The sequence below is a fragment of the Silene latifolia genome, chromosome 7 (genome assembly GCF_048544455.1).
Source record: "Silene latifolia isolate original U9 population chromosome 7, ASM4854445v1, whole genome shotgun sequence".
Taxonomy (NCBI): Eukaryota; Viridiplantae; Streptophyta; class Magnoliopsida; order Caryophyllales; family Caryophyllaceae; genus Silene; species Silene latifolia.
Window position 1 is genome coordinate 12968765 of NC_133532.1, and position 72089 is coordinate 13040853.

General features: G+C 36.0%; 4 protein-coding genes across 9 annotated transcripts; 3 read left to right on the forward strand and 1 right to left on the reverse strand.

Annotated features, from left to right (window-relative positions):
• Nucleotides 1–11513: 11513 nt before the first annotated feature.
• LOC141591774 (uncharacterized) lies at nucleotides 11514–14896 on the reverse strand. The gene is made up of 3 exons (XM_074412223.1): nucleotides 14755–14896; nucleotides 14051–14163; nucleotides 11514–12960 (listed from the first exon to the last, which is right to left on the reverse strand). Exons 2-3 carry the CDS (start codon nucleotides 14136–14138, stop codon nucleotides 11834–11836), a joined length of 1215 nt encoding a protein of 404 aa, XP_074268324.1. The 5' UTR covers nucleotides 14139–14163; nucleotides 14755–14896; the 3' UTR covers nucleotides 11514–11833.
• An 8766-nt stretch (nucleotides 14897–23662) lies between these two features.
• Nucleotides 23663–29838, forward strand: LOC141591776 (putative diphthine methyl ester synthase). Of its 3 annotated transcripts, XM_074412226.1 has the most exons (8): nucleotides 23742–23814; nucleotides 25505–25537; nucleotides 26136–26312; nucleotides 27385–27509; nucleotides 27821–28050; nucleotides 29135–29174; nucleotides 29270–29361; nucleotides 29455–29838. In XM_074412226.1, exons 3-8 carry the CDS (start codon nucleotides 26163–26165, stop codon nucleotides 29640–29642), a joined length of 825 nt encoding a protein of 274 aa, XP_074268327.1. In that variant the 5' UTR covers nucleotides 23742–23814; nucleotides 25505–25537; nucleotides 26136–26162; the 3' UTR covers nucleotides 29643–29838. The 3 variants fall into 3 exon arrangements, with proteins under 3 accessions (XP_074268326.1, XP_074268327.1, XP_074268325.1); XM_074412225.1 differs by lacking the exon at nucleotides 25505–25537 and having other exon boundaries at nucleotides 23663–23814; XM_074412224.1 differs by lacking the exon at nucleotides 23742–23814 and having other exon boundaries at nucleotides 25392–25537.
• LOC141591777 (putative diphthine methyl ester synthase) lies at nucleotides 25484–53804 on the forward strand. Of its 2 annotated transcripts, none has more exons than XM_074412228.1 (7): nucleotides 25484–25537; nucleotides 49878–50052; nucleotides 51224–51348; nucleotides 51697–51926; nucleotides 53041–53080; nucleotides 53176–53267; nucleotides 53356–53804. In XM_074412228.1, exons 2-7 carry the CDS (start codon nucleotides 49903–49905, stop codon nucleotides 53541–53543), a joined length of 825 nt encoding a protein of 274 aa, XP_074268329.1. In that variant the 5' UTR covers nucleotides 25484–25537; nucleotides 49878–49902; the 3' UTR covers nucleotides 53544–53804. The 2 variants fall into 2 exon arrangements, with proteins under 2 accessions (XP_074268329.1, XP_074268330.1); XM_074412229.1 differs by lacking the exon at nucleotides 25484–25537 and adding an exon at nucleotides 49503–49585 and having other exon boundaries at nucleotides 49827–50052.
• Nucleotides 53805–54707: 903 nt separating this feature from the next.
• Nucleotides 54708–59107, forward strand: LOC141591780 (tubby-like F-box protein 3). 3 transcript variants are annotated; one of them, XM_074412234.1, is made up of 7 exons: nucleotides 54708–54954; nucleotides 55475–55864; nucleotides 56838–56925; nucleotides 57268–57397; nucleotides 57480–57659; nucleotides 57794–58271; nucleotides 58731–59107. In XM_074412234.1, exons 2-6 carry the CDS (start codon nucleotides 55517–55519, stop codon nucleotides 58257–58259), a joined length of 1212 nt encoding a protein of 403 aa, XP_074268335.1. In that variant the 5' UTR covers nucleotides 54708–54954; nucleotides 55475–55516; the 3' UTR covers nucleotides 58260–58271; nucleotides 58731–59107. The 3 variants fall into 3 exon arrangements, with proteins under 3 accessions (XP_074268335.1, XP_074268333.1, XP_074268334.1); XM_074412233.1 differs by having other exon boundaries at nucleotides 54716–54954; nucleotides 55478–55864; XM_074412232.1 differs by having other exon boundaries at nucleotides 54708–55864.
• The last annotated feature ends 12982 nt before the right edge of the window (nucleotides 59108–72089 follow it).

Consider the following 72089-nt stretch of genomic DNA (forward strand, 5'->3'; position numbering starts at 1 on the left):
GGATTAGTTGTTTTAGTACTTTTGGTTTTTGAGAACAGTTGTACTTTACTTTCATCAGTTTTGGAGTTTGTCATGTAACACCTAAACTTATTACTATTTAAGTATGTTTCCTTATTGTCATTTGATTCATCATTGCCTCGGGTAACCGAGATAGTGACGTTCTCATACCTTAAGTGGTCCTGGTAAGGCATTTGGAGTATGGGGGTGTCACAGCCCTAATCTTTCATATTGAAACAACGGACAAGATAATATTTAAAGGAAGCAATTGTATCTGTGTCATTACTAGCAATAACAAGGTCGTTAACGTAGACCAAAACATGAAGACATACCTCTCCTTTTGATAGGCTAAAGAGAGAATAGTGTGAGTAAGATTGAACGAAGCCATAAGTAAGCAAGGTTGCGCTCAATTTGGCAAACCAACACATTGGTGCTTGACGTAACCCTTATAATGACTTAAGTAATCGACACACCTTGCCTTCCTTGCCTTTGCTAAATCCCGAAGGTAATTTCATATACACTTCCTTATTTAGATCACCATGAAGAAACGTATTGTGTACATCCATCTGATGAAGCTCCCACTTCTTAATAGCGGCCACGGCAAGGAAAGCTTGGATGGTTACCATCTTGACGACGGGAGCAAATGTCTCACTATAATCGATCCCTTGTTTTTTATGATTACCAAAAACAACCAACCTGGCCTTGTAACGCCCCGTAGTACCATCGGAATTATATTTAATTTTGTAAACCCAACGGCATCCAAGAGATTTCTTATTCGTAGGAAGATCGGTAATATCCCATGTGCCATTATTCTCGAGGGCAAGGATTTCGTCTTGCATAGCCTTGCACCAAAGCGGGTCAGCAATAGCATGACGGAAAGTAGGAGGCTGAACACCTGCACTTATGGCTGCAAGGAACTGTCGATGTCGAGGCGAAAAACTATGGCAATTAATATAATTAGCTCAAGCATAAGGGGCGGTACCTGAGGAAGGAGACTGCGGCGAGCTGGGAGACGAGGGCGAGAGCGAGAGCGAACCAAATTCACCAGTGGTGTCGAAAACGTAGTCACGCAAACGAGAGGAAGGGATCTTAATTCTTTGACCCCGTCCACACTCAGCAGGTTGTGCATCATTGACAACCGTGTCCCTGTCCTCACTGTCCTGGGAACCAAACCCCGTAGGTTCACCAACAAACCCACCAGCACCAATACTCTCATCCACCACCTCATTAGAAATAGGAGTCAAAACAACACCCTAGAGCCCGAGAGATCTTCGTCAGAAAACACCGTTGTAGGTTCAAGAGGAGGAATAGGCGGTGCGTCAGCAAGAGGAAAAGTTTGCTCATAAAAATGAATATCCTGAGATACAAAAATCTCTCTGGTAGCAAGATCGTAAACTTGTCATCCCTTTTTATTGTGAGGATAGCTCATGAAAAGAAACTTACGACTCCGATGAGCAAACTTATCGCCCTTCGTGTGTTGGTTGTGAACAAAACATAGGCAACCGAAAAACCGAAGATTAGCATAAGATGGAACCGTCCCAAATAAAATCTCGTAGGGTGTTTTATTTTGAAGTAAATGGGTGGGTGTACGATTAATAAAATAGGCAGCAGACAATATGCATTCACCCTAAAAAGACCGCGGGAGATTAGCTTGAAACATAAGTGACCATGCTACGTTTAAGATATGACGGTGCTTTCGTTCAACACGATCATTTTGCTGAGGTGTACCGACACAAGAAGCTTGAAAGAGTACACCGATCTTGAAAAAAATATTCAGCCATGTGATTAAATTCCGTGCCATTATCACTACCGACAATTTTAAGACGTTTAGCAATAAATAAACCCAGACCGCCCTTGAGCAATCATCGACAATGGTCAAGAAATATTTAGCACCACAAGAAGACGGTGTTCGGTACGGCCACCATAAATCACAATGAATTTTCTCGAAAATATCTGAAACTTTATTCTCATTTAAAGAAAAACTATGTCTCGAATGTTTAGCATAATGAAAAATATCACAAATGTGTTCGGTATTAGGAAGAATTTTGCTAGCAAGAGGGATAAATTGAACTATTTTAATAGAAAGATGCCTGAGGCGCCGATGCCACAGCACGGAAGTATTATCCACGCTTACTTGATGCACCACTGGCTTCGCTACTCGCAAGAAATAAAGCTCTCTCAGTTCACCGACTCTAGTCCTCGTCTTCAATGAAGGGTCCTGAATATGACAGGAATTGTTAGTAAAACTTAATACACAATTTGTTTCAGCAATTAATTGAGAAACCGATAAAAGATTGCAGGTAAGTGTAGGCACGTAAAGAACATCACGAAGCACTAGGTGCTTATTAATTGAGACAACCCGAGCAAGATTAGCCAAGACACGATGCCTGTTAAGGAGAGTAATCGGGCACGTCGGAATGCTGTGTTGTTCACCCAAGCAAGATAAATCACCTGTGACGTGATGCGAAACCCTGATATCAATAATCCAGTCACAAAACTTACCGCTTAATCGATCGGAAGTAGAAGAGGAAGGCGCGGAAAACAGGGCATTGGCACGACCAGGGTCACGGTTCGGTCTTATGCTTCTGCGACTACGAACTTCTTCAAAAGTACAAGGACGATCCCCCCACCACTCGAAAAAATTCTGAGTTTTGATGTAGCAGGATTGAACTTCGTGCCCACGAGCAGTACAATGAGAGCACACGAGCTTGCGTTTTTCTTGTCGCTCAGTGTCCCCGCCAATCAATGGTGGTAGATGACGGAGACTCACAGCGACCAAAGAAGGCAATGGCATCCCCGACATCAGCAGGCTGATCAGTACCACCACGAAGCCTTTCCTTCTGCAAAACTAGCTGATAGGCGCGATTGATAGAGGGCAGGGGTGCGAGAGCAAGAATATGGGAACGAATATTGCGATATAATGAAGCATCTAACCCCATTAAAAATTTGTGTAAGAGTTTCGAGTCTTGACGAGAAATAGCAGATTTATTAATTTGACACAAACAACGCCCACACTCACAAGCAAAAGGCGGTTCCAAGGCGAAAATTGCATCCCATAACCCTTTCAATTGGCTGAAAATTTCTGTAACAGACATACCTTTCAATTGTTTAAAATCATTTCGTTGAGTTTTAAGATCATGAATACGAGAGCCGTCTATGACCGAGAATCGCTCAGCCAAATCAGCCCATAAAAGCCGAGCATCGTTGTTGTATTGAACCGAACTTTTGATGGACGGATCGATAGTGTGCATAATCCATTGAACTACCGTACAATTAACAATTTCCAATTGCTCTAGGAGGAATGTATCAGTCGGTTCAATCGGTTTGACAATAGTACCATCGCAAAATTCGAATTTACGCCTCGATTTGAGAGACATACGCATCGAACGACTCCATTTTTCATAATTGTCGTGTCGGAGTTTTACGTGGTGTATTGTTTGTCCCGGACCATCTTGATTGCCAAGATAATAAGGGGAGAGCCGAGAGGGAGTCGATCTTCTGTTCATGATTATAGGAAGCATCTCCACCAATCTCTTCTTTATTAGTCATGGATGTAATTCGTTCTGTTTGGGTTAGTTTTTTTTTTTTTTTTTAAAGAAGACAATATAACCTATACCATGTTAAGGGATAATTTGTTGACCATATGAAATCATAATCTTTGATTATACTCAAATATTGCCGTGAAGATTGCTCTAGTCAAAGTTGTTTTATTCCTTCCTTTATCCTCTCCACAATTCAAGGAATGTATATAATTTGTTACTATATTTTCTTATATGTTTACACCATGTATTACGCTATATATAGCTTGTAAATAATGCCATTGATATACAATTCATTAATAACATTTTTTTAAACCTTACATGGTATCACGAGTCTCATCGATCATCACCCTGATCGTCACCATCCTAGTTGTGCTTCACACCCTCACCATGTCGGCCACCAACACCCTCATCCCAAATGCTGATGAACCCACCAAACCACTCGTTTCCATCTCGTTTCCCAATTGCATCAAACTTACCCCATCAACCTACCGTTCATGGCAGTATCAACTAACCCGACTTCTTCGAGGCTATGGGCTATTCTCATACCTCGATGGATCTAACCCACCACCACCAACCATAATCACACCTCCTGCCACCGACACCAAACCTAACCCCGAACCCGTTCCCAACCCCGCTTACATAACGTGGTTCAAACAAGATAACCTTATCTTAGGAGCCCTTGCCGGAACCGTACACGACTCCGTCTCTACCCTTATCCTCGATGCCAATACCTCTCACGAGGCTTGGCAAATCCTAGCCTCCACCTATGCAAACCCTAGCCGTGGGCACATCCTTCAACTGAAGGACCGCCTCCGTCATCTCACACACTGTAATAGCACCATTATCGAGTATATGTTAGCCATCAAATCAATCACCACCCAACTCGCTCAACTCGGCAAACCAATGGATGCCGAGGATATTATCGCTCAAATCATCCATGGCCTACCCGCTGATCAATACAAAACCGTCCTTGATGTAGTTCGTGCCCGAGACACACCAATTTCCTTTGATGATTTCCATGAACGGCTCATACAACACGAGCTCGTTATCAACCGTGAAACCAACAACAATACCACCTTTCCTCCTTCTGCTCACGCTGCAAATCGTGGCTACAACCATCACACACCACGCTATCCAAACCATAACAACAACTACTCTTCCAACCACAATAACAACAACACCTACTCCTCTAACTAAAACCGTTCCCAACAATCCAACCCACCCCAAAATCGCCAACAACCGATTACCAACCCCAACTCAAGACCCTTTAAAGGTCGATGTCAATATTGTCGCCAAACTGGTCATGTTATCAGTGAGTGCCCTGCCTTCAAGAAAGACTACCCTAATGTCATTTTTCCACCACCACCGACCCACACTCAACCATATGCCCACACAGCCACGACTCCTACCACCTCGTCATCCACCTATCTCGTTGACAGTGGGGCATCTAACCACATCACCAACGACCTTGCAAACCTCTCCCTTCACAGTCCTTATGAAGGCCCCGACGACCTCATCATAGGAGACGGATCTGCTTTGCCCATCACCAATCATGGTTCATTCACTGTCCTCTCCACCTCTCGTTCTCTTCTTTTTAATAATGTGCTTGTAGTTCCTTCAATTGCTCGTAATCTCTTATCCGTCTCGCAATTTTGTTTAGATAACCATGTTGTGGCTCACTTCTCATCCTCTTCCTTTTGTTTTAAGGACCAAACCTCGGGTGAGATCTTGCTTCAAGGACCGTTCAAATATGGCGTTTATCAATAGCAACCACCACCCTCTCGTCCTCACGCCTACACCACCATAAATTCCTCTCCCAGTCGCTTCTGGCATGCTCGACTGGGACACCCCTCTCATACAACTCTCAAGTTTTTAAATTCTACTTATAATTTCCGTATTTCCAATTACTCGCATTGTAATTCATGTTTAATCAATAAAAGTCACAAATTACCCTTCCATAATAACACACTGACTTCCGCTGCTCCACTCGACCTAATATTCTCAGATGTTTGGACCTCACCCGTCATCTCACACGACTCTTATAAGTACTATATTATCTTCGTCGACCATTTTACGCACTACTTTTGGTTATACCCACTTAAAAACAAATCCGATACACTAACCACCTTTAATCGTTTCAAGTCAGTTATCGAAAATTATTTTCAAAATCAATTAAATGCTTTTATTCCGACAATGGAGGTGAATACAAAAAGCTTACACCGACACTCCTAGACAACGGAATTACTCACCTAACATCCCTACCACACACCCCCGAACACAATGGTTTTGCCGAAAGACGCCATCGACATGTCGTTGAAACGGGTCTCGCCCTTCTCACTCAAGCGCACATGTCGACTCATTTTTGGCCCTATGCATTTGCAACCGCTACATACCTTATTAATAGACTCCCAACCCCAATAATACAAAACAAAACCCCTTATCAATTGCTATTTGACAGTAATCCAAATTACAATAAATTAAGGCCATTTGGATGTCTTTGCTATCCATGGCTTCGACCATATACCAATCATAAACTCGACCCTAAATCCACCCCATGTGTCTCTGTCGGATACTCCAATACCCAGAGCGCGTATCTATGCTATGACCCTGTTACTCAAAAATTGTATACTTCCCGTCATGTTCGATTTATCGAACACGAAGGCCCTGTTCTTTTGGACTTAATTTCAGTTCTAATAAGTTGATTCGATTCGATTCAGTCCATTCGATTGATTGATTGATTGACTCAATTGATTCGATTGATTGATTCGATTGATTGAGATCGATTCGATTGATTGATTGATTGATTCATATTAGTTTATTTCAACACTACTATTATTATTCTTATTGATATCCTTATTATTTTTATATTAATGTATTTACTATTGTTATTGTTATTATTATTATATTATTTTTATATTTATTATATTATTATTATATTTATTAGTAATTAATTCGTATTATTTATATTATTATATTTATATTTAATACATTTATTATTATTATTATTATTATTATTATATTATATTTATTATTTTATTAATATATTTATTATTATTAATATTATTCATAACATATTTATTATTATTATTATTATATTTAATATTATTATATTAATAAGTTATTATTTATTATTTATTATTTTATTAATATACTTATTATTATATATATAATTAATCGTATATTTATTATTATTATTATTATTATTATTATTATTATTATTATTATTATATTTAATATTATTATGTTAATAAGTTATTATATTACACCTATTATTATTATTATTATTATTTATTTATTAGTTATTATTATTAATATATTATATTATTATTAATAATGTTATCATTTATATTACAAATATATTATTATTATTACTATATTTATTATTATATTAATATTTTATTTTATATATATCTTATTAGATTATTATTATTAGATTATATTAATATATTATTATTATTAATGAATAATATTATAATAATATTTATTATTATTATTGGTATTATTTTTATTATTATTATTATTATTATTATTATTATTATTATAATCTTTTTATTATTATTTTAGTTGATTCGATTCGAATCGATTCGATTCATTGATTCGATTCGATTAACTCCATTAAGTTAAGATTCGATTGATTCACTCCATTAAGTTGATTCGATTGATTCGATTAATTTCAGACAATTTCAGTCCAAAAGAACAGGGCCGAATTCCCTTTCCCTGCCCTCGCCAAAGCCACCACCTCTCCTATTACCTCGCCTGACCACTGGTGCGAGCTCACCATACCCCTGCTCGACCCTTCCATGCCCATTCCACCCCACCCAACCACTGCCACTACCACCATCGAACCCACCTCCCCTTCCCCATCCAACCCAACTAGCCCTCGTTCACCTCCTCCCATGACCCCAACCAACTCTCCTCTTAATCTCAACACCTCCCCTCCCTCATTAGACACCCTCATCTCCCCTGCCAACCCCTCCACCACCGCACAATCCCCTGGAAGCACTCCCCCACCTCCTCCACCGCCTCCTCCTCCCCCCGTGTCATAACCCGTCTATCCAACAACATCGTCAAGCCAAACCCCAAGTATGCCAAGACAACCACTACCCCATCTCCTCATGTCACCCCCACCACCACGAAAGAAGCTCTAATCGACCCAAGGTGGTGCGCAGCCATGCTTGATGAACACCAAGCTCTACTACGTAACCATACTTGGACCCTCGTTCCCCGTAATCAAGCCCAAAATATAGTTGGATGCAAGTGAGTGTATCGTGTAAAGTACAACCCGGATGGTACGTTGAAACAATACAAAGCCCGACTGGTCGCCAAGGGATTTCATCAACGTCCTGGCGTCGACTACTCGGAAACCTTTAGTCCTGTTATTAAACCCGCAACCATACGCCTTGTTCTCTCAATAGCCGTGGCCCGTCACTGGTCACTTCACCAAATTGACGTGAACAATGCATTTCTGCAAGGCCATCTAACCGATTCCGTCTTCATGACCCAACCACCAGGATTCATCGACACGGATAAACCTGATCATGTATGTCACCTTCACAGAGCCATTTATGGCCTCAAACAAGCCCCTCGAGCCTGGTACACCGAGCTCAAAAACTACCTGCTATCCCTCCAATTTAAAAACTCCATCTCGGACCCCTCCCTCTTTATACTCAACACAGCGAAAACAACCCTATTTGTTCTCGTTTACGTTGATGACATAGTTGTCACCGGTCCAAACCCCTCTCATATTCGAGCCTTTATTGATGAAATATCTAGCAAGTTCTCACTTAAAGATCTTGGACCACTATCCTTCTTCCTTGGCATCGAAGTGACCCCCACCAAACACGGTCTCCACCTTAACCAAACCAAATACCTTTCTGACCTTCTCCACAAGTTTAACATGCACGAAAGTACACCTGCCACCACACCCATGATAGCTCATCCACCACTTCTCAAAGAACACGACCAACCCATTGAAAATATTACGGACTATCGAGCAATCATTGGTAGCTTGCAATATTTATCGCTCACACGTCCGGACATACCCTTCCCCGTAAACAAGCTCGCCCAATTCCTTACTCACCCCACCTCCACCCACTGGCTGGCGCTAAAACGCCTCCTGAGGTACCTAAATGGTACCATCCATCTCGGCATTCATCTTCATCACTCAACCCCCCTTTCCCTTCACGCATATTGTGATGCAGACCATGCGAGTGACTCCTCTGATTATGTTTCCAGGACTGGATATTTAGTCTATCTCGGCCAAAATCCTATTTCATGGTCCTCGAAGAAGCAAAAAGCCCTATCACGTTCTACAACCGAGGTCGAATTTCGTGTTGTGGCTGACACTACATCTAAAGTCCTTTGGTTAGTTTCGGTTCTAAAAGAGCTCGGCTTTACTACTACCTCGTCGCCTGCTATTTACTGTGATAACTTATTAGCGACTCACTACTCAGCTAATCCCGTGTTTCACTCTAGAATGAAGCACCTAGCTCTCTCATTCCACTTTGTCAAAGAACAGGTGCGCACCGGATTAGTCCGAATTCAACACATTAATGGCTCCGACCAACTCGATGACACTCTCACGAAGCCCCTTCCAAAGTCTTGTTTTCTCGAGCTAACATCCAAGATTGGTCTCCGTCTTCGACCGTCCATCTTGCGCGGGAGTGTTGACCATATGAAATCATAATCTTTGATTATACTCAAATATTGCCGTGAAGATTGCTCTAGTCAAAGTTGTTTTATTCCTTCCTTTATCCTCTCCACAATTCAAGGAATGTATATAATTTGTTACTATATTTTCTTAAATGTTTATACCATGTATTACCCTATATATAGCTTGTAAATAATGCCATTGATATACAATTCATTAATAACATTTTCTTAAACCTTACATAATTTGTGAGATAATTCTGTGACCCTTCTCATTATTCTTGAGCAATATATAGTACAAGATGGAATGGATTACATTAGTGCAAATACAATGAACCAATAATAAACGGAATACCGTAAATTGACTAAAAATGGCCTATACGGCCCTAATATGTTTTGCAATATTCTTGTGTAGGTCGCCTTACACATAATTTTTTGTTAAATAAAAAAAGTGATGATAATCAATAATGGCGCTAGAGAAATCAGCTTAGAGAAGAATTAGCTTGATTACAAATAATTAACATAAGAATACGAATAATTCCGCCTTAAACTTGTTTCGGAGGAGGAGGAGGTACATAAAACAGGAAATGTGGAGGAAGTGGCGATTTGTAAACAGGTTTATGCTTATGAAAGCGAGGACGACGACGTCTATAACGTCGAGGCAGTCTAGGAATAACACGCGGTCTATATTTGTGTGGATTTTGAACATGTCTTGGAGACGGTGCAGTCGAAGGAGAGACGTAAATGGGGTGGTGTGATGGTGGTGAATACTTGGGAGAAGACGGTATGTAATATGGTGGCGGGGGTGGTGGTCGCGATGGTATGTAATTGTGAACGGGTGGAGGATATTCTGTTGGGTGGCGGTAGCCACGAGGGTAAAAATGTGGCGGAGACACTACGGTAGCTATGGAGGAGGAAGGGAGGCTAAGAAAGATTACTAGTACAAGTAGTAGGGTAACTTCCATGTAGATGACCTTGCGCAATTTGTTGCCTAAGATTTCCATGTTGGTTACTTGGTTATAGAAGTAGTTGTTAACAATTGACCGGGATGGAGGGATTAGTTTGTTGTTATGTTCTTTTGTTATGTTATGAGAGCAACAATTTTGGTGTTATTTATAAAAGCTTTGCTCGGATCTAAAATTGCAATTAACGAGTGAGATTATTATAGGCCATGTTATTGCATGATATACTCACATCAACAGATCATATATCAGCAGTCTATCACACCAGTATGTTTAATGGTTACATGTGATGACCGACTCTACTCAATTATCACTCAACTTTGTGTTCCTGTTACTAGCCGTTGACTTATACTCTCTCCGTCTCAATCATTTGTTCACCTTTAATTAAAATAGTCCTCAGATAAACTAAAAAGGATAAACAAATGGAAAAAATGGATGGATTGTATTTAAGAAACCAAAAAAGGAAATAAATACAGCCCATTTGATTGTATTTAAGAAACTAAAAAAGGAAATAAATTTTAAGTATGTATTAATTACATTGGTTAATGTGTAATTTAGTTCTTAATTCCTAAATTAATACCTAAATTAGAAGATATTTTAATGCCTAAATACAACCCACGGGTTGTATTTAGCATTACCCTTTTTCTAAACAGGAAAAAAATAAAAAATAAATTGCATCATAATAAGAGTTAAGATACTAGATTCGGTTCTTTTGAACTTAATTTCAGTGCAATTCACTTTATTTCGGTTAAATTTCAATTTAAGTTATCATTCAATTCACTTTATTTATTTTGAATCGGACCCAAAACTCTTGAAAGAATATCTTAACTATTTTTACTTAAACCATTATAACCAGTAAAATAAAAACATAAAAGATTGGTTTCCGCTATTGTACAACTTTGAAAAGTATCTATGAAATGGGCTTTTGAGATTTTACTGGTTCTCTAGCTACTAGTTGGTCTCAAGACTCAAGTAGACCTAGTAAATGGTCATTTGAATCGGGTGTGAATCGGATCACTTCAGATCTGGTCAATAATTATCGGGTTGGGTCAGGTTATTTGGGTCATTTTGGTTCAAAATTGTGGCTTAAAAAAGTCATTTCATGTCTATTTTATCATGTTCAGGATTTCACTGGGTGGAACTTAACTCGTTACTGCGATTAATCACCGTCTTTTCACGTGTTACTCAGACTCGTTTATGATGTGTGATTGTGAAGTAGTGGGAAAAAAGGAAAAATGAGTAACTGCAGTTTTATCTTGTTACAAATTTTCAGACAGCTGCAATGGGTGCAATCTGATAACCAGTGAAAAACAGTTAGTGCAATTTTTAAAAATCAAAGATGAGTTTAAATAGAAAAATTGAATAAGGGTAACACAATGTTAGATCAATATCCTTGCAGAAAAACAAATATTAACATCTACAGCCTTCATCATACTCCTTAGTGCCTACATATATAACAAATTCACAACATTTGTAGTTTACCAAAATAAATTTACAGCATAAATAATTAAATATGAATTCCTAGCCTGTGTTTCGATGCCTACTTGGCCCCAACAAAACTGTGTTCTAACCTTCTGCAATTTTACACACGCTATTCGCCTCTGTCTTTCACCATGTTATGATTAGTCGCTGTGCTCGATCACCCACTCTAAGCCGTAGAAGCAGTAATATGTCAAAGGTACCTCAGTATTTTCTCATCGTCTTCAGAGGTACTACACTAGCATAACAGCACCTGGGAGATGGACTGAACAATTTACTCAACTGAACACCCTTAAACATTTGAAACTGAGAAGGGCTCCTTTTCTTAGAGGCGTCTTTTGCAGTCGCCTTCTCAAGAAGCTTATTGTCCTCCCTCAGGATTTCCATAGCTAAACTCAACTGCCTGATCACTGCCCGTTTCTCCTCGTCTTTCTCAGCAAGTGCCTCAATTAAGTATCCGTCTTTCTTCTGAGTTTCTTCCCTAAGCTCTATCAATTCCTTTGTCATCTCCTCGAGTTTTCTCTTCGCCTCCACCTTTTCTTCCTCTTCATGGTTGAGTTGTTCCTCTTTCAGCTTCACTAACTCGATTTTTGCCTCCTCAAATAGCCTTGTCACAATTATTTTCTCTTCTTCTTCATGCTTAAGCTTATCCTTGAGATACCTATTTTCTTCCTCCAATTTCATCTTTGCTACCTCGATCCTCTCTTCGTCTTTCTGATTAACTAGTTCCCTTTGTTTCACGCTCTCTAACCTCAGACTCAACATCTCATCCTCCAGCTTACTCATCTCGGTTTTCTTCTCCTCCTTAATTGCCTCGAATTTTGCCCTCAACTCCTCTTTTTCCTTATTACTGATATTAATTTGACTCTTCTGAATCTCATTCTCTTCTCGAAGACGGTCTAATTCTTCCCTCAGCTTAGTCATCTCATCGTTACCCACCCACGCAGTAATTGGATTTTCCTTCGGGTCTTCAACTTGATCAACCTCAGAATCATCATCAAACTCGGGATCATCTACTTCTGACTCAGCAGACTCATCAGAACTGTAAGTGAAACTGTCATATGATTTGACCGAAATAGCAGAGTCAAACCCATTTTCATAATCATCCTTTGGGAGAGACAATAAGTGTCTTAAGGGGGATTTGACACGTATGGAGCGGTCACTCTTCAGTTGATCATATCGTTCAGCTAATGATCGGTGAGCTCGGTAGAAATCCTCCACCATGCTGATTAGTTCAGGCCTTTTCTTGTAATACATCTCTGCACGTTTAGCAAATGAATCTGCATCATCCTCGACTAGCATCAGCATCGTCTTTGTCTTCTCATTAAGCTCTGTCATAAGAATAAAAAAGAAAAGATGTCCATCAGCAAAAAAACTGACATTATTCAATGCTAAGATTGTGTACCTGCATATGACAGACAGCTCAGAAGTTGGATAGACTATATGTCAGTATTTAATTTAGTGCATATCAGTGAAATTGAACAAAATCCCGTCATTTGCTCAAATCTTCAGCACTCAGAAAGTCGAAACTCATATGATTTTCAATGCGCAAACTATCATACAGTTAACAGTTCACAGAAGAAAGTCCAAAGGAAACATCTTAGGCCAATCAGTGATTCACTACTAGTACACAAATCAACAAACCAGTGAACTATCTTTCAGTCAGAACACATACTATGCGCGAGTGAACTTATGTAGTTATGTTTATCATCCTTAAGTATCCCGCTGATAAAAAAATTTCAACATGAGGTCCAAGTCGAGTACTTCATTTTAACCAATGATTATAGTTCAGTCACTACTCCGTATTTGGATAGCACTCATAATCGTCAACATGAGTCCCAAGTCGAGACACTTCTTTTTAATCAAGAACACTCATAATCGTCAACATGAGTCCCAAAGAACACTCCAGTCAAGCAACTCTTGTCAAGTCTACATAAAATAACTTTTTGAATCAAAATATTATATACACAATCATTTACTAGTATATTTCGAGCAATTTAATATAGTCAAGCAAAACTTTTCTTGAGGCCTAGTCAAGCATTCATTAATATTTTTATTAGACAGTCACACTTATCAGCTATCAGCCTTTGAAGTTTGAATATCATTAGAGTAAGTGAGAAACCGCGATAAATTATAGAATTTCAACAAATAACATCCATAAAGAAATAGTCTTGCAGCATAATTTCTTGAATTTCATTTAAATATTCTGTCATCATCAAAGTTAGCCATAAACTTCAACCATTCACTTTGAACTAACTCGAAAATAGACTTATATTCAGTAGGACCGTATAACGGATTTGAGATGCCATGTTCCAGTAGCATCCATCATACATAGAACGGTTTTACAGGAGAATTGTTGTCCTAACTCCTAATAGACGACATTAAAGTTACGAAAACACTCGTAAAAATGAAGATATATACCTGCAAGAGTGGATTCAAGCCAAGGTGAACAATTTTTGGTGTTATGGCTATCAAACCACCACCAATGTGATTGATTCTTTGCATCCATCTTTTCTCCTCCTTTATTCTCTTACCTTCTTCCTCAACATTTATCAACATCATCATTATTAAAACAAAACCAGCATTAATAATCTCAATCAGATGAAATTACCCAATAATGCCAAAAAACCTACCAACATGCAAATTTACCTTGTGACTAATTAACCGTGTAAAGCGGCCTTACCCGAAAACAGTTCTTTCCATAGCTAATCCTACATTAATATGACCGTGTAAAGCCGCCTTACACAAGTATATTGTAAAAACAGTTCTTTTGATAGCTAATCCTACATTCATACTTAGGTCATGATTTTCTTGTGATTTGAATCCGATTTGCAGAATTGTTGTGTAAAAAATCAATTCATCAGAAAAAAAAAATCAGCAAACCCAACTCACATGTGCAATGATTTCCCATTTTCTAGCAAACTCGAAACAAAAACAAATTAAACGGTTAGTCTTGTGTGAGACCGTTGTCACAACAAGTCGTAACACATTTATTAAACAAGGTACCCGTACATTGGTCAGTCTTATTTGAGTTTTTATGTCGTATCTAATACAAGTGTAAAATCAAAATTAAACAAGAACCCACTAAAGAAAAAATAAAAGAGAGAAGAATAATTTAATCACACCTGAGAAAGGATGAAAAAAATTTGATGCAGGGGAAAGAATTTAGGTTTGGTTTAATGTGACTGTTTTTGGGGAGTGGAGGGAGTATTTAAACTACAGGAAGTAGTAGCACTCTCAAATTTGTGACTTTGTGAGTCTCAATGTTTCAAACTTTATTATTTTATTGTTTAAGAAATCATATTTTAAATTGACTGGCGAATGAATGTTTGCCACGTAGTGTGTGAATGCTAGTCAGCAAGTTGAAATTTATCCGGATTTTGTGAATTATATGTTCCCTAGTGAGGTAGATATAGGTAGAATAGTTGATATTCAAAATTTAAAATGGGTAGGTGATGATCTAATTTTTTTAGTGAAATTTTCGGAGTTAAATTGAATTAAATTTATGTATGTGAAGCAAAATGAATTGAAAAGTAAAATTTAATAAACTAAACTAAATTGAACCGAGGTTATAGAATTTGATATAAATTTGGTTCGTTTTTACTTGATGTGGTTCGTTTTAAAGAGCAATACTCAAATGAACTGAATTTAATTCAATGTATAAGAGCTAAATTAAACTAATTTGAAGTCTAAAATAAGAGAGCCTTATTCTTATATCCTTTTCAGGTTGATAGTATCATGAATATCGATATCTAAACTGATCGGATTTCTTTCTTACTGTTTTCGGTCGATAGTAAAGAAATTAAATATTTTGTGTAGTTCTGAGTATAGAATGGAATAAGGTAAGTAAATTTCTATAATTTACCAGCCGAAACTCAATATCAATTTATAGAAGGTTTGATTCGGATGATTTTATTTGGCAACTAATTAATTTTATACCAAAAAAAAATTGGAGCAATTTAGGTTGGAAATTGAAATTAGTTAATTATAGAGTACTTGTCATCATTTTAATTAAATGAAGAGTTGAATTGAAAATTACAATAAATTTGACAAAATTGAAGGAGCTATTTGATTTGGTCATATGAATGGATTATGTCACGCATGAAGGAGCGTGGTAGATTGGGTATTTGGACAGATTTAAAAAGAAACAAGGGTAACGGTCGAAAAATGGCGTAAAGCTGTCCATGATTCTCTCACAAGTCACCACTATTTCTTTTGTCACAAATTCTTGTTTCAGACCGCCATTATCCGTCTTAAGCTTAAGACGGATAGTGGCCTCTCACATAAATGCAAGTGGGTGGGAAATGGATATACCCACTTGCCTCCCACTTGCATTTGTGTGAGAGTTACTATCCGTCTTGTTTTTAAGACGGATAAATGATCTTGTTGAAAACAATTTGATCTTTCTTTTGTTAATGGTGGATTGGTGGGGTTTGCTATGCTTTTTAAGTTTTTAATGAATTTGACGATTTTACAAAATGCCAAGGTTTTCACAATATAATTTTATAGTTTTTTTTCCATTTTTTAAACCGTTAAATTGTCGCCCAATGATATACTAGGTAGTAGACACTCCTTCTAACTATCCGTCTCGCAGTTCGACACCGTGTCCGACACCCGGACACCCGAAACTCGTCGGACACACGCCTAAAAATGTTATAGTTTAGACGAGGAATAAATTGTCAAAAGAGATTGATTAGAAGATTGGTTTGGGTGAGAAATGAGAAATAGTTATAGTTAAGATCGAATTTTACCTTCAGTAACCTAATTTAGTATCAAATACATTTCAAAAATAAAATCATACGTTATTTATAACCATAAAATATGTTTTTTTATTAAATTTAAATAGCGTGTCCTGTGTCCTAAATTTAATGGGTTGCCGTATCACGTGTCCGTGTCGTGTCCGTGTCCGTTATGGAAAATGGAGAAAATCTTAAATGACTTGACTATACACGGTAAATTTAAAAAACTCCAGTTACAAAGGGAACAAAATTTCAAAGGTTTTTGTTTGAGTTTAGTAGTGTTGGGACACGAACACGATTATTAGGACTAAGCAATTAGCCCCAAAACCAATCTCGAAGCCCATGGGACCTCCCCAAAGGCCCAAATAGTCAAAGCATAACTCTCATGCTGCAAAGGGAGGCTCGCCCCCGAGAGTGGCCGAGCTGAAGTCTATTCCAAGGTGAGGATGGACACCAACCACAACTCATCTCTGGAATTGTTAGTTCATTTTAGATCCTTTCGGTCCATACAAAGTTGTCCCCTATAAATAAGAACACAATTCACCTTCAAAGGTGTTCAGTTCCCAACTCTTTAAGTACTTTCTCTCACTACAATTAGTTGATTAAAGGGATCTCCTCACGAGAGACTTAGCCAACCCCAAAGTGAGAACAAATATTGACTTAAACATCAGAGAAAGCGGCTTTCCTCGGAACCCCCGAGATTAGGTTTTGTTCTCTGTTTTAGAAACTCAGCAAAGAGGAATAAAAAAAGTCCAAGACCTCAGGTCAAAGGATGCAAGGAGCATCAGCAACGGATCAAGCTTAGCCAACAACTACAATACTCTCATTAGTCTCGTATAATTTGTATTAATCAACAAGTACATTTTTACTCGAAACAAGTGGAATTTATCATTGGATATATATGTCGTATAAAAGAAGAGGAACAGTGTATTGGTTTCCTATTTTAAATGTAAACTTTACAATGCAAAGTTATTTTCAACTACATTGAATCATACATAGAGGTTATAACGAGTCAGGTCGAACACGAGCTTTGTCTTGTTCGACTTGTGCTCGTCAAGCAAAAAATGGGCTCAAATTTACCTGACCTCGAAAAAATTATGCTCATTATCAACCTTGCGAGTTTTAACCCGACCTCGAGCAAACTCGAGTTCAATTTGAACTTATATATAATTGTTACATATTCGTTTTCTTCATTCGATATTTTCAATTAACAGGTTTCAAAGGTTATATATAAAAATATTAGGCAAATTAATAAGAACATTTGATATGATGATATAGAGATATAATTAGGATTAAATATTTTTATAAAATAAGGGCAAAATATTAGTTAATCACTCATGTTTGAGCCGCTCGCAAGCTTTTCTAGCCGAGCCAACGTTAGCTCGGTTTGACTCATCAAGCTCTCGAGCCGATTCTTCTCGTGTCGAGCTCGCACGAGTCAAGCTTTTATCGAGCCGAATTTGAGCTGCTCAAGAGCTATCTCGTCTCATTATCACCCGTACCCATACATTCTTAGGCCTCGTTTGGTTGATCAAGGAGTTTAATTGACACCGGAAAATCCAATTCATGTGAATTATTTTCTTGTATACAAATTCACATAAATTTGGAAAACTCGTTTGGATGTGCTCATAGGAGTTGAATTACACATGAGTTGACAGGTACCTAGGAGGGGCTAGATAATTCAATTCCTCCATTATATATGCATTCAAAACTCTTAGAGTATTGAATGCCAACATTTTGCCAAAAATTTGGCAACCAAACACTCTCCCATTTTCACAATTCCGATTTTAATTTTCTCATAAATTGGATAGGCAACCAAATGAGACTTTAGTATCTTCACTTTTCTATATAGCTAATGATATGGTTCTAAATTTACCCTTCGCTAGACATTTTACTTTTTATCTTAGGCATCTATTTGATAGGAACACAAATTTGTGCATTAACAAAGAGTACATGAATCACTAAAATTCTTTTAGAAAAATAAAAACATTTGATGACATCGCCATTAATGTCAATATGTCATTATGTGAAATATAGCTTTTAAAGGTTTTAATTTATTTTTCCAAATTATAAAATTTTCACAATTTCATTAATTTAAAATTACTAATTTCCAGTTTCTATATAAATAAAGTATTCTTATATTATGCAATAAACAAACTGAGGGTGTTTGATTGGAACTTTTGGAATGGATTCAATCAATTCCAATGTTTGGTTGGAGCTTTGATGTAGTTAGATACCTGATGGATTCTAACTCCATTCCAACCTCTTGAAATCTCATACCCACATCTCCCCCAAGTTTCCAACTCCATTCCACCAACACATTAAAGCAAGTCCAATGGTGTAACTTAGGGACTTGCTTGCAATTTTTAGAAATTGCAAGCTAGTTACTACACCATTGGAGTTTGCCATATAAGTTTGCTTAGTTTAAGTAACTAACTTCATTAAGCTAGTAGCTTAAATGACCCTACAACAAAAAACAACCAATAACAATTTAGTTGGGCATAATTCCATTATTCAAGTTAGTATAAATGTTAAGCTAAACCATTGTAATTGTTTGGCAGCTCAAAATAATTGTAGCTTAAAGTATGATATGACAAAGGTAAGCTAGTTGCAACTAGCTTACCATCGGACTTGCTCTTATTATTCCATTTCCGGATTGAACCAAACAACTTTAAACATATATGAGTTGTAACTCCATACCTTTAGAATCCATTACATTCCATACTTAACTAGTTTAGCTCCCGTGCAATGTATGCACGGTATATATAGAGTTTTACTTTTTTTAGTGTATTATATTTATGAAATTTAAATTAACTAATCTTTTTTTTTTTTTTTTTTTACGTTTCTCATCGTTATATTTTGATTTGAAAAATCAAAGTCAAAATCGTATTAATCATGAAAAGAGTATTTCAATAAAAGTTTTTCCTATTACCGAGAGATTAGTGGTGTTGTTTTATAAAATTTTACTGATAATATTTTTTTAGCAACAACTTTTTATCATAGAAAATCAATGATTTTTTTTCGTATGATTCTTTAAACAAAAAAAAAAGTGTTTTTTTTATATCATAAAAAGATTGGAGATAATTTTGTGTAGAATGTAAAATACTAAATGACATAAATATATATACATCTGAAAGATTATGTGTATTATAACCCACCATAATTATAGAATATGATAAAAATAATTAAACTTTATTTTAGGAAATATGTTTAGGCGGAAAAATTTGGACCTTCGCCTATTCATTTAGTAAATAGGAGATGTTTGAACCAAACGATCCCTAAATATATCATCAATCAATCAATACTATATATTAAATCCAGAAACCAAGGGATTTCAATGCAATTAAAGAAAGTTATACAAATTAATTATACTATATAGTTTTAAATCACTAGCACCGTGTGATGGATCCGATTAAGGTATCTCAATGCAAATATTATATAGTTTGGATTAAAATTAAATTATATAGAAACTTGGTAATTTTCCTAAACATTTGTAAGAGACTAAAACATGATCAATCCCTTAAAACAAAATAATTAATTAAGATGATCAATTTCCTTAAAATAAAATAATTAATTAAGATGGTCAATTTCAATGAGACTGAAAGAAAAAAAGATGCTTGGTAATTTTCCTAAATCTATACAAATTAATTATACTATATAGTTTTAAATCAATAACACCGTGCGATGGATCTGAACAAGGGACTTCAATGTAAATATTATATAGTTTTGGTTGAGATATAAATTTAGAGAACACCGGAATATGGTGATTTTCCTTAAAATAAACATGTCTCACTTATGGTATTAATTAGTATAAAGATGTTAGCAGCGAGCGAGTGGGAGTAGTGAAAGTAATAGAAGTAACAACATGAATAATGAAATTATCAATTATCAATATACAAGTAGTGAAAGTAACAATAATTACGACGGGAGTAGTGAAAGTAAAAGTAATAATAACAAATGTAATAAATGTTAACAATTCTAAGAACAAAAGGAAGTATATATGAAAAATTAGCTAAGTAATCGATTTAAGTAAAATATTAATAGTGGGAGTAGTGAATTTATCTCATAACTAGTTGGAAAGCCCGTGCGATGCACGGGGCTCTAATTAGAATAATATTTAACAATATGTATATTAAGTTTCTTAAGAATTTGTTGAACAACGTGTTGTAAACGATGGTTTACATTGTTATGATATAGTAGTAGAAGTCAGCTATGTTAATGAATAAATAAATAAATAAGTCCAGCTATGTTAATCATAATATTAATTAAGCGGTATCTAACATTGTGAAACTCATTGATCTATTTGCTATTAGTACACTTAAAAAAAAAGGCAAACAAAAGAATAAGACAAAGGGAGTAAAATAATAAATAAAAATGAACAATAATATTTACGAATCTATGTAAAACTAATAAGAGACCTATTTTAACTTAGATAATACAAAGACATCTGATAGCGTGTATATGACAATATGAATCATTAAAATTTCCTATATGATGGAGTATAAAATAAATGTATATTTATTCTTGAAGTATAACTAAATAAATATTTTATTTCTAAGAGATAGGATAGTAGGCTACTACTCTTAAACCCGATTAGTTTTAGATTAGTTTTATTAAAAATTTAAAATTATAACTCATTTGTGTTTATTTTAAATATTACCTATTAACAAATTCAAGTCTCTATTTTACCTTTCTATCCTGCTCTTTATTTATAATAATTAATGCACAAAGTTTCAGAAAAGAGCATCACTTTACAACCGATATATATTCAATTAGTTGTTGTTTTTATATCTTAAGGTCAAACTCTTAAGTTTAATCTCATTTATCACACTAAGGAGCACCTTATATTCAATTAAACCCATATGAGATACCTCATAGACCATAGTTAATATAACCGTTGACAAAAAAAAAGTATGAAAAATTATTGCAATTTTAAATATACAATCAATGCATAAACAAGCAGTAACCAGTCATACATAGATCGCAATAAATAATTAAGCGCAAAAAAAACATTTATGAATTGCAATTTAGAAAAGTAAAAAGAAAGTAACCACATATTTTTTTTGTATATTTGGCAGTTCAATATATTTTTAGCGTCTATTATGTATTTGATATGAAATTGAAACGTAAGTCACAGTTTGATAATAGATTTCGGTGATATTCGAATTGTATACAGTTTACATTATTTCTCTATATATTTATAGTACACTTAGTATATTACTAAGTCGTAGAGTAATTACCAATCAAGAGAAAGAAAAATTTTAAAAATGTAAGATGAGAATTAGCATTGTAAGATACTGTATAATTTATTTAAAAATAAAACTTATCCGAGAATAAAACATAAAGGAATGAAAAACAAAAATGAGAATATAACATATACTTCGTATGTGTAGATTGTTAAAAAAAAATTCTGAATATTTATCTTGAAATTGTTGCTTCGAAAGCATTTTATAGCGAATATATACCTATATTTTGGTCAATCGGTGTGATAATTATTACTCTCCAAAGAGCAGCATGGTGTTGATTGTTCTTTTTCAGGTTAATACTAAGTTAAATGTATTATGAATCGGTTAATGATAGGGCGCTATCGAGTGGCGCCGAGATTGGGTGTCACCCTCTTACATGCATCATTTATTGAAGGAGTCCCCACTTACTACATCTGAGAGAGTGGCGCTGAGATTGAGTGTCACCCGATGACGCCTTATCATTATTTTACCCTAAAAAAGATGCAGCTTGTTCTTTGCAATATTTATTCCCTCCCCTGTTTCTTCTCCTGCTCCACAAAACACCATAACTGTTGCATTTTTTAGGCAGTTCAACCCAATCGCACAACGCAACTCTTCCGCGTTGTCCCATGGTACGCTCAACATCGGCCATCCATGCCAATGAAATACCCAGCCACATGAAAGGATTAACCAACCAAACCATTCGACATTCACCATATATATTTAATACCCTCGAGTCTTGCTTGATTCACTAAAAATGAGTGACTACTTATTGGCTTCGATCTTCTAGAGTTCGTCGATGACTCATATTGATGCTCACAACCTACATCGACCGATGACTTTGACAAACCAGACACCACCACCACAAAGTCCTTAACGAACCAAGTGTTTTGGCCAACCACCTGAACAAAATATTTAACAGAACAAAAACACATTGTCATATTGTCGAAATTGACCTTGCACTTCATTCTATCTCACGCCCAACTTCCTACAATATTATTATGGCCACATGCCTTTTCTACCTCCATCATCTTATAAATGGACTCCAACTCTCAAATTGAACATTACTATAGAAGTCTCAAACTCTCATACCCTTTGGTTGTCTTTTTTACATCCTTGGTTAAATCTATATACTTCACTTAAACTTAATCCTAAACTCGTACTTTTTTTTTCATCATCAGATACGAAGGATTGAACATTGATGTATATATGGATTAATTTGATCAGTAAACAACTTGCTTTAATTATTTTAATAGGATATACACCTTGAGGGTGAGGGAAAGGGGGAGGAATGGATTTTTTTTTTATAAAGTAAAAATCTGTAGAATTTCCCCTCTTATCAAAATCAAAGGTTAATATAATACTCCTCATATATATTGGAGAAGTGTTACCTTTGGTTTGGATGAGAGGGAGTATTATTTACTGTGAGCCGTAGTAGATTTGGCGTTAAAAGTAATGGAACATGGCCTTAGGTACTTACCTGTATTGTTTCATAGTTTAGGTCCTTAACTGGAAAAAGATAGTTTAAATCCTTAATTTAGTGTTAACTCCTCTGTACACAGTATACAATTAAAGTGGATCAAGACACCTCAAACACAAAGTGATGACATTGGAGTTCAAACTCCCATCCCCTAGTAAAAAAACAACTAACAATCTCATATAAACCACTTTACTACTAAATATTAAAAATCATTGATTGGTGGGGGTTTAATTAAATCCCATGAACCCTCACTAAAAACGCCCCCTGCCTACAATCCTACATATCAACGTTCAATTAGTCTTGCTGAAGACGGGTCGGAGCAAGTGATGGGTAATGCCACTCACAAAATGGATAGGGGGGACAAGGTGGGGGCACCCCCATATGCTCCCCTCTCTCCTCTATTTGGATCATTTGTGAGAGGAAATGGTATCCGTCACTCCAAAGTGACGGATACTGCCGTCTTCAATGAGATTTTGGATTTTTGGGTGGAAAGTGAGGGCAGGTGAAAAAAAAAAAAAAAAAAAAAAAAAAAAAAAAAAAAAAAAACTAAGAAATAGAAGGAAAGACGCGATAGATACAGCAACTCAATAACACAAACTACACCAAATAAAACCAAGCCCTTAAAATCCCCAAATACAACCACCCACTCCCACTTGCCGCCTCACTCCTCGGCCGTCCACGGTCCACGCTCCACCGCCGGCCTCCCTCTCCGTCCACCTGCCGCCTCGCCTGCCTGTATTGGTAAGTTCCATTTTTCCCCAAATTCGATTATTGTTCATTTGATTGATTGAACATTGATTGGTAATTTTTAGATTGAATGATTTGGTCATTTTTGTCAAACCCTAAATCACTTCCTTACTTAGCAATTAATTTCGGTTAGGACACTTATTTGAGTTCCAAGAATTATTTGCGAAATAGTTTGAGTAGCCATTAGGGAGTTAAATAGTAGGTTCTGGTGAAGTTTTTGTGAACTGCAAGCCGACATAACCACCGATTATTTGGGTTGTCTGAAATGCATTTTTGTATCTTCTGGTGAAGTTTTTGTGAACTGCAAGCCAACATCACTACCGATTATTTGGGCTGTCTGAAATGAGTGTCAAGCTAATTTTATTAGTGTGAAAGGTCCTGAACTGCTGACCATGTGGTTTGGTGAGAGTGGCATTGTAAAGTTTAGGCCTATCCAACTGCCAGGTTAAATTTTTAGACCAATAAGTGGCGTGGATTAAGAAAACCATTATAAGAGGTGCAGAAGAAGACATGAGTGTGAGATGGTCCTTCCAACAATGTAGGATGTAAGTGCATAAGATCAGAACATACATATCAAATATCAGACACAAAAGGATCACAAAAGTATTGTGCAAAAAGTACTCAGTTGAGTAAAGTGTGTACCGCAAAAATAAACTACGTTAATTATTATGTATTGACGATATTAGAATTCTAATGTATAATGTTGTCCGTAATTTTTTTCTTAGTGTGCCACCCCTTTACTCAAATCTTGGATCCGCCCTTGGCTCACAGTCAAGTAATATTTGCAAATAACAGAAGAAAGTAAGTCAAGTCATGCATATCACTGATAGCAAGAAGACGCATAACGTATAACCATGTAAGAAAGAAATAAAGGTTGTGAATTCTAAAATCGTTAAATTATAGGCTAAAAATATGATATATATAATGAAATATGTAACGCTATTATAAAGATTTATGAAGGCTGAATGCTGCTAAATCGAAGTTTGAAGAACAAATTGCCCCTGCATGAAACAATAAACTATGTAAGGGTTTGTGAAGGGATTAATTATAGAAAGAAAACCAACAAATAAACATGAGTTAAAAATAATACATACTACATGGCGTAATAGCTAACTAATTAATGGAAAAAGGATAAGAACAAACCAAAGCAAGCATGCAATTGACGAAAATATATACACTACAATTATTAGGCACGAATTTGATCTAGACTCGGCTTCTAGAGGAATTTGATCTTTGATCATCACTATGTATTAGGATTATATTCTCATAAATTATTAGATCTACTCTTATTAGGATAATAATAACAATAATATTAAAAATTTATTTGTTTATAAATATTTAGAAGTTCATAAAAGTTGGACTCTCTAATATCGCTCAAAAAGTTTCTGCTTTATATATATGTATTGATTGATTGATTGATTTATTTCATTGTAATTTTAAGATATACTCCGTATTATAGAAAAATATATTAATGATGAGTTATGCAACTTTAAAGTAGTTTTAATTAATTGAAAATATATTTTAATACTAAATAGAGGTAGCCCGGGCGAAGCCGGGCACCCATACTAGTTCGTCTTAAATAAGAAATCGTGTTTTACTTACTTCACTACACACTCAAGCCTCAGTCTCAAACCCCGACTTGCTAGTCTCCATGTCCCCACGGACCACCCTCCGCCGCCAACAGTTGGTCAACCGCCATTGTTCTCCCTTGTTTAAGGTATAAACCCTAATTTTCATACTTGTAGGTCTAATTCGACTTCTTTTTTTGGTATATTTGCTGTGCGATTGTGTTTAATATAGTAATTTGATGATTGTAAACGCAATATGAAGAAATTTGTGACGAATATCAAGACTTTGAAGATGAATTTTGAATTTCTATGAATGTCAGGAATTTGAATAACTCGCTATTAGCTAGGAATGCTTTCAATTATTCGATTGCGTGAGTGTCTATGATGTGTGGAATTTGGATAAGTTGGTATTAGCTAGGAATGCTTTGGATTTGGATTATTGATTACGTGAATATGTATGATGTGTGGAATTTGGATAAGTTGGTATTAGCTAGTAATGCTTTGGATTATTCAATTACTCGAACATGTATGATGTGCGAAATTTGGATAAATTGGTATTATAGCTAGGAATGCTTTCTTTCGATTAGTTATTCTTCGCTCTTGGTTATTTTATATCCTCAGCCTCATGCGTGGATCTTTGATCAGACTCGTGTTATTGTTCTTGATTTCTAATCAATCAAACTTTGCAAACTAGATACCTCTATATTTTTCCTAATGTTTGTACCTTTGTCGTTTTAATAAATACAGAAGAGACAGCAAAAAAGCACAAAAAGAATGTTATACATTATAGGATTGGGGTTAGGAGATGAGAAGGACATTACTTTGAAAGGTTTAGAAGCTGTTCGTAAGTCCGACAAAGTCTACATTGAAGCTTATACTTCTCTTCTTTCGTTTGGCATCTCTTCTGATGGTCTTTCTAACTTGGTATGTTTCTTTTGTAATTGTCCTTTTTTTCCATCTAGAAAATCATTAGTTTTTGATTAAATTCTGCAAAAAGATTGTTTCTTTGGTATTTTTATCTGAGTTTTTTTTTTTCACTCCTAACTTTGTTTTGATTGATTCAGCAATTACCCATTTAGTTTTGTAAGCTGTTGTAATAATTTTTAAGGTTTCAGATTGATTAGCATCATTGGCTTTAGGGGTGATGTTCTGGCTTGTTTAGAATACTATAGGTTTTTTTTCTAGACTATAGAATGGTATTGGATCTCAATTTCTATATTGATCTCGTGTTGGTCATTGGGCTATTTATGTGGTCGATACGGTTTCAAAATGCGATATTGGCAATTTGGCACTTTCCTAGTTCATTATAATTATGTCTTAATGCGGCGCCTCGCTCAGATCTACTACCATGGACTATAGGGGACAAATCTATGTTGCTACGACACTTCTTATTTCCTCGCGTGCTTTTGTTCAATGCTCTACAGATATGGGTAGACACTTGGATACCTCATTTTAAGTTAAAAAGTAAGACATACATTCATAAAACACGGATTTGTGTTCTTTTTGAGTCTGATTAAGATAGTATCAAATTAGCTAATGTGTAGATGATCATCCTCTACTATGTTGGCATTTAGGTTTCTATTTCATGTAGAAGACTACAAGTCAATCCCTCTTTATTTTTTGTAACTGTTTTCATCAAAAGGTTATGGTTTTAGTTTGCTTGCACAAACATAATGCTATGGACAGATGGACTTATATGAATATAAACGTAGGCGATGAAATTTCCCTTGCATCAAGTAAGGCAGGGGGAATTTGAATATTTTAAGGTCTCTAAATGCTTCATATATGGATCAAACACTTACTTTTTAACCAATGGCAAGTGATTTTCTAGTGCAACTATGTTGTTGTATCATCAGAACAGGTCTAATGGTTTCTCTTTTATAGTGGCTCTTGTTTTCCCTGGTTTGCAATTCTATTTGCTGGGTCTTGTCAAAGTTGGTCACCCGTCTTACTCGAATCAGGTACTAATTGTGTACATTCTATCGATCTTTCTCAGGAAAAGTTGTATGGCAAGTCAGTAATTGTTGCAGATAGAGAAATGGTTGAGGAAAAAAGTGACGGAATGTTGTCTGAAGCTCGCCATTCAGACGTTTCTTTCCTTGTCGTTGGCGATCCCTTTGGGTATGTTTCTCATTTCCCTTTTCTTTTTATATCACTTGTAATGAACAATTTGACAGAACGGCATGCATTAGCTCTGAATCTTGATACATTGCGGTCTGAATAGTGCGGTGTTTGCTGTACATAAATGCGTGTATAAAAAAAATGTTTTGACAGTTCTTTTTGAACATTTTCAATGACGACAATATCTTGAAAGAGGATGTATTTGATTGTAATTGTTGCATCTCTTTTTGATGTGGAGAAACTTCTATGATAATTTCGTTTTTGAGGAAAAAGTCATTTGACTGATTCCCCAAAATCTGTGTGGATTACAGGGCCACGACACACTCGGATCTTGTGGTTCGGGCAAAACAAATGGAAGTTGAGGTTAAGGTAATTCACAATGCATCAGTGATGAATGCCATTGGAATATGTGGGTTACAGCTTTACCGTTACGGAGAAGCCATTTCTATTCCATTTTTCACGGAGACATGGAAACCAAACAGCTTCTATGGAAAGATTAAGAAAAACCGGGAGCTTGGTCTACACACTCTCTGTTTGTTAGGTGAGCTTGTATCTTTTACATGCCTTTTTTCTCCATCTCGTAAATACTATTCTTGAACTTGGATTTTGCATGCTCGTATTGTACTATTATTCGCCTTACTCGAACTAAGTACTCTAACAGGAGAATGAAATAATGACAATACACCTTCCGCATTACATATAGTTTAAGCTTAGTGAGTTTCTGTAAAATGTAGTTGTTTAGGACAGAACAGAGATCTTATTCTAAATCTCTTTATAAAAACAAGCTCTGTCTGCTGACTTTGATCCTTTCTCTGCTGAAGTGGCGTTATAAAGTAGCAATGAATATGGAAATATTGATGAAGTCGATAATCTTACCTGAGTATGTGAGAAGGATAGAAATAGCAGAAGGGGATATACCAAGAGATAAATGAGGAGAGGGACCGAGTGAAATCTTAACAAGAGAGAGTTTAATTTTTCATCGACAACAATCGAACATAATTCTTACATTTCCTGGTCCTCCTACCGTCCTACGTTTACCTAGGACAAGACAAAAGATGGCAAAACAGCACAATAACAGTCGGTAGGGAGCAATATATTTGAGGCATATGCTGAGGTGGCTGCGACTTATAATTTGGTTTGTATTGTGTGATTGAGCCTGATTTTGGTACAGCTTTTTTGTGACCTTGTTGCCGAATTGAGTTTGGGTAGGAGTTTCAAGTTTCAACCAATTCAAACCTTTACTTATGTTATTTGATAACAACTTCAACACCTCTTTGAGGTGTCAAGAACCCCCGGCCTTGAGTTGTGGATGTTTAGCCTCAACCTTACCCTTCCAAGCACATAATGAAGAGCGTAACTTATCCCAGGAGTCCATTGGGGTCTGAGTTCTCAGAACACAACCAAATTAAAATATAAATAACAAATTTGATTTTTTTTTTTTTCTCATGCAACCACTCAGTCTGAGGAAAAAACATCATGTGTGCTGATTGAGACATGGAATCAGTTGTTGGACTAAATTTGGTGATTGATTAAGTCTCGGAAGCATTACAATTTACAATTGTGTTTTATGATTTCTTGGTGTCTTTTTCTTTTTTCGTGACATTTACCTCTTTGTTAAATTGCAGATATAAAGGTGAAGGAACCGTCATTAGAATCTTTATGCAGGTAACTCTATGTTTTCAAATAACTATATCTTTGAATTTAGTTATGTTTAACAGAAACCTTTGTGTTAGCGTGTTCTCACTTGGAAGTACTTTCAGGGGGAAAAAGGTATATGAACCACCACGGTTTATGTCAATCGCAACTGCAATAGAACAACTCCTTGAAGTTGAGCAGACACTTGGAGAATCTGGTAGGGCTCGCAGCACAATATCATGTTTTTTCTTCTTTTGGAGTTTGTCATAAGGCTATATAAGGACCTTTTTTTTTTTTTTTTTTTTTGCAGCTTATAATGAAGATACAACTTGTGTGGGTTTCGCTCGGTTAGGAAGTGAGGACCAGATCATAGTCTCTGGTTCAATGAGGCAACTTCTTACTGTGGATTTCGGAGCTCCCCTACACTGTCTTACCATCGTTGGTGACACTCACCCTGTCGAGGATGAAATGCTGCGCTTCTATGCCATCAAAGAGTAAGTGCTTGAGTTAGGGCTAGAGCTAGACAAAGTGTTCTATACTGACAAGCTGGCACAGTCATTGAGATGTGAGGTCGGCTTTTGTATCTTGGCTTTGAAACCTGCAAGAAGAGAGAAAACTAGTTTGATTCTTATTGTTGAATTGAAATTATTTGGGACACTAGCAATTTTAGCCTACATTTTTGCAAACCTTGTAACCGATTCAGGAGTAATGGAGTATTGATCAACTAGTTTTGGAACCCGTGCAATCGAAAAATATTATCGAAGTAACAAAACTTAAGTGTTTTTTGAATTTAGTAAATTAATATAGAAAATTCAGTAAGCTTCTGAAAGACACCTACATTAATGAAATATAACTAATAAATAGTAAAAACTAACTAAAAAGAAAAAGATAAAAATAATAACTACCTCTTATGAGAGAGGTATATCACTAACATTAATGAGAGACCGTTTTTCTTAAGAATTTGTGTAGAAAACTTTACTTTGTCTACCTATGCACTTTTTATAAGTTTATATTGCTTAATTTTATTCGAAGTGCTCGACTTCTTTTTTCCCGACTTTTTAACTTATGAAAGGTGAAATTCTAAAAGTGGATATAAAATTACTGTATATCATCTATTTACTTACGCAATATACACTCATTGTTGTATGTTTTTTTCTTATCATATATATTGCCCCTCTTGTTTGTTGTCCTCTCAATTCTCTACATTCTTTCTCATTTCCTCTCCCATCCACTATCGCTTGGACGTCTGGAAGAAGCACCATTCGCCATTACTGACCCACTACCTTTAGACCCACCAGCAGACCCTCCATTGCAGGCTTGCAGCAACACCTCGAATCACGACGTCCCTTTCCGCCCTATCTCACCACATCAACTTAAGTGGTAAACTCCATATTGGTGCAATTGTCATTCTCGTACAGTAGATACACCTTTATACCACTTCTATCATTCTAAGTAGTGGCGGAGTCCGGATTTGAATTTAGGGATGAAAATTTTTATGGAGGACGAATGACTAATTTCATAAAGTATACTCGAAAATATTTAACTAAAAATTTTAGGGAGGACGAATGACTAATTTCGTAGTTTATTGTTTGATTTCTACTACTTATTTTCGAGGTTTTGCATTTGAAATTTCTGAGTTTCGCATATTTGTGCTTTAAATAATTAGGTTTTCCCATCTTTGAATTTCATTCTTGTTGTGGATATATTGTAGAAAATGACTTCAAAAATAATGGGGATACACTTACCTTGAGGATGACTTCTTCAAATAAATTTGGGGAAAATGAGAGAAGAGGGAATGAATGAATGAATGAATGAAGAGAAAGAAGGGCAAATAACTATGCTTAATAATATAAAATAGTCATGAAATTATTGTTATGCCGAAAAAAATTGAAAATTGACGGAAATATGGCCTAAATCCAATATTGGGTGCAAAATGTAAACTGAGGAATTATTTTGAGTGTAAAATATTAAAAAAAAATTAACGTGAGAATAAATGTAAAAAAGTGGATTAAGCGTAGGTGTAATTGATAATTTACTCTATATTTTATCTGTACCCGTGATTTATACCTATTTTATTATTTTTTTCTACGATATTTACTTTAAATTTTATTCCATATATGGTATCACAATAAATTTATTGTGAGTCCGTCTCTTAAGAAACCGACTCTATGATATACAAAGATCTAGCAAATTCACTAATATTGCAAAAATGATATTCTTATTCGTTTAAACGTACCTATGAGAAGCCAATTGTAATTACAATTTCGTCAATAAATATCACGTCTGTTACATACGGAGTACATTTTTTTGTTATTGATTGCATATTTTTTGCTTAAAAAGATTGGTATGTTGCCACTCCCAGACTATTCTTTTCCAAACATTTACATATCAAACGTGGACATCAATGTTGTCGATTTTGGCAATAGTTAGAATGTACTTAGCTTGTAAAGGGACAATAGTTAGTTGCTCGTCACCTTTTCTGTTTTCTAGATGATATATTACTCCCTTCGATTTTTAGGAATTACCCTATTTAATTGAAATATTCTTTAGAGATCTTAAAAAGTGAGGCAATTTCAAAGAATCGGTGGTAATAATAAGTATGAAAGTTATAACTCTTCACTCCCTTCGTCATTATTTCACCACTCCTTGTCTTTTTGTCTTTTATATTTTAAACTTCATTATTCGATAATAATTACTCAAAAATAACGTGATCTAATTATGTAGTATCAAAATCATCTTAACCCTACCGCCTTAACATTGAAGTATTTAACCCCATAACTTATTAATCCAAAGTAAGTTTATTTGCTGAAAAATGTATGTATTGATTGTTATCTTAACATTTTATTATAAACAAATTAAAAAAATTATGTCAAACCAACGACAAACAAACAAAATTCAAGAAACATTATTCACTCTGCTAAATTACTTAACCCTGATGCTTAGAAAAAATAGCAAAGAGTGTGAAATTGCATACCTACACGCCTACGTTGATCATGCTCTTGGAGTCTATAACATGTAAATAAAGATGATATCTAATTGTGCCTAAACAGAAGAAACCATGCTCACGTGATATTATGAGCAAGCAAAAGAAGAAGATATGGTGAATGGTTGATAAATAATGACAACGTACACATACAAAAATATTGAAATTTAGAATCTGTTATATATGGAATATTAGGGTAGATTGTTGAACGAATAAGATCATTTCTTTTGTTGTTGTAGATTTTGTGGAGCATATCAAGTAACTAAGCGTGGTTTGTTATTGTTGGAGTTAGTGTCCTCCACAATAGTGCGTTTACATAATAAATCTCATTAAAAGAATATAATCAGATATTTAATTATTTGATCATCGTCAGTTGATTAACTTAAATCGATAACGGTTGGCTGACTAGAGTTTGACGTTATTGCCGTGAGACGGCGGTGATCAACTGACTCCTTTCAGTCACACCTATAGGAACGAACCCCAATTGATAACTAATTAATTGTATGATATACAATTTATTTAGTCCCTTGATTTATTGACTAATAGATTAGTCGATTATTTTTAGAGAGATTTCGAGTTGCGAACTCGAGGAGCGGCAGTTATTATTTAATTATGCGATAATTTTATGAGATGAGTTTTAGTCAATTAAGTGTTAATTCACTAAATTGTACTAATTGATTAATGTGATTAATATTAGTACATAAATAATATGTGTAGCGGTACACGTATATTTACGGAGTGATTTGGACGAAATTAAATATACACGTATTTGTGCGACAAATAAAAGAACCAAAACGGACCCATAAATAGGACATTAGACCGTGTAAATGGAGTGTAGTGGATGATTACAAACATAATCATTACACTTTATTCTTCCACAAGTTATCTTATGTCTTTTGCATGTGATATGTAATTGAACATAAAATAAGACAATTTCTACACTCCACCAATTCCACACTCCACCGGTTTTCCCCTCCTATATACTCCATCTTATGTTCATTTTTCCATGAACTTGAACATCTTGCATGTGAACATTATTTTCTCTCTAAAAATAATAAAAGCCTTTACTAAGACTTGTTAGTAAATAAAAACAAATAATCACTAAGATTGTTACTATTATTTACATATTATCAAGGATTAATTTTACAAGTATATAGTTAATACTTGTAAGATTATTTTGGGTGTAGTTCTTGGGTGCAACTTGAAGGAGACTTTCTTTTTGAAGGTTTTTCTAGGAGTATCATCCATCTTTATTTAGCTGAATAACAAACTAGATATGTGATCTAGTTTGTGCCCATTTTTACCATAAAAATCAATGTAAGGAAATTGTTTTTCCTTAATCTTTATTTTTATGCTTTTATATTTGCATGAATGTTACATATATCACTAAATGAACATATTATGAGATAATTTGTTACTAATTAGAGAGTCTAATTAAAATTTATGATCTTTCAGTAATGCCATAATTATGGTAGTAAGTTAATAAAATTTACATTTAAACTTGAAAACTTGGATTGGTTGATTTGCATTTTAAATTTTAAATTAGGATAGAATCTTTTAAATTATACGGTTGACATGAATATGTTAATTTTAATATAGTAATAATAATTAGTGATTTCATATATGGCAAAATTTTAATATGAATACGAAAATTATGCTTATTTGACGGGATTACAAACATTGCCTTTCATAAATTAATGATTAATTAAAAATGAATTAAATGGAAAATAGGTTAGTGAAGTGTTAAATATGGAATAATTAAGGTGTGAATGACATGTGGCAGAAGTCATCTGCTTACGACACGTGGTAGATGGTTTCTACTTTAATATAATATATGATGATATGATTTGTCATAGAAGTGGAGCACTCCCTTTGTCACACTATTTTTTTTTTCTTTGTGGGGTTTGTTTAGGTCAAAGCTAAATAAATGATTGAGACACAGATAATATAATTTATCTATATGAGTTTTTGCTCACATTATTAATCTATAAAACTATATTAAAAGGGTAACCTTAAAAGGCCACGTAGACAAAGCCACATAGGCGAAGAAAAAGCCATGCGTGCATTACGATTGCCACATCTATAAATCTATATAATCTATACTGTATAGTTAAAAGGCAACTTAATACATTTAATTTTTTGCCATGTAGGATTACCATAATTAAATTCTATTAATTTATATTGTTAATATTAAGGCTACTTTAATAAATTTATTAAAATTCATTATAAGTTTTAGTAATATTTTTTTGTGTGGAAACCATAATTAAGATCATGATTTAAATTATAAAAATAAATTAAAAATTTAGTCTCATCATTTAAATCATTCAATAATTTCCAAATCCAATTCTAAATATGCTCCATTGGCTTTTTCTTGTCAAACAAGAATATTATTTGGAAGCATAAAATTAGCAAAATCTCTCTTTTTTCCTTACGGCTGCCTATATATAGTTACTCAACAATTAAAATTGAAATTATAATTCCTCACATCAAATCGTCATCAAACTACCATTACCATGGCTACAATAATGCAACAAAATTATTATTGCATCAAGGCTAGAGCTTCACGAATTACTCGTGAAATTGTCAATAACAATGGCGTTTCATGTTCGTCATGTAACGACACAAGCGTAATATTCATCGAGCTAAAGATTAAACTCAAACTCCAACTTCGTCTTACAAGTGGTAACCTAGCCTCACCCATCATCGTCAATTTCAAACAAAAAAAAAAAGACGATGGAAGTTACATATTATCTCGCGATATGCTCAAATCTGAAAATATTACTCCCTTTATATCCACTATTATATCCGACATCAGAACCAATGTTCCGTTTCCAATGTTCAAGGTTCAATAATGGGAGGACGAAAAGAGTAACCTAACCCTAGAGGGCCATGACCAACTAGTCGACATGGTCCTACAGGAAGCCCAATCAGCGGCTGACATGTGTCGTGTGATAGAATTATGATTGTAAGAATATTAGAGAGAATTGGTATTGATAGATGAAATAGAATTGTGATTACAATGTTTGTGCTAGCTTCCCTTATATAGTAGTATGGGAGAGCTAGGTTAAGCTTAACAAACTTGTAACAAACTATTACAACAACTTCTAAAAAACTTTTTGTGATTTCTAACTAACTTTTGTGTGTTTATATTCTAATACCCCCCTCAAGTTGGAGGGTGTATGGTACAAACCCAACTTGGATTGTAAGAGATGATGTTGAGGTCCTGAGAGAGCTTTTGTGAATAAATCAGCAGGCTGTTGTGTTGTAGGAAGATAGGATAGACTGATCAGACCTGCTGCCAGTTTCTCTCGAACAAAATGGCAGTCTAAATCAATATGTTTGGTGCGTTCGTGAAATACGGGATTCTTAGCTATGTGTATGGCTGCTTGACTGTCACATTTGATAGGAATTGTAGTTATATTAGGCACCTCCAATTCTGATAACAACCTGCTTAGCCAAGCTAACTCTGCTGTGATTCGTCTTAAGGACCTGTATTCAGCTTCTACTAAGGAGAGGGAAACCGTTTGCTGTTTCTTGGACTTCCAAGAAATCAAGGTGCTGCCCATGAAGACGAGAAACCCACTGACAGATCTCCTGGTTTCAGGACAAGAAGCCCAGTCAGCATCACAAAACCCAACTAAAGTATATGTGGATCTGTTATTTAGGAGTATTCCCTGAGCTGGATCTTTTGATAGGTATCTTAAGACATGCAATGCTGCTGTCCAGTGTGCCTCCTTGGGAAAAGCCATGAATTGACTGAGTAGTTATACTGCAAAGGCAATGTCTGCTCTTGTATGGGTAAGAAAATTAAGCTTGCCCACTTACTCTGCTGGAGCATCAAGTAGATTTCCTGAGTCAGCTGCTAGCTTTATTGTAGGATCTAAAATTAACTGGTTTACAATTCTGACAATCATAATCCTTTAGCAGTTCAGTGGCATACTTCTTTTGTGTGACTGCTATCCCATTTGGTAAATGAAGGAATTCCAAACCTAGGAAATAGTGAAGTTTCCCCAGATCCTTGATTTTGAAGGTGTCATCTAGAAATTGCTTTAGACTTGCCATTTCTTCAATATGATCACCAACAACTAATATGTCATTCACGTAGACAGCCAAGAAAACAACTTTGCCCTCATTCTTCTTACTGAACAAAGAATAATCATTTAATGATTGTTGGTAACCTCTGGATTTCAAAGCTTGACACAGTTTAACATTCCATTGCCTAGAAGTCTGCTTTAGACCATATAAACTCTTTTGTAGCTTACAAACCATCTGCTGCCCTTTGACCTTCAGTCCTTGAGGGACCTTCATATAGACCTCATCATCTAGGTCTCCATGCAAAAAAGCATTGTTGACATCCAATTGTGTCATTGACCAACCCTTCTTGACAGATACAGCTACTAAACTCCTGATTGTTGTCATCTTAACAACAGAAGGAAAAGTTTCAGTATAATCTATCCCTTCTCTTTGTGTGTATCCCTTCACTACCAGCCTGGCCTTGTATCTTTCTATACTACCATCAGCTTTATGCTTTACTCTGAAAACCCATTTACTTGCAATGGCATTCTTTCCTGCAGGCAAGGGTACAATGGACCAAGTGTTGTTGCTCTCTAATGCTTTGAATTCGGCTGTAATAGCTTCTTGCCACTCAGGAAATTTTGATGCCTCAGTATAACTCTTTGGCTCCTGAACTGGCATGATCTTATCTTGACCTAAGCTGTTGACAATGACAGAAAGACAAGCAGATACAGGAACACTGTGGTTCTCACATAGTGATGTTAAGGTATGACAGCAATACTCTGTCTGTGTGACAGCATTACAACTTTTATTTGGAAGTTTACAAACATATTGGTCTAGATAAGAAGGGATTCTAGACTGTCTTGTTGAACATCTAGTCTGAGCAACATGTTGGACATTGTCAAGGGAATTAGAGTGACTGTCATGATTATGATGATTCTCACCAGCAGGTGTGTCATTATTATTAGGATTCTCACCGGCAGGTGTGTTTGTCACAGTTCCAGTATCAGTAACAATTGGTTTATCAGTTGTGACAGGTAAATCATTAAGAACAACAGGTATAAAACTATCAGTAGCTTGTTTTACATAAGGAAATATGTCCTCATGGAATATGACATCTCTAGAGTCCAAAACTGTATGATTATCTAGATTGAGTACTTAACTGCCTTTTTACCAAAAGGGTATACTAAGAAAACACATTTAAAAGCTCTAGGGGAAAACTTGTCCCTGCCAGGCTTAGGTGTAGTAGCATAGGCTAGACAGCCAAAAGATTTCATGTGACTAAGATCAGGTTCTTTGCCAAAGAGAAGCTGATAAGGAGAGAAATTTTGTAAATACTTTGTAGGCAGTCTGTTGATAATGTAGGTTGCAGTTAAAATACAGTCTCCCCAATATTTAGTGGGTAAGTTTGATTGGAATTTTAATGCTCGTGCAGTTTCTAGCAAGTACTTGTGCTTTCTTTCTACTATACCATTCTGCTGAGGGGTGTGAAAACAAGAAGTCTGATGCACAATGCCATTATCAAGTAGATATTGAGAAGTCTCATTGCTAGTTCCTAATTCAAATGCATTGTATGATCTGATAATCTTCACCTTTTTTCCAAATTGTGTCTCAACCATTTTCAAGAAACTTTTAATCATAGGGAAAGCATTACTCTTGCTAGACAGTAAATGAGTCCAAGTGCATCTAGAAAAGTCATCCACTATAGTCAAGAAATATTTGTGACCATTATATGTTTGTGTGTGATATGGTCCCCATAAATCTATGTGAATGAGCTCAAAAGATTCAAGAGAATAAGAAGAACTATTGGCAAAAGATAATCTATGTTGCCTAGCTTTAGCACAAATTTCACAAGATAAAAGTTCTTTCTCTTTATTGACAGAGGCATACAAGTTCAAATGTTTCAACTTGTAAAGAGGCAAATGACCTAATCTGTTGTGCCAAGTATTACAAGAAATATTACTGGTAACTGAATTAATAGAAGTGTTCACATTATTAGGACTATTTGAGAAACTAGTGACAGATTGTCTTTTTGCAGTTGAAGCAGTATTATTATAGAGCAAGTACATATCATTGCTGTTATGGCCAAGGATCAAGGGCTTCTGGGATTAGTCCTGCAGATAACAAACAGTAGGAGTAAAACTCATTACTGATCCTAATTGTTTGTTTAATTTACTGATGGATAACAGATTAAAATGGAAACAAGGCACAAACAAAACATTTTGCAAGACAATTTCAGGAGTTATTCTCACAGAGCCTACAATATCAATCTTAACTATCTGACCATTAGGCAAAGAAATAGTATATGGCTTAGAAAGACACTGCACATTATCAAACAAGTCTTTATTGGCACACATGTGATCACTGGCTCCAGTATCTAATATCCATGTATGTGCATATGATCTGTTATGTATAACAGAAGGTAAAGGGTTAAAAGTTGTACCTGCAAAGTTAACAGATGTAGTAGCATTATCATCAGAATTATTTGATGGCGCTGTTAGAGAAGTATTGTCAGTGTTGTTAGGACCAGAAAGTTCCAAACCCTGATAACTGCTTTGTCCACTGCTTTGCCCCTGAAAAGCATTACCAGCAAATCTGCGATTCCTATTGATCAGATGATAACAGTTCTCAACATTGTGTCCATGCTTCTTGCAATATTTGCAGAACAGAAGAGGCTTGTCATCTGGAACAGCAACACGGTGTCCATGCTTGATGCGAAATTGCGGAAGCGGAATAACAGAAAAATAAAAGAAAAGGGATATTTGCCTTGAATTCATGGGTAGAATTCAAGTCAATGGGATATTTACTCGGTGCTAGACCTATAACACGAGTAATGGGTGAGAATACTCAAGACCTATTGAATATTACTCGGGTTAAAGCTTGATCGCGTCAAACTCTAACGATTTTTGGCATGTAAACTACATACTCAAAATAACAAAAACACAAGTTTTTTTCTTTTCTTAATCTTTCATATATTTCTGGTTGATTATTATTATTATGAAAACTCATGGCCTTATATAGGCAGCCATAACCGAAACTCCTAGTCTAGTGAAGGGTTGCCATCAATCCTTCACTTATTACAACCATAAAAACAAATAAAAAAATGAAAGGTCTAACACTAATGAGTTTATTGACTACACAACCAAATTTTAGGTAAATAAATTAAACATATTATTAGCTAGTAAATAAGATAAAAATATTTGTAATGATGGACCGTGTAGCCGCTTGCAAAGGACCGTGTAATAGCTCTTTTCGGGTCGTGTCCGTACTCGCATCATCCGCCCTTTCTTCAAAAAGAATCGTCCCGATTCTTGAACCTATGATATGGGTTATCAAAAGCCGATCAACCCTCGAACTACCTCGCTCGAGTTTAACCTTTGAATTCCAATCGCAATCGGAAATTCAACCAACATCTTGACTTTGACATGCCTTAAGACCGCTTGGGACTTGATTTTTTTTTTTTTTTCTCACGGATGAACAGTGACACGGCTCGTGAACAGTAGTTTTTTTTTTTTTTTTTTTTTTTTTTTGTTGTTGTCTCCGTCGCGCCTTGAATAACAAATTATTAGAAACTTGTTCCCGAGATGCAAAACCGATTAACCCTCAAACTACCTGTTCAAGTTTAACCTTTGAACTCCAATCGCAATCGGAAATTCAACTAAAAATTGGCTTTGACACGACTAAGACCGTCTCGATTATAGAAAATCAAGAGCCGAAGCTCTGATACCACTTATGACGCGAATTGGGCAGCGGAGTTTATATGATGTGAATGCGGAAGCGGAATTTATTGAATCGAGCAGTCTTTGATGACTCATCGATTGTCGAAATTGATAAAAGGTAATTTTTATGTGTTTTTTTATATGTGAATGAAACAAGAAATAAAGGATATTTGTTTCGAATTATGTGAATAAATCGAACCAATGGGATATTTGCTATTGTTAGACCTATAACAATAACAATGGGGACCAAACTCAAGACCTATTGAGAATGATCGTGAATTTACTCAAAACGCGTTGAATAAAAACAGAGGATTGGCCGCATCCATTTTCAACTCAAAACAAGTTTTTCTAAATAATAAAGAGTAACCGGATATTTATCAAACTAGACCTATAGCTTGATAATGGGTGATTGTATTCAAGACCTATTGAATACGAATCGGGTTAAAGTTTGAAAACACGTCAAACAATAACAAGGGTGAATCGAACGCGTCAATTCAAAGTACAATCGAACGTTATTAAAACGATACAATTGAAACAATATTCTGATTTCTTGTTAATTCATTTTCTAGTGATTTTCTTAGCAAATAATGGCTATAAATAGCCAAAGAAATTAGCCTTAATAGGCGTTACAAACAACTGAAAAGCTAGCAATCAACTAGCTAATTAAGGATATTAAAACTAGGTAATTACTACTACTAAATAAATTACCAAATAAACCTAATAACTAAAAATAAAATAAGCTGAACGTCTGGCCATTACCAACCCATCCCCATTACTACGCACCCACTAATGAAGCCGTAATTACGAAAACCGAATTGAAGATCGTTTGTATTTTACGAGCAATATTTTCGTACCATCCAATGAAGCTCACACGTTCAATGAAAGCTCGAAATACATTTAATTATTCTCGAGAATGATTAAACTGATTTCCGAATTTCAATGAACTCGTTCCTTCATTGACCCACAGCCCACTCGTATCATACTCCCTTTCTTCAAAAAGAATCGTCCCGATTCTTAGACCATCCAATTCCACCAGGATCGAATACAAAGTTCAGAAACTTAGATGCACATTCGTCAATGACGAACGAAGATGAATTCGAACAAGGTGATGAAGTATCCTTGAATTCATCATCTGCAAGATTGCTTCGATGTAATTCCTTGCTTGGCAATGGAGCACCTGGTATCAAGTCTACTTGGTACCCTATTCCACGAAAAGTAGATACACCTCGTGACAAATCACTCGGAAAAATATCAGCCAATCCACGCAATAAGGGTTGAACCAAGGCGTTATTATTTCGGGCAGGACTCTCCACATGCTTACCAGTAGCGATTAGAGCATAAACTCGCTCTCCATTGCTCAAGACCTGCTCATTATATTCATCGAATATAGGTGGCAAATCGAAGTTTAAGGCAGAATCGATCTCCACTGAAAGTTCTTCAGAAAAACACGAATTCTTCTCGTAGTGCCCCATCTGTTTTGCCAACATATGTTGACTTGGTCAGCGGGTGCAGAATATGCCTCATCAATTTGCCCCTAGCGTAGTCTATGCCGTGGTACGGACCTTCGATGAGTGTTGAGCGTATTCTGCGTAAGTAAAAATTTTTCTGCCCCGGCTTCTTCTACCTCGGCTTGGTTCTGCTTAGGCCGTACCATATCCCCCCTCCACATGGATGTGTAATGGACATCAGATGTGGAAAAGAAAGTGGCGCTGGCCGAGACCGAGGTTGTGAGTGCCGTGTGCTTTTGATTGCCCCCAGCCGGTGCTGCCAAGCTTGGTTGAATCAGCGGGCCGTTTGGCAAGTAGATACCAAGGGGTGTGTTGAAGAAGATACGTCGATTGGCATTCTGTCAAGGAGCGTGTTTGAAGAAGATACGTAACTGTTTGTCGATTGACCTTCCATGGCTGCATGCTTGACATGTGTCTCGTTGCTGATTGGTTGACGCTTCATGGGCTTTGCCCTGATTGGTCGGATTGAGTGGGCTTTGCCCTATAAATAGGAGAGTTAGCCCCTGAATTTGGCCTTCCAAATTCATTTTCTAAAAAAAATTCTTCTTTCTAGCCCTCTTTTACGAAACTTCTCTCTAGCTTTCAGAATCGTTACGCCGGCGTAGCACTTTTTCTTCAAGGTAAACAAACAAATTTTCAACTTTTAATTGTTAAGTTTTTTGTTGTGAACATGTCTTCTGCTGATGTCGGTCCTAGTAACCGGGCGCCGGGGTTCCCGTCGCGTCTTGATGAGGAGGAGATACTAGACGCCATCCCGATAAGGTGCAGGGGCCCTAGGTCTCCTTCTCCGAAGTTGATCCAAAAGCTTTGGAGGATTGGGAGGATGATGATGATGTTGATGATGACGATGATGATCTTTGAAAGGGCTCATCCTAATGAGGAGAGGCCGTACGTCATGGATCACGGCGACGCTGTAAGGTCCGCCCGACCGCGCTTGGACCCACAAATTTGCCAACATTACGGTCCGCGTTTTCGAACGTCACTTCTCCTTCGGCGGGGAGTATAGTATTGTAATTCCCGAGGAAGGTCGGCGTTCTGTTGCCCTCCTCCGGCCGCATCGGCGTATACATCGGACACCTTGAGTATGGGCTCCGGTTTCCTCCGAATGAACACGTTATGGCCATAATTAAAGCCATGAACGTCGCCGTGGCCCAACTGCACCCGTTGGCCATTAGGACTATAGTCGGCTTTGTGTGGCTTTGCCTTTTCAAGGGGAGGTCCGACGGTGAACTTATTCGCCGGATTCATTGTCTTCGGCCGTCGGCCCTGGTCGCGTTGGGTGGTACGGCGTGCGGACGGAGCGGGTTACGTCTCCGTTGATAAGCTTTCTTCTGTAAGGACCGGAAAGATCGGTGGGTGTACGTTGAGGTTCCGGAGGATTACCCATCGCCCGGTCCTTAAAGACCAAGTCAATTTGCGGTGCGAGACTAAGGCGGAGCATGACAAATGGGTCTCCTGGAGTAAGCTTAAGATGGACGCCTTGACAAGGTCCTTCTTAATGCAGATGAGAAGCGGGCGATGAGGTCGTTTGAGGCGGAGAAGAATGGGATGCCGAAGGATGGATTCCCGACGCAGATCATTCTCCAGGATGAGCCTTTCTGCCACGTCGGCCTCATACCGGCCCTCGAACGGGGTGAGTGGGGTCGGTGTGAGGCCCATCTCTCGCTTTTAATGTTTCATTATTTGAACTTTGATTTATTTCTTTCACTTGATGTTGCTTCGTTTCCTTTGCAGATCATTTTGGCCGGACTGTCGGAGGATATCCTTAGGAGAATGGGGCTTGCCAAGGACAAGTCGATTGTTGATATGCATCCTAAGGCCCTGGCTCGTGATCGCGAACGCCGCCGAATGATCTCATGGATCGGCAGAGAAGGGCTTAAATGTGGCGGCGGCCCAGGCAAAGGTTGCGGTAACATGCGTCGTGCGAACGCGGAAAACAAAGTCTTCGGCGGCGGCGTCGACATCGATTCCACCTCCCATCCCTTCATCCCAGAAAGAGACGGTGGAGGTCGTTGATATTACCGCCGAGGAGGTGGTCACCTTGGCGATGGAAACCCTCTCTTCCGTAAGAGGAAAGAGCCTCGCCGCTGGCGATGCTTCTGCTGCTCTGCTGCCGGCGAAGAAATGCGAACTCCGACCAAGAAGGCCAAGCATGGTACAGATCTATCCTGTGGCTCAGACTTAGCCGGTTCATTAGGCGTTCTGACGATGACAAGGCTCTCGGGTATGTCCATGTATGTTGACACGGATGCTTTAATTGAATTTTTGTAGATCAACCGTCGTCGTCTCACCGGCACGCTTTTGAACGGCGTCTTGAGAAGAAAATCGCGCAAGTGGTCAAGATGCCACCGTTGTCACCTCCTTCCCGAAGCCTACCCCTTCCGATTAAGTCGGAGGGCCTAAGTTTGGCCAGGTTCTTTGTCGAAGTGGGCCGATACGGCGGTGCTCTTATTGTGGAGCAAGAGAAGGACATTCTTGAAGCCGCCCCCACAGCTCGAGCGGCTCAGCTTGAACTCGACCAGCTGCGAACAAGGAAGCTGAGAGGGCCAAGGCGAGGTGAAGAGGCGTCCGTCTTGAGAAAAAAAACTCGGGAGGACGAACAGCGATCCTCCCGAGAGAGCAAAGGCCGAGGCTGCGAAAGTGCGGCCGAAGTCGCTAAGCTGCTAGAGGGGCGTGACCACCTTCAGAAAGTCGCCGACTTTAATGCTAAGCAGAGGGAGGAATGGAGGTCCAGGTTTCAGGCCCAGGGGAAGGTGGTTCGGAATAAGGATGTTATCATCGCCCAAAGGGAGGAGGACATTGAGATGCTCCAACGCGAGATTCTTCCTAACATGTGTGTTCAATACCGGGACCTGGCCGAGGAAGCCGGCAGGGAAGTGATTGGGGAGCTCTTTCCTCTTGATGGCTCCTTTCCGTGGCCAAAATTTGACGAGATGCTTGATGACAAGCTTGAAGCTAAGGAGAAGGCCGCGGAGGAGGAGGCAAGGGTGAAGAAGGAAGAAGAGGTGGCCGCGGAGAAGGCAGCCCTTGCTGAGAAGGCTAAGGCGGCCAAGGAGGAAGCCGAGAGGATGAAGGCGGTGAGGCCGCCGAGGCCGAGGCCGCCAAGAAAGCCGAGGTCGAGACCGAGGCCGCAAGGAAGCCGAGGCCGCCAAGATGACTTCACGGGTCGCCCACCAAAGACGATCTTTGCGCGTTGCGATGGGCGAGCAACAGCATAGGGAGACGGGCGGTCGTCACCAGGCTCACCGGCATCTCGGATAGCCAACTGCTCGGGGCCAATTATTAAGCCTTTCCTCCCTGCCATCTTTTGGCGCTTCAAATGATATGTCTGTAACCTTTTGCTTTTCTTTTCCTTGTATTTTGTAAAACTTTGGTAGGTTGTGTTTTGGCTTATCCCTATGGGGACGGCCGTCGTCTGTATTCTCCTTACTTGTGATCATTTTTTAATAAAGCTTGTTTATTGGCCCCCGGCTTGGCCGGGTTTTGATCACAATCCTTCACTTGTCTTCTTGCGTTATTAATTGAGCGCTTTCTCGTTTTTACCTTCGGCCTGGCCGAGGCAGCTAGAATGCGTATCTCAACTGTGTTTAACGTCTTTTTCTTTAAACATGTTAGCATGTTGGTCGCTTCCTCTTTCACTCTCGGTCTGGCCGAGGCGTCCGATTTGCGTTTCCAACCGCCGTTGTAAACATGTTAGCGTATCGACCGTTGTGTCCCCTGCCAGGCCTTCGTTTGGCCGAGGCGGCTAGAGGTTACGGCTCGACAGCGTTCGTATCTGTAGACATATTGATCGCTTCCTCTGCCAGGCCTTCGGTTGGCCGAGGCGGCTAGAATTGCGTCTCAACTGTGCTTATACGTTCCTAAGGCATGTTGGTCGCTTTCGCGAGTATCAACTGCGCTGGTTGTGACTGCCGTGGCGTCTACTTCTTGGGATGACTGCCCGGCTTGGGCCGTGGCGTCTACCTCTATATGACTACGGGGGGGAATATGCACTTTGATGGAAAACTTGGATAATCCTTTATTAGGCATAAACACGCGCCGGGGTGCCAACAGTTGTTTTGGACACCTCCGCCGCTATACAAAGTATTTCCTGAGATTGTCGGTGTTCCAATGGCTCATCAAAGGCACACCCTCCATGTCTGCACATCCCGGTATGTACAGCCTCATTTCTTCAACCACTTTGTAGGGACCCTCCCGATTAGCGTCAATTTACCATGAATGTTTCCTTTGTTGGCGGCGGCCGACTTTCTTAGGACTAGGTCCCCTACTTTTAAGTCCCTTTTGTGGACTCTTCGGTTGTAGGCTCTTCTCATTCGGTTTTGGTATCTTTGCCAAGTTGAGGCGTCTTTGCATCTCGGCTTTCTTCGACCAGTGTCTAGGGAGGCTCTTAGTCCTTCCTCATTTTCAAGGGTTAAAGGTGGCCGTTACGAATGTGGGCACGTTGCTTCAATTGCGGGGATCCTTCGGACCCGTAGACTAAGTGGAATGGACTGTACCCGTTGCTTCTTTCTCCGTGGTCCGGAGGGACCACAGGACGCCGGGTAGTTCATCGGCCCATCTTCCCTTTAGGTTTTATTTGTCTTCTTGGACAGTTGAGGATTGTTTTATTGGCCGCCTCCTCACTTTGTCCGTTGCTCTGTGGGTGGCAGACGGAGGAGTATGCAAATTTGATACCAAATTCCTCCAACAGATTCATTATTGTGTCACTCCAAAACTCTCGGCCGTGGTCAAATACCATGACTTGGGGTAACCCAAAACGAGTTATGACATTTTCCCAGATTACCTTTCTTACGGCCGCCGTGGTCTTGGCAGGTACCGCTACAGCTTCAACCCATTTGGTGAAGTAGTCAACGGCGACAATCAAATACTTTCTTCCTCCGGATGCCGTTGGGAACGGCCCTAGTAGATCCATCCCCCACTGTGCAAAAGGAAGGGGACTAAGTACCGGCTGCAGGTCTCTGGAAGGTGCATGTATCATCGGAGCATGCATTTGACACCAGGTGTAGGAGAGCGGCTCTGAATTTTGGCTCCAGGTTGACACCGACAGTTACGGTGCGCCCTGGGTCAATTTCCACTTCTTCGGTCTCGGCTCCTTCGACCATGCCGACGGTTGCATCCATGAGGTCGCCCTCCTGTTGTAGGGATGGGCTCTTCCCTTCTCTCACTTCTTCGCCACTTTGAGGGATTGCATGTTGCACCCTCGGCAGATATCGGATGTTGACCACTTCGTCTTTCTCATCCTTTGAGACGAGTTTATGCACTTCCCCCGGTCCGAGACATACATCGTTGTCGGGGCCGGATGGACATTCTTCGCATCGGCCTCGCTCGAGTGACTCGGCCTATGAGAACGTTGTAGGCGGACGAGCCGTCAATGACCACGAACTCAGACGGGACGTTCTTAGCCGCATTCCCTCGCCGAACATCACCTGGCGGCTGATTGACCCTGGGGGTACCAGCCGGCCCCGGAAAAATCGACAACGGATTGGTGCGGGGGCTTAGGTCCTCAACCTTCGACCGAGGTTGAGAAAGCACTCCCGAACATGATGTTTGTGTAGGCGCTGTGTCAATCGGCACCTCTTGACCAGGTGGTTGGATATGTCCAAGTGGACTACAAGTGGGTCGTTGTGAGGGGCGATGACTCCCTCGTAGTCCTTCTTTCCAATAGTCATATCGGGGATGTTGGAAGCGGGGATCGTTGTTTTGGGCACAAATTTGATGGCCCGATCTGACTCGTTCAGTGCCGTTTGTGCCCATGAGCGGACCCACCGTTCTCGTTGCCCCGATGACAACATGGATTACTCCTATCCGTTCAAAGACGGATTTCTTATTTGAGCCGCAAGCATCGTCTTTTGGCCTTTGGCAACATATTTGCCGAGGCTCCCCTTCCGGATCAGCTCTTCAATGGCATTCTTCGGATGCGGCGAGTTGTCGATTAAGTGGCGGTGTGGCCATGGTACTCACGATCTTGGATCGTGTCACCGTCCCCCTCGCCTTGGGAGGCCTTTCCACTTCGACCCTCGTTCTTGCTCGGGCGAAGACCTCGGCAGATACGACCAAGGGGGTGTGGCCATTGAACCGCTTTTGGTAGTACGGTCTGAACTCCCCGGCGCCCGCCGAGTTCTCGTTTCATTTCTGGCGGATCGTCGACCGTGACCCATTATTGTCACGGCGTCCTTCATCCGGGTTGTCCTCCCGGCGGCTCTTTCTCTCTGAGTGTGCGGCCTCGTTGGGCCTACCCGGGTTTTGTGGTAGTCCTCCACCTTTATGGCTGGTCGGCCATCTTCTGGCGGAGTCTAGGTTCAGGCCGCCGCACTTGATGAGCTCATTTTTTAAGTCTCCTCTCGGGAGGCCTTTCATCGCATGCGAAGGCCGCCGTTCATTGTTCGACTCACGAATCTGCCGAACCTTGGCGTCGAACCTCTTCACATAACTCCGGAGAGACTCGCCTCCCTCCTGTCTGATAGTCAGGAGGTCCGATGTCTCGACGGCCCTCCTCTTGTTGCAAGAATACTGGGCCAAAAATGTGTCCCTTAGGTCGGAATAACAGTATATCGACCCATCGGGTAGCCCCTTGTACCAACTTTGTGCCATCCCATGCAGGGTCGTTGGGAAGACTCTGCACCAAACCTTATCAGGTTGCTCCCATACCGACATGTAAGACTCGAAAGCCTCGGCATGGTCGGTTGGGTCGCTCTCTCCTTTGTATGATATGGGTGACAACTTAAGCTTAGTCGGCACCGGGACTTCTAGGACATAGTCACTGAGGGGCTGTCTGACCACGTGTCGAATGACACGCGGCGATCGGCTCCTCGCATCCTTAGTCCGGCTCCTCTCCTCGTGGCGGGAAGGGCTTCTTCTCCGACTCTGGTGAGTCGGGCTTCTTCTCCGACTCTGGTGAGTCGGACTTTTTCTCCGACTCTGGTGAGTCGGACTTCTTTCGTTCCTCTGGGGCAGGCCTCGTCAGTGCTGCGGCGACGCTGTCCTTCCGCGAGTGCGGGAAGGACTCAGGTCTACCACTAGCGCTCTGGGCTCCCTCGGCGTCTTGACAGGGTCAGCTTCCTCCAATGCTTCGTTCAAGTTTCTCGGAGTCATATTTTGGGCCCTGGTCTCCTGTGCAGGTGCCGCCGCTCTTGTCGTTGTGACAGTGTGAGTCGGCGTGCCACCCATTAGGTCCAGGAGTAGGTTCAGCTTAGCTGCATCAACCACATGTCCCATGATGGTGACTTGGTCGGCGGGGCGGCGTACTGGGTATTATTGGCATCCCGTACGCCGGTTGAATTACTCGGCCGGTGGAGGGTGCCTGCACAACCCTAATTGTGGACGGTATCATCTTGGCGAGAACTCGGTTTAAAGTCACAATTCTTCAATTTGTTTTGACATCTTCTTAGCTTGTTGGGTGGGTTTTATTTTTGTGTTTTTTTTTGTAAGGGATTTGACTAGCTTCTAGTATCTGTTTTCCCACAGACGGCGCCAATTGTTCCGGGTGTAATTCCGAAGCAGTTATTTGTTACCACTCGTGGCTTGTAGAATGACGTCCTTGATTGAATCCTCCTTTCGGTTTCCTGAAACAATGAACAAACTGAGGGCTCGGCTTTGGCCGAGCGTACTCACTCCGACGCTCAAGTCAGTGGACTTAAAGAGATAAGTTGTTGTTACTTGGCAAGTATATTTTTGAGAGATAAGGAAGATATTACCAGATGAATAGTGATTCTTAGGTTAAATTGTGGATCCTCTCCTTAATAAGGGTTGAGGAGTATTTATAGACTTTCACCTTTTGTCACGTAGTGACCAAGTGGCTAGCAGGTGGAAAGACTGATCTACCCTCGGCCGAGGGACCCATGGCAGGCCGGCGGGCCCTGTTGACTCGCCGCCGAGGGGTCTTGGATATGAGTACGCGGATATGTGCCCCGACTGGCTAGTTGTCCTAGCCGAGGCACGAGAGACAGCCGACAGTGCGTCGGTTAAATTTGTCTAAGTCGTTGACTTCTTTGTGGATATCTTTGACTCGCTCGATATGTTGTTGACTTGGTGGTCGAGAATATCGCCCATCACATATTTTTTAGGTTAGCATTTTAATAAGATTTTATAGGTGCTTTCTTTCGATTATTCGATTAATTATTCTTTGCTCTTGGTTATTTTATATTCTCAGCAAACTAGTTTACATTGAAGCTTTTACTTCTTGATTTCTAATCAATCAAACTTTGCAAACTAGATCATGTTGTTCTTGATTTCTAATCAATCAAACTTTTCAAACTAGATACCTCTATATTTTCACAAATTCTCCCTTATGACGGAGGGTATCCGTCACAAACTCGCTGATGACATGGTCTGTGTTATGTCTCACAAAAAACCCATAAGGGTGAGAGAAGGAGCACATGGGGTGGGTGCCCACCTTATCCCCTCTACCCATCTCCACTCACAAAATACCCGTCGCAAGATCCGACCCGTCACAAGGGAGACCTACTGATTTTCACAAATGTTTGTACCTTTGTCGTTTTAATAAATACAGAAGAGACAGCAAAAAGCACAAAAAAATGTTATACATTATAGGATTGGGGTTAGGAGATGAAAAGGACATTACTTTGAAAGGTTTAGAAGCTGTTCGTAAGTCCGACAAAGTCTACATTGAAGCTTTTACTTCTCTTCTTTCATTTGGCATCTCTTCTGATGGTCTTTCTAACTTGGTATGTTCCTTTTGTAATTGCCCTTTTTTTCCACCTAGAAAATCATTAGTTTTTGATTAAATTCTGCAAAAAGATTGTTTCTTTGGTATTTTTTCCGAGTTTTTCTTCACTTTAACTTTGTTTTTGGTTGATTCGTGGATTACCCATTTTGTTTCTTAAGCTTTTATAGTAAATTTTAAGGTTTCAGATTGATTAGAATCGTCTTATATGAACCATTGGTTTTAGGGGTGATGTTCTGGCTAATTTAGAATAATGGATTTCTTTCTATGGACTATAGAATGGTACTGGACGTCGGTTTTGATATTGATCTTGTGTTGGTAATTGGGCTATCTATGTGGCAGATACGGTTTCAAAATGCGATATTGGTAACTTTCTACTTCATTATAATTAGGTCTTACTGCCGCGCCTTGCCCAGATTTACTACCATGGACTATAGAGAGCAAATCTATGTTGCTACTACACATCTTAGTACCTTGCTTGCTTTTGTTCAATGCTCGACACTAGACTATGGGTGGTAGATACTCGGATATCTCATTATAAACTAAAAGTAAGACATGTAATCCGTAAAACACGCATCTGTGTTCTTTTTGAGTCTGAGTAAGATAGAATCGAATTAGCTAATCTGTAGGTGATCATCCTATACTATGTTGGCATTTAGGCTTATATATGCAGTACTTTTTAACCAAAGGGAAGTGATTTTTGATTAATTATGTTGTTTTTTTTGCAAGAAAATTATACCCATTTTTGTTCATCCATCAAGGGGAATAAAAAGAGAAATCTTACAAAAGAAAGAAACAACAGCAGCCTGCTAAAAACAAAGATATTAAACCTTATTTAAAGCATTTAATAAGACATCTTGGTGTTGTTCCTGCACTTGTGCAACCATACGTATACTAACAGTGACCTTATGCTTCGAATAACCTGTGAAGGAGACCTAGCATGATTTCTGAAAATTTTCCTGTTCGCTCTTCCCAAATCGTATATACCATAGCTAATGGTTTCTTTCTTTTGTAACTATGTTGTTGTATCTTCAGAACAGGTCTAATGGTTTCTCTTTAGTAGAGGCCCTTGTTTTCCTGGTTTGGAATACTATTCGTAGTGTCTTGTCAAAGTTGTTCACGCGTCTTACTCGACGGGTACTAATTGTGTACTTTTTATCGATCTTTCGCAGGAAAAGTTGTATGGGAAGTCAGTAATTGTTGCAGATAGAGAAATGGTTGAGGAGAAAAGTGACGGTATGTTGTCTGAAGCTCGCCATTCAGATGTTTCTTTCCTTGTCATTGGCGATCCCTTTGGGTATGTTTTTTATTTCCCTTTTTTTTTTCGTCTCACTTATAATGAACAATTTGACAGAACGGCGTGTATAAGTTATGAATCATGATACATTGCGGTCTGATTACTTCACAGTTCACTGTTTGCTGTATGTAAATGTGTGTATAAAAAAATGTTCTGCCAGTCCTCTTTAAATTTTTTAATTGGGCGTATGAGTTACATTTTCAATAATGATAATATCATGAAAGAGGATGTACTTTGATTGTAATTGTTGCATCTCTTTTCGATGTGGAGAAACTTCTATGGTGATTTTGTTTTTGAGGGAATTATCATTTGACTGATGCTGCTACCCAAAATCTTTGTGGATTACAGGGCCACGACACACTCGGATCTTGTGGTTCGGGCAAAACAAATGGGAGTTGATGTGAAGGTGATTCACAATGCAACAGTTATGAATGCTATTGGAATCTGTGGGCTACAGCTTTACCGTTATGGAGAAGCCATTTCTATTCCATTTTTCACGGAGACATGGAAGCCAAACAGCTTCTATGGAAAGATTAAGAAAAACCGGGAGCTTGGTCTGCACACTCTCTGTTTGTTAGGTGAGCTGGTATCTTTTATTGGCCTTTTTTCTCCATCTCGTAGATACTATACTTGAATTTGGATTTTACATGCTCGTATTGTACTACTATTCGTCTTAGTCGAACCGAGTACTTTTAGTTCTAATTAGTACTTTAACAGAAAAATGAATGTATGACTATACGTCTTCCACCTAACATATAGTTTAAGCTTAGTGAGTTTCTGTAAAATGTTGTTTATAAGGCAGAGTAGAGACTTTATTCTAATCTCTTTATAAAAACAAGCTGCTGATTTTGATCCTTTTTCTGTTGAAGCGGAGTTATAAAGTAGCATTGAATATGGAAATATTGATGAAGTCGATGTTCTTACTTGAGTATGAGAAGGATATCAATAACAGAAGGAATATACTGGGAAATAAATGAGAATAACTGGTGAAATCTTAACAAGAGAGTTTAATTTTTCATCAACAATAATTGGACATAATTCTTACATTTCCTAGTCCTCCTATGTATAGCTAGGACAATACAAAAAGGGGCAAAACGGTACAATAATAGTCTGTAGGGAGCAATATATTTGAGGCATATGATGAGGTGGCTGCAACCTTTCATTTGGTTTGTATTGTGTGATTGAGCCTGATTTTGGTACAGCTTTTTGGTGAGATTGTTGCTGAATTGAGTTAGGGTATGGAGTTAGAGTTTAATTTTTCATCAACAATAATTGGACATAAATCTTTACTTTTTTGTTATCTGATAGCAAGTTAACACTTCTTTGAGGTGTCGCCAATCCCCTTCCTTGAATTGTCTATGTTGAACTTCTAAAGGAGCCTTGCCCTTCCAAATACATAACAGGGGTAAAATGTGAATGATGGGAAGGCGAAGCGCGTAACTTATCCCAGGAGTCCATTTAGGGTCCAAGTTCACAGAACGCGACCAAATTAAAATATAAAGAACAGATTTGAATTTCTTTTTTCGTGCAAGCATCCAGCGTGAGGAAAAAACACGTATGCTAATTGAGGGTTGACACATGGAATCAGATTTAGGACTAAATTGATTGATCAAGTCTCGGAAGCATTACTAATCTTGTTTTGTAGTTTCTTGGTGTCTTTTTCGTGACATTTTCCTCTTTGTTAAATTGCAGATATAAAGGTGAAGGAACCGTCATTAGAATCTTTATGCAGGTAACTCTATGTTTTCAAATAACTAGATCTTTGAATTTAGTTATGTTTAACAGAAACCTTTGTGTTAGCGTGTTCTCACTTGGAAGTACTTTCAGGGGGAAAAATGTATATGAACCACCACGGTTCATGTCAATCGCAACTGCAATAGAACAACTCCTTGAAGTTGAGCAGACACTTGGAGAATCTGGTAGAGCTCGCAGCACAATATCATGTTTTTTCCTCTTTTGGAGTTTGTCATGGATTATGAGGCTATATAAGGACATTTTTTTTTGCAGCTTATAATGAAGATACAACTTGTGTGGGTTTCGCTCGGTTAGGAAGTGAGGACCAGATCATAGTCTCTGGTTCAATGAGGCAACTTCTTACTGTGGATTTCGGAGCTCCCCTACACTGTCTTACCATCGTTGGGGACACTCACCCTGTCGAGGAGGAAATGCTGGGCTTCTATGCCATCAAAGAGTAAGTGTTTGAGTTAGGGCTAGAGCTAGACAAAGTGTTCTATACAGACAAGCTGGCACAGTCATTGAGATGTGAGGTCGGCTTTTGTATCTTGGCTTTGAAACCTGCAAGAAGAGAGAAAACTAGTTTGATTCTGTATATTGTTGAATTGAAATTATTTGGGACACCAGCAATTCTAGCCTACATTTTTGCAAACCTTGTAACCGATTGCTCACCTGTAGGGTTTTGTTGAAGTTATTATGCATCAATTTCTTTATTTTTGCAAGTGTGAAAATATAACATCTTGAATAGGAATTCAGGACTGTTGTCTAAAAAAAAAAAAGAATAGGAATTCAGGAGTAATGGAATATTGATCAATTTGTTGAAGTGGAGCACTCCTCCTGTCACAATCATTTTTGTTTTCTTTGCGGGGGTTTGTTTAAATCAAAGATTAGAAGGTTTCACTTGTGACTGTCAGAAGCTTATGATCGTCAAAACATGTGATGTCTCAAAACATCTTGGGAGAGGTCACAGGCTTACAAACAAATGAGAATTTGCGATCAAAGATAAATAAATGATTGAGATGCAAAGAATATCATTTACCTATACGAGCTTTTGCTTACATTAATTAATTAAAGGATTATAAGGGGAGGAAACCATAGAGAGTATTATATAAGACCGACCTATGGTATTTTTCTTCTTTTCACATCTAATTCTTTTAGTGAAATAAGTTTGCATTCTTTCCGCTTAAAAAAATTTACATTTTTGATAAAATTACTACGAATCTACTTGAGTGCATACACTAGAATATTCTTTTTAGCTTAATTCGTTTGAATGATCGACCAAATCAAGCTTAGATTCACGGTAATAACAGAAGAATGTCGTACCATCGTGAAGTTACCAAATTATCTTTTTCCTTTCAGTATTTTAAGTAACGAACTTTCTGTTACTAATGAAAGTCCAATTATCATCGAATTCACCTCTAACTCCCCAACCGATTTGGATATTAATGAACTCATTTCAAGTACTTTAAAAGGTGTAATCAGAATTTGGTCTTTAACTCATTTGTGTAAATACTACGCATTAAAATTTATATTACCATTCCGTTTAATTGATTTCAGTTCAGTTATTTTCAGCCGAAATAACCATCCACAAATTATAATGTCAATAATTTCAATTAGCTCAAAGTACCAACTCACAACAAAAAGCAAACGTTAAAGTAATGTACTTGAGGAGAATATTAAGGAAAGGATGAGATGAGATGAACCCTAAAACTGCTGGAAAACTCAACTCACTGTCTCACTCACTTACATTCACACACTTTCTTCTCCCCTCAATTTTCCAACCAACTAACTAATTGATTTAGATAATGAAATCCCAACAAAATTCCTCCTTTTTTTCATCCCTTACATTTCATTTTATGATGTTTTTTTGAGGTAATTTGTCACTTAATTTCATGTTTTCTAATCTTAGAATTTGACAATTTGTGATGTTAAATTTCTGGGCTGTACTTTTGAAATTATCATAATTATCAGTTATCCAGTTAATTTGATCTGGGTTTTTATGCTTATGATGTGGGAAATTGTAAAAGATTATATTTCTATTGTAGATTTATGGATTAATCTTAATTATTAGGATTAAAGTTTGGATTTTTACCCTAATTAAAGAATTGAGTTTTGTTTGGTGAGTGTGTTTTTACTAACCCTAATTATTTGGGATCATTTGATGACATTTTTGGCATGTGGGTTTGATGTTAGGAGCTTGTTTTTCGTACCGAGAAGGTCTTAACCTAGTGGATAAGACGGAGGTATTGTGATAATAGATCCCGAGTTCGAATTCCCCTCCCCCATATGTTATATTTGCCTAATGATTGTTTTTGGTTGTTTAGTGTAAAATTGTGGATGTTTTAATTAGTTATGTATTTGTGAAGTGATTTCGAAACGAATTTGTGTTTAGAAGGTAGGTGTGTATATAAGAAAAGCCAAGAATTTGGCAGAAATGTCTATTAGAAGCATTTTACATGACATGAAAGAGGAGCTTGGGAGTATTTCTAGGAAAGGGTTTGATGTTAAGTTAGGGAATGGATTTAGATCGAGGTCGAATCAAGGGGTTCAGAGTAGTGTGGTTGCGGTTGACGCGTTTGTGCAGAGTTGTTGGGCTAATATGCCACCTGAGCTTTTGAGGGATGTGTTAATGAGGATTGAGGCTTCTGAGAGCACTTGGCCTCTGAGGAGGAATGTTGTTGCTTGCGCTGGCGTTTGCAAGAATTGGAGAGATATTATGAAGGAGGTTGTGAAAGTTCCTGAGGTTTCCGGCAAATTGACATTCCCAATCTCCTTGAAGCAGGTTTGAGAAATCAGATTTCTTACTTTTATCTTCATTGTTACTCCTAGTGGAATTCTGTTGAATGCATTTCGTTTCGTGTTCTTAAGTTTGGTACCTTGATTAATCTATTCATGAGTCAATGTTGTATGCTTCATCGTTTGTTCTGTATATTTGTTTTATGGCTTATATGAGAAGTTTTTTCTACTAGACTTGTAGGAGAAGAAGATAATGCTAGGTCAAATGGAGTACGAGTAATCCTTTTGCTCAAAGCGTTTGAAATCTAAGCGTTTGAAATATCTTCACTTTTAGGGAAATCCCATCGTAATATCGTTAGGAGCTATAAATATTCTTTATCTTAGAAAATGAGACGGTGCATACTCCCCAGACGGTGTATACTCAGCTAACCCCGACGTTCATCGTTAGGTCCTGTAGAATAAACTCATAAAGCATCCACATGTCATTTAGATTTAAATGGAATTTTGTGTCCTCTATTTCTTTCAAATACATTTTTTTGCTAAGCCTAGATCTCTTTCTCATTAGGCTGTACGACAGAAATGACAATATAGCTAAGATATTTCGTTGCTTATAGTTTCTGTTTTCGTTGTCAATGTAGTTGCGTCGGTGACTTGGTAAAAATGTCGAATACTTAGCTTAAATTGACCAAGTGCCTTCTTTTGCAGTAGATATATGCGTCTGTTGCTTATGTGAAAACAATGCTTCCTCTGTTTCATTAGATAGTATAAGTTTTTCAAAATCTTCCTCACATATATTGAAAAACGTATACAATCAAAAGGAACAATTTATTTGATTTTGATATAATAGCAAAATATTGGTGCATCTATCTATCTGTGAAGGGTTCTGATACTTGTTGTATACGCCACCCCTCCTCACTATGTTACATAGCATGACCTTTATGCACTACACAGAGCTACTTATTCTATGTTTTCCCCCCTAACCTCCTGTTCTAATTATGTCTTCGTGTTTTTTTGTTCAGCCTGGATCGAGAGACACTCTTATTCATTGTTACATAAAGCGACATCGTAGCAGCCAAACGTATTATTTATTCCTTGGCTTAAGCTTAGGTGAACTTTTATAACTTCTTTCATCTTTCGGGTATCCATTGACATGGTTAAGCACTTAATATTATACTGTTTCCATTCCATTTATATTGTCCTACTTTCTATTTTGGGTGGATTTAAGAAAAACTAATAAAATGGGAAAGTTGAGTAAATTTAGAAAGGGGATAATAATTTTGGGATAAATTTAAGCGGAAAGGGAACAATAAAATTGGGATAGAGGGAGTATTATTTAGGTTTTTTTAGTACACTTGTGTCTCGGTAAGCTTATTAGCAGGATAATGTAGATTGGTTCTGATATATTTTCAAGGATTTTTTTTTCTCATTGTATATTTATACTCATGTCAGCTTCTTATGATGATGGCAAGTTCCTTCTTGCTGCAAAAAAGTGTAGACGCGCAACTTGCGTTGACTACATTATATCCTCGAATCCTGAGAACATCTCAAAGGGCAGTAATACTTATATTGGCAAATTGAGGTATGAAATTCCTTTGTTGTTTGATATCTTTTTTAGCCTTTCTAGGCTATGATTTTACCTTTTTGTGTCTTTGCACTCTCAGATCCAATTTCCTCGGCACAAAATACACTATCCATGATACACTTCCTTCAAACAATGGAGCTAAAATCACAAGAAGTCGATCCACTAAGCTACTGGGTTCAAAACAAGTTGTTCCCAGGGCTCCTTCTGGCAACTATGTCGTGTCACACATCTCATATGAGCTGAATAATTTGGGTTCAAGGTGAGTACAAGTTTCTTAACATAAACCACAATTTGTCCTTTTTTTTCGTCCTGTCTTATTTTTTAACCAGCACTTAAAATTATCGTTTTCCTTTTTTTTTTTTTTTTTTTTGACAAATGGTTTTCATTTGACAGGGGTCCAAGGAGGATGAATTGTGTCATGGATACGATACCTGCATCAGCTGTTAAACCTGGAGGATTGGTCCCGACACAAACCGAACTTGTGGTCAATAATAACACGGATTATTTCCCATCAATCCCGTTCTTCAGGTCAAAATCAATTCGAGTGCACAATAGCCGATCTGAGGCTATTCCAAATACACAGGAGGAAACGTTGATTCTTCAAAATAAGGCTCCTCGATGGCATGAACAACTCCAGTGCTGGTGTTTGAATTTCAATGGTCGTGTAACCGTAGCTTCTGTCAAGAACTTTCAACTGGTTGCTTCCCTGGAAAATGGACCTCAGAATGAAAACGTTGTTCTTCAATTCGGGAAAGTTGGAAAGGATGTATTCACCATGGATTATCAATATCCAATCTCTGCCTTCCAAGCTTTTGCCATTTGTCTGAGCAGCTTTGACACCCGAATTGCCTGTGAATGACGTAAAAATGAGGTATTTATATATATCTGCAAAGTTTTCACTTGCTTACCCAGAATTTGAGCTAATTCTTCTTTGGTTTAGGTTTCATTAGTTCTTGTATGACATTAAATTTGGGCGGGCTAATATTCACTTTGGTGATCTTAACTTCGAGTTATAATGCATTCGTATAATATCGAAGAAACTAGACAAGAATAGGTCGAGTCGAGTCAAGTACCAGATAGGAGGACAGAATATAACATGATCCTCCTGTAAAAGCTTAGGCTCAAATAGTTAACACATTGTTACAATTCTAGGTAACGGACATTAGACTTTTCACACTTCTATTAATTTCCGTAAATTTTTGAGTCGCTACACATTGGCTAGAGTTCAAATGAAAACTCAAAGCTTTAAGCCAGTTTTAGGTATTTAAGATGTTAATGTAGATTTTCTCGAGTGCTTGCTGAATTGCTTTCACCATCTTCTACTTGTCAGGTAAGTCTGCATTTATATCAATCAAGCATGCGACACCGTTATGGATTTCTGAGCAAGAATTCGATTTACCAGGAAGCCGAGGAAGCAGTTTTCACATTGTGTGCTTAGTTTGGCTTTTCCATCGTCAAGTAGTGTAGTTGTCTCAGTGTGTACATATAATTAATTGTTGGGTGTAATCTTCGTCCTCTTTCGCGAGTTGAGACTGCATCTCCTGAAAACCTCCCTAAAGATGTTGATCTCATAGTTTGGCTTTTGTCTTGTAATTTTCGATGTTGTGCAGTTGGCAGCTACCTGAGAATCTGAGATTATTGAATGTGTACACATGATTTGGGTTCAAAACTAATCAACATCAAAAGTTATGACGTCCTATACATCGATAACTGTAATGCTTAGCGCCTAGTATAGGCTATAGTCGCGTTTGCCAACTTCACATACCACTCTCGAATCGTTCAGAGCAGTTAACAGTTCCACTTTACCACGCATGTAAGGTCAGATATGAGTTGCAGGCAACAATGTCTAGGTCGGAAGAGGATTCTCTCTATTTCTGTAGAAGCAAAAAAATCCATCAATTTTATCGTAGGGACCGTTTATCGATTAATATATAAATGTTTCTCCTATAAGACCAGTTAATGATAAAAACAATCCAATAAGTAGTAGCCTAACAAATGGTACAACTTAGAACATTAGGGTAATGATCGAGCTAAATAAAAATGCTGGTCATTATTGTAACTAGAGGTGTAACCGAGAAGATTTGAGCTTGGAATTAGCTCAAAAATTTGAACTCGAAGCTTGTTGCGCCACAAAATTGAAATTTGAGCCTCGAATCGTGCTCCATTATATTCTTTTCATTTTCTCGCATTTAAAGTATAACTAAAATTAATTTTTTTTAAAAATATGAAATTATAAAATACTAAAATTTAAAATAAATTATAAGTACAAAAGTACATACAAATTGAAATAAATATTTAAAATATTAAAATTAAACACGTTAAATCTAAATATGTGCAGTTCATAGACTATACATCTGAGGTAGTACATCTCATTGTCTATTTTCTGAGTTTGATATTAAAGTTTTTGAGTTCTATTTTAAATATCATGAGTTTTAAGTATAAAGCTTTTGAGCACATTTACTTAAACATTAAACTAAAAAAATATAATATTGCTCAAAAACTATATTTATAAATATACTAATGCGCTCAGAAAAAAATGTGTATATGCTCAATAACTAAAAGGTCTGAGGTACTACCTCAGATGTGTAATCTTTTTTCCCAAATATGTGCTCCAACGAGCTTTGCTACTGAATCTTGATGAGCTGCTCGAATTTGGTCAAGCTCGACTCAAGCTCGGGCTTAAGATAAGGTTAAATTTCAATATTTTTAGTTAAAATTTTTCAACTTTTTCCACATTTCTTTTAAACCATAACCCGTTCACTTCCGCTGAAATTTTCCGTCCCGTTAAAGTTAATTTCTAATTCCGCCGCTAGACAGAGATAGTAGTTTAGAAGATTACATGAAAGTAAGGAATATCCTTACTAGTGGATGACTAGTAGTAGGGGCTTACAATATTTGATGATGATCATAAAATGCATAATAATCTAGTGGATGACTAGTATGTGCTCAACTTGAAGTTCTTGCAGTCAATTTTAATCATCAGAAAATGCATAATTTCCTCCTTTAGGAAAAGCTGCAAAAAATCTAAAAATGCCATTTGGGCAATTAGGCCTATGTGGACAAGTGGAGAGAAGCATTTTTTTACAATTGTAGATAGATTTTCAATTAATGTAACACCACCCGATATTTGAAGAGGTTTATTAATAAGTTTAAATGACTCGTATTTAAAGGGATTGAAAGTGTTACTCATATCAACAAAGAACACTTTCTTTTTGGTCATCCATGCAAAAGAACTCTTCCGTTAAGCGTGCTTGGTTGCGAGTAGTATTAGAATGGGTGACGTCCTAGGAAGATTTTTGGGATGCGCATGAGTGAGGACAAACTGCGCTGGAAAGAATCCCGTGTTGATTTGTGGGTCATGTACAATGTCTGACGAGCTACCGTGAATATCCGCTCCCGGTCCACGTTAGGCTGGGGTGTTACAGATAAGTTTGTAGAAATTTAGCATGTTTGACCAATCAATATGTCAATTTTAATCTTTGGTAACCAACATACTAAAATAATATATTTAAGTCATTATACTGTTTTGCAACATGTTGCTTACTTAACATATTCATTTGACATATTTTACCGTATGAATTTTTACACTATTTTATAAAGAAAAATACCAATCTTGTAATCTGAATATGCTAATTAAAAAACACTTTAACTAATTCTAATAATTAAAATATGTTGCCAAACCTTGTAATAAAATCTACTGTCATTTATAATCTACTTTTCAATCTGATTATGCTGAAAGTAATTGCTAAGTACTAAATATAGTCTATATTTTTTTTAGATGATATTTTTGTTTAATCTTTAAGACGTTAGGTAACTAGACTAAACCATCTTCGATGCAATAGATTAATAAGGTGAAGAGAATTCTCCATCGTGGTTCATGTTGACTTAGAAAGGATGTTTTGACTGATGGAAAAGAACCCAATCAACAATCATGCTTTGGTAGCTAACTTGCTCAAAGTGATCGATTTTAAAATAACCCAATCAATTTGCTAGAACAATTGGCTACCGTTTATAGTGAAAGTTATGGTAAGAACACGATATCATTTTCTGTTGCACTCATGCATGCAACAATAACTTTATCTAGTGATTTCAATAGTTTTATTGTCACATGCTAAAAGCTCGTACGAGTATTAATTTATAAATTAGGTTTGTGACCCGTGAAATTCACGGGTTTATCTGTTTTAATTTTGTTATTTTTATCTTTTTATTTATACTTTTCTGAGCAATTAGTTGATTCATTTAAAAAATATAGTCTTGGAATACATAAAAGTTAGTCGGTTAGTGTCTTATTTCTTTGACAACTTTGGTTTATTTCAAAACTATATAGTGTACTTTAGTTGTTTGTTTTGATTAATATACTAATAACATGTGGTTCTAAAAAAAATAATTACCTTTAATAAGTCCAGTAATTCATGATAAATGCTTAAGATTACCTTTTAATTAGATTGTATAGATTATGTACTAAATTTTATATGTGAAATCTTGAATGTCCATTTGTCATTTAGGCCAATAAAGTTAGTACGTGAAGATGAAAGAGTAAATTAATCCATAATATTAAATTATTGATCCTTTTTTTTCTTTTTTTTTGTGAGTAATAAATCTCGAAATGTAAGGAGTTAAGAAGATATAGAATTATAGGACTTTTTATCTTCTCAATCTTTTAATTCTCATAAATCATATTTTCTAATAGTAGCATAATTATGAAGTTTAATAAATGATAATCTTTATATATCGTTTGTATCAATTTATCAAAAATTCTAAATTTTAAAATTTTGCATAAAAGATAAAATGAGTTAAATGGTAGCCTACTACAAATCTCATTGCAATCTCATTTGTGTTATAAGACATACACACAAGATAATATGACATGTACGCATAAGTATTAGACAATAATTTACATTTAGCTATTATCAATACCAAAAGAGATTTTTTTGTCCAACTTGTTAGTAAGATTGAGATCTTTGCAACTCCAATTTAATCCTATGAGAGTTATTTTTCAAAAAAAAATGATGAATAAAAAAATAACACATACCCAAATAAAACATATAGTTGAAAGTTTCTGAAATAATAAAAAAAAAATCATGAACCTAAAAACAATTACTCATTCACATTCATGTTGTCAATCTTGTAGTTAGTTTATAACATAGTATTGAGTGTAATGGGGGGGGGGGGGGGATGAAGTATTTGTTTAAGCAATTATAATATTTCTCTTCTTTATATAGTCTTCTTTCTCCAATTAACTATCCATACAAAAAAAAATCCATCGAGTGATTAATAACAAATAAAATGGTGGAATTTGATTTATGTAATATTAACCTTATCGTTATTAATTTAAGTTTTCTCTTACCACTCTTCTTCATATAGTCTTTTTTCTCCAATTAACTATCCATACAAAAAAAATCCACTGAGTGATTAATAACAAATGAAATGGTGGAATTTGATTTATGTAATATTAACCTTATCGTTATTAATTTAAGTTCTCTCTTAAATAAGGTATAAAATAGGCATTGAATTATAAAGATATAAGTATATTTACCTTTGAATAGTTCAACTCCACAAATCTTGATAGTCTCTAAATGAAAACAAAATTACATATATATTAAGGTTAAAAATGTGAAAATTACTTCAAACCAATCGAACTTAAAAATAAATAAATAAATAAATAAATAAATAAATAAATAAATTATTAGTTTAAAAACCTTAATACACTTACCTTGATGTTGATACAATGATAAGAAAGATTATTGACACATATATACAATTCTTTTGGCAATAGAGGTAAAAAAATTTTGGCTTGAATTTTGGCTCACAAATGTGCCTTCCATAAAACATTTATATAGCCAAATGTGCCTTCCATAAAATCTATATATCTAATTTAAAAAGCCAAAGTTAATGTTTGTTATGCCATTTGCATTTAATGGTTCATTTTTTTTCTTTTTAAATAAGAAATAATGACGTGGCTTTCTATAATTGGTGACGTGGAATTTTGGTTATGCAAGGTGGCATTTAGTAATGCGAGGTGGCATTGTCTACGTGGCTTTTAAGGTTTACTCTTTTAATAATATTTATAGATATTATTAAAAGGCTAGACATTAAAAGCCACGTAGACATGGGCTAAATGTCACATTGGCAAAATAAATGTGACATGACAACAATTAATTGTGACGTGTCGAAATATATTCCACATGGAAATACTAGCATAGTAGTATACCTGAATTTTTTTTTATGAATTCCACATTTAAAAGTTACTCTCATAATTAATGGTAAAAAAATAAATGTAGATAATTATGAAAAACCATTAAAATTTCACAATTTACTTTTTCAACCATCATGGCAATAATCCTTATTTTTTTTATCATTTATATTATATTTTTTTTCAGGTGCTGAATGGTTTTTAACCATTATTAGATGATTGTTGATCTCAAAATAGAGATCTTATATTATTTCTTTAATCTATCAATAAATAATATTTAAAGGCATGTTGATGACCTAATTGGCAAGGATTCTACATTTTCATTCATTTATTTAAAAGTGATACCAATAAGTACAAAAAATTCAAAAATATTAGTTGCAGATACAAATTAAAAAAAAAAAACTAAATCTCTAATAATAAATTAATACAAACTTTTTGGTTTCCTCTCATAAATCTATAAAATTTAATTAAAAGGCTACTTAACACATTTACTTTTAATTCACATGACATTTTTCTATCGGTTAATATTAATTAATCTACACAAATATAATTAAATCCTACCTATAACACATTACTTAACCATACCACATACTCTAAATCCCTCTCCTAACTTATTAAACAAATTATTGTGAAAAAAATAATAATTCAAAGCTTAAGCAAATTAATAATTTCCCATTTTTAGGGCATAAATGCCAAAGAATTCCAAAGGGGAAAGTTGGAAATAAATTGCTATAAAATTTTGAATTGATTACATGTCTTTTGACATGGTTTCTTGAATGTAAGAGTAACCACCATTATTTCTCAATTCCTATAAATTTTTTATTTTTCCTCCATGATTTGTACTTCACATATGCATATTACAATCTTTGGAGTTGTCATTTCATGAAACCACTTTAGACACTTTTATTTTTGGTAAAATCTCACATCCTTCGCAACAAGTAAGTTTGTTTTATTGATAATTGCATTTACATATTATACTTTGTAGTTAATTTAATAGACTCTACATTGCATATATAATGGGTGATTATTGTTTTTCTTTTTCTTGAAGATTAATGTTAGGGGTACTTTATCTCAAGATTAAGCTATTCAATTAATTTTATAAATTTGACAGATCATTTACGCTTTTGTTATATCATATATATGTAAGTAATTGAGCGTTTTGCTTTATAAGAGTATACAAGTATATCATAGACCAGTGGCTTACGTCTTAATTTATATAGAGTTTATTTTAGTTTTTTGAATTTCTTATTAGTTTAGTACTTCGTATATACTTTTTCATACTTTTAAATATTAGTTTCGACACTTTTCAATTGTTGCACACTCCATTTGAAAACAAATGTAAGAATGTACAATTTATGTATAAACATCCCTTTCCTTTCCTTTATTTTGTCTAACCAATCAAGGTCATTGTTTAATGTATATTTTTCCGTTCTAAAAAGAAGTCAAAAGCGTATGCAATCCTATAATGTGTAGTTTACATATTGCTTTGTTAACTCGAAACACATAAATTGACAACAATAGATATAGTAGAAACTTTATCCTTTATTAATAAGTACAAAAAAACGGAAGTGAGCTTCATTTATATTTATCATTACTCATAGATAGTGAATGTGTTTTGCTTTATCAAAACGGAGTGGCATGCCTTCACGTGGTTTGAATTCTCTCCATTTATTTCTGATAGACAATTCGAATTCGTTCGTCGCGATCTAATGGTTGTAATCTTTATAAAAGTAATGTTTATGGAAACAGAAAATATATTAAAATATTAGTGTATTAGAGAGAAAACACGAGGAAAAAAATGAAGAGAATCCAAATTGGCTTTCACGTTGTAGATTTATTTACCAAATAACATGTCACTGTATGATATAATAAGTCAAAGTGTTGTGAATCTCATATAAGGTAAAATATTTTTTGGTAATTATTGTTTAAGCTTTTTTTAGCAAAAAAAATTATAAAGTTGTAAAAAGGTTACACCAATGCATTTGGACGTCAATTTTTCTTCATCATTTACCTCAAAAAATGTATGCAATATATCTAGGAAATTCTTATTAGAAGTTAATGTGGATTGTGGTCACATAATTCATACTCCCTCCTATTCCAGATAACCGTCCCATTGTCCATTTCCTTCTATTCACAATAATGTCCCATTGTTCATTTTTGGTAAGTGTTGTGTGGTCCAAATTTAATTTCATTTCCGTCTATTCACATAACTGTCCTATTGTCCGTTTTGTGTGGTCTAAACTCACTTTTTTAATTCTTGTACCATATTCACAATGGGACGGTTATCTGAAATAGGAGGGAGTAGTATTTAGTTAGTAATTAATGAATTATGTTAAATTAGTGACTCTTAATATATCTTGGGTAATACTGTTTTATAAATATATTTTAATTTTAATTAACAAATGAAAGATTAAACATTGCATAATAATTATATTCTATACGGAAGGTAAGAATTCTTCCTTTTTTTTTTCCTATTACTTTTACCGCTAATTCTTTTATATGTATGCATTTTGTAATTGATCAATTACAAAAGTAAATAGATAGGGAGAAGGCATTGGAGTTTTATTCTAATACTAGGTAGTATTCCGCGCTTCGCGCGGCCTGTTTTAATATTTTATGATTATAATTGAAGAAAAATTATATAATTCATATATGACGTTCAATATTTTCTCTTAGAAATAATATTTTCTCAAATTTAATATTTTTAGCTTTAACTTCAATGTTTTAAAATAAAATACATAAGAGTTTTAATTAAAACTAATCAGTAATAATTAATTATGCATGATCAACGTTTTATAAATAAATTTGTGACTGGTTAAATATCATATTAATCAAAATAAAATTTATTCGAATAATACAACAATCAACAATAAGTTCTCAAATTATATCATTTCACGATAGTTTATGTCTCAAATCAATTAATATTTATTCAAAATGATGTGAACATAATTTTATGTAATTTTTAATTTTTTATGTATAACATGTGACCTTTATCTTTCAGACATATAGAGTTCAAATTCAAGTTATTCAAATGTTTTGATTGTGTCTTGCATGTGATATGTGTCAAACATATCTATGAGAAATTTGCACCTTTTATTTTTTTAAACAATTATATATAATGATGTTTAAGAGTTTATTATCTGTAAATATAATAGGTTGAACTTTCTCAAATATTATTTTTTGATGTTTAACGTCAAAGTATTTAATAGATAACATACAAAATATTTAACTAAAATTAATACGGAGTATTTGTTTAGTCATAATCAATATTTTATATTTGACTTATAAATATTTAATTCAAGATATTAAAGAAAAATGTAACGTGTTTTCTACTTTTTTATGTCGTTTATAATACTATATTACTTAATAATCATTGCTTTTGTTTTGATTATTCAAATGCACTCGCGATCATTATGTACATACACACTCGTACACATACTCGTTATCACACTATTGAAACCTATCAAAATCTCATATGTATTCAATTTGCCTATCAAAATCTCATATGTATTCAATTTGTCCAATATAATTTTTTTTCATTCCCAGACTATACAATCTTATCTCTTAGTAGTTTTTGTAAAGTTGTGTTTTTAATATATACGATGACTCTTCCAAATATATTTTTCTTAATGGATTTAATAGTCTAAGTTTTATAACTTTCTCAAAATGTTTTTTTACGTAAATGTAAAATATTGTGAGGCACTCACTTTAATCATCTCTACATCTCAAAATAAACATTTCAATAAATATAATGAAGATTATACTCAATTGAAAGCATTTTTCACAATGAACATAATTATTTACAGTTTAGAATTTTTATCAAAATAACTTTTTAGTAAATTTAGAATCAAATCACCGTAGTTATTTAATATAGTTTTATAATAAAATTTATTAAACTATAATTAATATTTTGCTGAGATTTATACTGCATTTATTATGTGTATTTAATTTCAGCTGTAATTAATACGTGTATTTAAGGTTGGGTTGACAAGTGACGCATCCACTGCGTTTCAACTTTTTTATATATATATATATATATATATATATATATATATATATATATATATATATATATATATATATATATATATATATATATATATATATAAATTGGGATCCTATGAGAACCACCAACATAATGAGAACCGTGAGAACTCCACTTTACAGATTTTTTTTCTTAAAAATAACGACATATTTGGATTCGGCATAGAATTTTATGCCTAGATAACATATCTCTTGGTCCAAAAAGTATAAATTATTGACCGGAATCGATACGAGAAACATTTTATTAATTTTCATGCACCTACTAGTCATTTTTCATGTATTTAACAATTTTCACGCACCTAGAACTCGTTTTTGTGCACCTAGAGCTTGATATTTTCATGCACCTAGTAATTATTTTCATGCACATAACAATTTTCATGCACCTAGTATTCGTTTCAGTGCATCTATAGCCATTTTAGTATACCTAATTGTATTTTTGTACATTAAGTTTATATTTTGTTAATAAAATCAAAATTTTTTGTTTAGCTATACTAAAAATGTGTTGGAATAAACTAAACTAAGGGTAAATGATCCATCAAAACTTTCGGAACAAGATTTGAGGATGATTTAGTAAGGGTTCTCATAATATTAGTGGTTCTCACCGGATCCTGACCCTATATATATATATATATATATATATATATATATATATATATATATAAGATTGGGTTATTCTACGCGGTAACCCTGTGTTTTTTTGAATTCTAGCTGGTAACCCTTCATTTTTCAACAACCCACATGGTAACCCTGAACTTATCAAAAAAAGTTGTCCGTGACCCCCAACTTTTATTCCGTTAAAAAACTCCGTTAGTTTGCATGTTTATTGGGACTTGGGCTTGTTTTTTAGACTTCAAATGCTTAAATGATCAAGTAACTATGGTCTACTCAACTGAATTAAATAAATAAACCTCAAATTTTTCTAACAAATAATTATATTCTAAGTGTGGTAAGACTTAAGAGTATAACTCATAATCTTTCTATTATCATTATTATTATTATTATTATTATCATCATTTTTATTGCTTAACAAAGAATAGTAAAGTAGTAAATATACCGATCCACATCTTACCTTTGTTTTTGTTATAAAAATAATAATAACATAGTATCAATATTAACAATTATAATCCAATCTAATTTATAACAAAAACAAAAATAAGATGTGTTTCAATATATTTACTACTTTAATATTCTTTGTTAAGCAATAAAAATGATGATAATAATAAGAATGATAATAAAAAGGTTATGAAAATAAAAAGGTTATGATAATAAGCATCCCTTTTAAAAAAAAAAAAAAGGTTATGAATTATACTCTTACCACACCTATAATATAATTATTTGTTAGAGTTGAGAAGACATAGTTACTTGACCATTTAAGCATTTGAAGTGTAAAAGACAAGCCCAAGTCTTAATAAACATTCAAACTAACGGAGTTTTTTAACGGAATAAAATTTGAGGGCCACGGAGAACTTTTTTTTTATAAGTTCAGGGTTACCATGTGGGTAGTTGAAAAACGAAAGGTTACCAGCTAGAATTCAAAAAAACACAGGGTTACTACGTAGAATAACCCTATAAGATTCAACAAGCGTTTACATTGAATGAAAAAGTCATTCCCTAGATAGATCAAGAATGCCATAAATTAGCGAAAAATTAGAATATTTCAAGTATTTTATTGGTTCATAAAATGTTTGATTATGGAGTAGGTGAAGTATTTACATGATTAATGTGTAAGTGAACTGTTTATATTAACAAGAAGTTGAGATGGTTTATTATCAAAATATCTAGACAAGTAGATAACTGTCATTATTGTAAAACATATTTTCATGATGGTTAAATCTAAAAAAGATTTTGATACCGCAATTTCAATTTCCTATGAGTTTTAATGGTGTAGTAAATGATCAAATTATTAAAATGTATAACTATCTTAGTTTTCAGTGCGCCGTGAATTGATAGTGTTGTCAGATTGCACTTTAAATATACTTCACTCAAAATTATGATAGTAATAAGGCTACTCAATTTTTCTCATCCTACCCAAACAAATAAGCATGGTTTAGTTTTCAGTAATCAAGTTGTATTTTTTTTTTCTCAAAAAAAATGTATCAATTTGAGAAAATTGTGTATTTATTGATTAACGAAAAATGATGCTATTTTACGTTGCACTCCGATGAGCTTCTAAAGATGTTTCTGGTAAAAAGGAGCGGCTAAAATGACGTGTAGTAAAATATGAAGCATGAAGTTTAATAATTTACCAACCATTAATTAAAATACCGAATTTCACCTTAATATTTAAAGCGACCCGTGCTTTTTGCACGGGTACAAAAACTAGTTAACTAGTTTAGATCCCGCGCAATAAATGCGCGGTATTTATAGACTTTTTATTTTTATATTACATAATCATGCTAAACTAACAGTTCATTAATTTTTAATATTTCACGTTATTATATTTTGAGGAAAAAAATTGAACTTTAAAATTATTCAAGAAAATTAAGTAAAATTGAAATGTAAAATAATAGTGGTATCTCTTTAATTGTTTATTTTTCTCATTATTATATTTTGTTTCGAGCAAAAAAATAAACTAAAATTGAAAATTAATCCAAGAGGATTGAGTAATGTGTTGAAATACATTTTTTTTAAAATTATTTTTTATACCACAACGCTAATGATTCCAATTTATAGATTCTCTCAACATTTTTTTGTTGTTGTGAAAGTAATCAAAACCAGTTATAGTTTTGTTTATACATAGTATGAATAGTATGCGTCAAGTCATTATCAAATAATAATATCAATAAAAAAATTTAATAGTTTATAGTCTTATATTATTTATACTTTAATTAAAATATAATAGTTTAGTGTTTAATGAAAATTATATAATTTGATGAAAAGATTAATTTTTTGGAAAAAGAATTATATAATGAAATACATTATAATTATTAATTCCCTTATTTAGTGAATACAATTAAATTATCAATAGTTTCCTTATTTAAAAAGATGCTTTTTGGAGGGAAAATTTGTGAGTTCACCTATTCATTTAGTAAATAGGGGATGGGTAATGTTAAATACAATATTTAGGATTGTATTTAAAAAGTTAAAACCTTCTAAATTTAGTACTAATATAGGAATTTATGATGAAATTGCACAAAAACTAATATAATTAATAGCAATATTAAGTATTAATTTTCTATTTTAACTCCTTAAAGACAAAGAGCTATATTTATCATTTCCTTTTATTAATTTTATCTTTGTATTGAAAAAAAAAGGAGGTGGTGATCTTGACACTTGTAGAGTATTATACGGAGTATTTGATTTCAGTATCATTAAATTTAGCGACGATAGTTTTGTATTATAGGATCTTGTGTCTTTATCTCTATATTTCGTTTGTATTTGATTTTTAAGCTATTGTTGGTTGTAACGAAAAGAAACTTGTGGTATCTCTTAACCACCTTTCCCCTTTATCAATATTTAAATCGGTTATTAAACGTCATAAGTTTGTAACGCGTTATATATGAGAATTTGTGTTGATTTTTGGCACTCCCTCCCTAGTTCTTGGCCGCGAGATTAAAACTATTTATTAGGAAAAAAAAAGGTTAACAAGTACTTGTAATATTATATATATGATTGATGATATCAGTTCATATCTTTGATTGCACGAACGACATGAACCCATGAAGGAGGTGTATATTACTCCTTCCGTTCCGGACATTTGCTTTGAAAGGTAAATAAATGAATGGGACACTCTAATGAAAATGCATGGTAAGCAAATGATCGAAACGAAGGGAGTATCTAACTATCCTATGGAATGTGCGTCTTCCTTTTACATGTAATGTTCGAATGCCAATCGAATGTCATATGGTGACCAAAGTATACAACACATAATGGATGGTAACAAATAACAATACATGATTGATGATCAAATGTTGGTCTAAAACCACTTTCCATGATCTATGTATCATGGAATTATACGGTCAAATTTGCTTTTCCATGAACCTTGCACTTCAAATTCCAATGAAAAATACCCAATTATGGGTCAATAAATTCCTGGTTATTTGTTGTCCTTTTTTATTTCGAGTGTCTCAGTCAATTGTTGTCCTTTCTATTTTAGGATTGCATTTGATGAGCAATTTGATTCTTCACACCCAATTTGTTCAACTTGTCATCTTATAATTGATACCCTTCCCTTTTTTTGGTCTTTGTGCCAAAATCAAAGGACAACAAATGATCGAGACGGAGGGAGTACCTCTTAGTGCTGAGGACCTAAGCTCACCTCATATAATGTAGAGTGTGTTGTAACACATCCCATTTATAGATGGGATGTTCAGCTTTGGACCCGTTTTATCCTCACTTAAGCCCAAAAAACACAAGGCATTGTTACTAATGTGATGGGTAAAAGCTTTTATAAACATATCATAAGTTCCTCAATTTCCCGATGCGGGGACAACCAAATCTCATAACATCATG

What these genes read in the sequence shown, in the direction of transcription:
- LOC141591774 (XM_074412223.1), bottom strand. Translation starts at nt 14,138, where the DNA reads ATGGATGCAAAGAATCAATCACATTGGTGGTGGTTTGATAGCCATAAC. An exon ending in GCTTGAATCCACTCTTGCAG is followed by an intron (nt 12,961 to 14,050) that starts GTATATATCTTC and finishes TTCTTATGACAG; the next exon opens with AGCTTAATGAGAAGACAAAG.
- LOC141591776 (XM_074412224.1), top strand. Translation starts at nt 25,472, where the DNA reads ATGTCCCCACGGACCACCCTCCGCCGCCAACAGTTGGTCAACCGCCAT. An exon ending in ATTGTTCTCCCTTGTTTAAG is followed by an intron (nt 25,538 to 26,135) that starts GTATAAACCCTA and finishes TAATAAATACAG; the next exon opens with AAGAGACAGCAAAAAAGCAC. An exon ending in CTGATGGTCTTTCTAACTTG is followed by an intron (nt 26,313 to 27,384) that starts GTATGTTTCTTT and finishes GATCTTTCTCAG; the next exon opens with GAAAAGTTGTATGGCAAGTC.
- LOC141591777 (XM_074412228.1), top strand. Translation starts at nt 49,903, where the DNA reads ATGTTATACATTATAGGATTGGGGTTAGGAGATGAAAAGGACATTACT. An exon ending in GCACACTCTCTGTTTGTTAG is followed by an intron (nt 51,927 to 53,040) that starts GTGAGCTGGTAT and finishes GTTAAATTGCAG; the next exon opens with ATATAAAGGTGAAGGAACCG. An exon ending in TCATTAGAATCTTTATGCAG is followed by an intron (nt 53,081 to 53,175) that starts GTAACTCTATGT and finishes AAGTACTTTCAG; the next exon opens with GGGGAAAAATGTATATGAAC.
- LOC141591780 (XM_074412232.1), top strand. Translation starts at nt 55,517, where the DNA reads ATGTCTATTAGAAGCATTTTACATGACATGAAAGAGGAGCTTGGGAGT. An exon ending in TCCCAATCTCCTTGAAGCAG is followed by an intron (nt 55,865 to 56,837) that starts GTTTGAGAAATC and finishes TTTTTTGTTCAG; the next exon opens with CCTGGATCGAGAGACACTCT. An exon ending in ATTCCTTGGCTTAAGCTTAG is followed by an intron (nt 56,926 to 57,267) that starts GTGAACTTTTAT and finishes TACTCATGTCAG; the next exon opens with CTTCTTATGATGATGGCAAG.